This window comes from Lathyrus oleraceus, chromosome 7 (genome assembly GCF_024323335.1).
Source record: "Lathyrus oleraceus cultivar Zhongwan6 chromosome 7, CAAS_Psat_ZW6_1.0, whole genome shotgun sequence".
NCBI classification, from domain to species: domain Eukaryota; kingdom Viridiplantae; phylum Streptophyta; class Magnoliopsida; order Fabales; family Fabaceae; genus Lathyrus; species Lathyrus oleraceus.
In genome coordinates, this window is record NC_066585.1 from 12,468,115 (window position 1) to 12,540,203 (window position 72,089).

General features: G+C 34.7%; 4 protein-coding genes across 10 annotated transcripts; all 4 read right to left on the reverse strand.

The window, feature by feature from the left end:
- Window positions 1-1,363: 1,363 nt before the first annotated feature.
- Window positions 1,364-2,945, reverse strand: LOC127100623 (uncharacterized). Of its 2 annotated transcripts, none has more exons than XM_051037862.1 (2): window positions 2,424-2,945; window positions 1,364-2,034 (listed from the first exon to the last, which is right to left on the reverse strand). In XM_051037862.1, exons 1-2 carry the CDS (start codon window positions 2,439-2,441, stop codon window positions 1,492-1,494), a joined length of 561 nt encoding a protein of 186 aa, XP_050893819.1. In that variant the 5' UTR covers window positions 2,442-2,945; the 3' UTR covers window positions 1,364-1,491. The 2 variants fall into 2 exon arrangements, with proteins under 2 accessions (XP_050893819.1, XP_050893818.1); XM_051037861.1 differs by having other exon boundaries at window positions 2,420-2,943.
- Window positions 2,946-19,618: 16,673 nt separating this feature from the next.
- Window positions 19,619-20,989, reverse strand: LOC127100624 (uncharacterized). Its single transcript, XM_051037863.1, has 2 exons — window positions 20,570-20,989; window positions 19,619-20,448 (listed from the first exon to the last, which is right to left on the reverse strand). The coding sequence occupies exons 1-2, from the start codon at window positions 20,729-20,731 to the stop codon at window positions 19,855-19,857; spliced, it is 756 nt and encodes a 251-aa protein (XP_050893820.1). The 5' UTR covers window positions 20,732-20,989; the 3' UTR covers window positions 19,619-19,854.
- Window positions 20,990-30,833: 9,844 nt separating this feature from the next.
- On the reverse strand, window positions 30,834-32,216 carry LOC127100626 (uncharacterized). Its single transcript, XM_051037864.1, has 2 exons — window positions 31,823-32,216; window positions 30,834-31,635 (listed from the first exon to the last, which is right to left on the reverse strand). The coding sequence occupies exons 1-2, from the start codon at window positions 31,982-31,984 to the stop codon at window positions 31,042-31,044; spliced, it is 756 nt and encodes a 251-aa protein (XP_050893821.1). The 5' UTR covers window positions 31,985-32,216; the 3' UTR covers window positions 30,834-31,041.
- A 25,095-nt stretch (window positions 32,217-57,311) lies between these two features.
- On the reverse strand, window positions 57,312-63,615 carry LOC127100627 (nuclear poly(A) polymerase 1). Of its 6 annotated transcripts, XM_051037866.1 has the most exons (13): window positions 63,456-63,612; window positions 63,003-63,269; window positions 61,466-62,077; window positions 61,297-61,374; window positions 60,756-60,863; window positions 60,417-60,479; window positions 60,166-60,327; window positions 59,738-60,019; window positions 59,307-59,636; window positions 59,042-59,209; window positions 58,104-58,916; window positions 57,869-57,939; window positions 57,312-57,730 (listed from the first exon to the last, which is right to left on the reverse strand). In XM_051037866.1, the coding sequence occupies exons 3-13, from the start codon at window positions 61,586-61,588 to the stop codon at window positions 57,691-57,693; spliced, it is 2,238 nt and encodes a 745-aa protein (XP_050893823.1). In that variant the 5' UTR covers window positions 61,589-62,077; window positions 63,003-63,269; window positions 63,456-63,612; the 3' UTR covers window positions 57,312-57,690. The 6 variants fall into 6 exon arrangements, with proteins under 6 accessions (XP_050893823.1, XP_050893826.1, XP_050893824.1 ...); XM_051037869.1 differs by lacking the exon at window positions 63,003-63,269 and having other exon boundaries at window positions 63,456-63,615; XM_051037867.1 differs by lacking the exon at window positions 63,456-63,612 and having other exon boundaries at window positions 63,003-63,393.
- Window positions 63,616-72,089: the final 8,474 nt, after the last annotated feature.

Here is a 72,089-nt window from a genome sequence, read left to right on the forward strand (position 1 = left end):
ACAAAAACATAATCTTAGAAACCATAAAACTTTGTTAAGAAAGAGATAGAAATAACATGTTATGTCATATAACTTTGAAGTTTAGCTTTGAAAATTCATAAGTTTAACACAATGTTATAACAGTAAATACAAATTAAAATAGAGACAACACATAAGCACTTTGGTTACACAGTTCGAACAAATTATACACGTCTACGATTATAGAACAATTATAGGTTCGTCTTATTAATTTGTTCTAAATTGCACACTATTAAAATTCCAATGTTATAGAATATATAATTGAGACAAACGCAAGGGCAACTCCGCACCCTGCCCTTTGTCCACTTGACATTACGTATGAATCAAGCTAAACAAATAAGAAAAAGACAACTCCTGTATTTGATGTAGCATTATTAACATATGGATGTGACAAAATTTAGTACTTTTCAGATGCGGATTGGCTCGGCGGTTGTTGATATGATAAGTAACCAATTATGATTCAATATCATCATGTGCATGTGTCTCTTCAACTTCAACTTAGAGTACTACATGATTGATAAGGAAATGTAAGGTACTGAATGCACGTTGCAAAATTCAATACGCCACTTTCTATCTATGAGCTGTTAGTTCAGAGAGATACAGGTGATTCAGTCACCATCAAGGTTAATATCCATTCTACATTCACGACAGATATTTTTTTTCTTTGCCATCATTCTTATTGTTAATTGTCATGGTCATAGAAATTTTCAATAGTACTGTTACACATCATTCTATTTCTGACAATGACATTCAAACAAAGTAGTACTAGTTAAATGTTTCTTATCACTTCTCCAATCATTGACTTCAAGGTTATAATACATCCAACCTGCCAATGTTTATGAAGTTCAACTATCCTTATTACATACCATATGCCTGATCTCATAATATTTTCTTCATAATATGTGTCATTCCTATCTATTAACCTAACAAAAAAAATTGATAGTGCTTAATCATATCCTACGATCTTATCCAGTTCAAAAGATTAATCTCTACCGTTACGCATAAAATATATATCGTTGAAATCATCTCCCTCAAAATCAGGGACTGCAAAATGGATCAGACTCGTCTGTTTAACTAGTCGAACTTAGATATATGGCACACCCTTCTATTTTGTCCGTCCCACCACGTTATACGACGGGCACGGATCTAAACGGAATAAACAAGACTTTTTTGCCGCTTTTTGACTTTATCACTGACAGGGCCCTTTAGGTCCGCTCCGTTTTTTAGTGGACCGAGTCAAGATAAGATTTCTGACCCACCTCCTACTTTGCCCACCCTCACCCCTAATATATAAGGCATGTTATCAATAAATATCATACAATAATTATATTTTCATACCATATACTATTGCAAAATTTATATAGCTTTAAATCTAAATTCCAAAATGCTAAGTTAAACGAATGAAAAGTATCATAGTTGATAGTTACATTCAAGTTGAATAACAGTTACATATATATATATATAAATATGAACCTATGCTGCTGCATCCACTTCCTGAGTAGTAGTTTCCTTATCTCTAAAAGACTTATTGTGAAGATCTCTTGTGATTTGAGTTGTTGTATCCAAGAAGTACAAAAGAAATGATGTGAAGCAAGAACAAACAAACATAGGTATAGGACCATAAATCCATAGGACAAGGGGAATTGACAAGTAGAAAGCCCTTAAGCCGAGAGACCAAGAATAACTTCCGCGGTTCAATGTTCTCGCAACGTATTCAATGAAGTCCTTTTTGCCTTTGATTGCCGGTGTGGTGATTAAGAAACTCACATGTGCATAGTATCTTATCGATTGCATATTACATAGAAATGCGACAAGGAAACATAGCGATATAGAGAGCCGTTTTATCGACGAGTTTAGAGAACTTTTGTTGCCATAGACTAGTTTGGTTTCTGAGTCATTGCTTGCAAAAACTCCAATAAGTGAACTTAGTGTGATTGCTGTTGTAGCGAGAAGAGTAGACGCCATTATATTGTTGCGAATTGTTTGAACCGCCAAAACACCGTTTTTCAATGGATCCTGAAAACAAACATTATGTGCAACAACAAAAGAGAGCTTGTTACGATCAAAACAACATATGCAGACAATAGAGATAGTTATGAAAACATCTTCATTAGTTAGCGCATATTTCGATACACTGCGATTCTGTCAAATTCATTGTCAATTCAAAGACAAACATGCACTTAGAAGTTAGATATGTCTAAGAAAATGAAACTCGTACTCAACAATCTCACAAGGTCATTACATTGGTAGACGTTGAATCGAGATTAGACGGTCTAGATCTGGTCTCGATCCAACGAATACTACTGATGTGCTGACTGCGTGAACGTGCAAGATATCTAAAGACATCACAACATATCAACAGACAAATATAAGCTAGCAAAAGGAGAGAGAGATTACTGACAGACATCATGAAAAGAATCCATTGATAACGAGTCTGAGCATTCAAACCAATAACAGTGATAGATGGCTGTCGGATTATAGCATAGAGAAGCCAAACATGATACATTAACAACACCAACATACCAACAGGCACCAACACATAATCCAACTCCTCTATTTTCATCTTCTTTCCTTTTCCTTGTTCAAATCAAACTTTACCTTTCTTAATCTTTCGCTATTCACTCACTAACTCACATTATTATTAGTGTAGTGCTATGCTATGCTACCCCACAACATAACACTCCAAAAATGTGTTGAAATTCAAGAAACTATTCTCACTATACAATTTTTCCACTTATACAAACTTGCCTTTTTTCTTCTAAAAAACGAGCAAAGATGCTATTCTCTTTATTCTTTGTTCTTTCAAATAGTAAAGTTGTCTACAATAGTTACTAATATTAAATCCATCTTATGTCAAAAGAGAACAAAAAGTGGAAAAAGATGCATCTATGCAGTGAACCACGTTGTTCAACTGTGTCTGAATTTGATTTATGAAACAAACAAAATAAATTTAAATTGGATTACAGATAAGGTGCAGTGATGTGAACATAAACAGTTCTAAATGGATGTGACATTAGCATATAAAAATTAAACAAGTGTCCATTTCATGTTTGGTGGAACTTATTTTGTTTCATAGTAACCATTGTTTTTCTTGCTTTTTTGTTTTTAAAAGCAAAGACAACCTTAGTTCTCAAAACATTACTTTCAGTTAAAGTTAAATAATGATGTCTGTAATTGTGTCATCTTCTGTTACTTACTCTCACTCTCTTTTGTTAAATATTAATATGATTTTTAAAGAGATTCGACGAGTACAAATTCATATCTTCTGTCAAAACTTGTTAATAAGAGGTACATTTCAACACTCCTCTTCAAGCTGAAACATTTAGATGGAATGCATCAAACTCGTTATTTATGTAAGTGATCTTTGGCCTTCAAAGAGATTTTGAGAAGAAATATGGTTAGTTGATAGTTCAAACCAACAAAAGAAGTAAAAAATCTCACTAGATTTAATCTTTTCACGAATAATTCCTAAGAGAAACACATAGACTCTCTCATAATCCCTACGTCAGAGAGCTCTCTCACACACACACTTACACAAACACGCACACAACTATTATACTTTCAATAAATACAATTGATCCCAACTGTGGGACCATGATAAAAATAACTTAGGCAACATATACATTTCCATCACTGATTGCCTCAACCGTCGTCCTCAAGATAGTACAAACGTGAGCGTCACGTCAACCGATAGCAATTTTGGCAATGATCATCAGGGCATAGTGTAACGGTAAATTCATGACCACTGAGTTATTGGTTAACTCAACGTCAATAAAATCAGAATCACCACCGCACTTTTATTATTTCCAAAAGAAAAGAGCAAAAGTACGAACAAAACCCAAAGATAAGAAGTTTTCAAATCAAAACTAATAAAATGTCAGAGATTACAGATAAGGGGGTTGGTTACATAGAGGGAAGGTATTAACATCCAAAGTGTCCTAGGTACTCCTAGGGAGCCCTTTTTGTGTGTAAGTGTTTTGGTTGAAAAACATATTTGTTTAAAAATAGAATGAGGGGATGCGAAAAGAATTCATTATTTACATTTTTGTGTTTGTTAAGACTTTTGGTCTTATTCTTATGCCTACGTACCAACATAAAAATGAGGGATCAAAATCTCGTAGTTTATGGTAAAAAATTCAAAGATGGATGTGTTGGTTTTAACAAAAGCTTAAAGATCTTTTGTTATCAATGGGAGAATACTCAACCAAACATCCACCGATAATGAGGGCTTTACAACATTTAAGAGGGAGGGCTCCAACTTGGATTCAATTAACAAGTATGTCACTAACGCCTAATAAATGGAAAGTCTTACACTTAACATATCATGGAATGAGAGAATTATATTCCAATCAAAGATAACTCAAATCTAAATGTTTTTTCTTGAAAAAGCTTTAAAGGCAAATGACACAAAATAGCCAAAAGGATTATATGAGGTTGTTAGTTCTTTTTTATCTTTCTGAAAGTAAAGTCAATATGATTAAGTTCATTTACAAGTTTGATTAAGAAAATAGTTTGAAAATCAATGGCATAAGGCCAAGGTTTCTACTCATTAAAATAAGTCTAAGTTGGAAAGCATAAGCAAAGAAGATTTTGAAAATGAGAGGGAAATTTTGAAATTAAAGAAGAAGGAGGAGATGAAGAACTATCCTAGACAAGATTTAAAAGTTTAGAGTTGAAAAGATCTAACTCATGGGAAGCATCCACAAGACAATAATGTCAGATAGAAACTCATTTCCTTTGGATTGTCAAACAACAAAGCCATAATCATCCAAGAAATTAATAAGAAGACCAAATGGTATCAAATAAAGATAACCAAACATCCAAGCAAGCAGTCTTCAATGTCCTTTTGATGTAACAGATGAAAAGTCCCTTGAAACATATTCACAGAGAGAACATCAAATGATAACAATAAGATCAAAATAACAATTTAGACCAAGATAAAAAGTGTATCAGATAAACCCAAAGGAGTTCCTCAAGCTTGTATCAGATGAATGGAATTGACTAAGGTTCTTGATCTCAAAGTTAATGGCATTGGCCAAGTTCCTTCCATAGCTTAGGGATGTTGTCTACTCTAAGTCCAAAGATCCAAATCAAGTCACAGACAGAGGTCCAACAGACCACCAGTGTATTTTTTAGGATTTTTTGTTTTTATTAAGTGTTTTAAGGTCCTAAGACCACAAACAAAACAAGATTACAAGCACACATATAATACAAGCGCAAAATATGGCTCAAGTGATCAAAATGAAAATGAAGTATAAACAAATTGCATGAATGTAAATGACACTGAATGATAAAGTGCAAAAACTTCAATTGCATTAAAGTAAATGACACTAAAATAAAGTCAATATAAAGAGATTTTAGTGAATGTTAGTGGAAGAGGAAAAGATTATTTTTAGCCATTTTTTGGAGAACGCTCAACCATCCACTCACAAGCATGAAGATATGAACACATGTCTCATTCATTAGAAGGGCTCCAACTTGGATAAATCAAAAAGTATGCCACTAGCTCTCACAAATGGAAAAGGAGCAAAATCTTCACACAATACCATGAGGAATAGGAGACTTATAATCTCACTTACAAAAATGCTATTGCCTTCGGGACAAATTTAGTGATATGTTAAGCAATCGTAATTGGACTTTTGTAGAAGTCACAACTATCTGAGGTCGGTCAATAATAATATTGGTGTCAATGCATCCTAAAGACAAGGTATCAAGACCAAGCTCCTAAAGCATACCAACGCAAAAATAAGAGGGGATGTACCTATCTCAATCAAACTCCTGTTGATTCATCTGACACAAGGTCATTGATGAATCAACTAGCATTTTGATCTATGAGAAATCATTGGCCAAGCAAAGATTGGGGAAGAAAGTGAGATGAAGATGGAGAGATGAAGTGAAAAAGATCTCAAATTGGTCATGGGATGAACCTCACTTGATCAATACCATCCATTCATCTTAAGGGATGAAGTTCAAACTTCATCAACCCCCTAAGTCCAATGGTATTGACCAAATCAAAGTCCAATTCAATAAAGACCAAGGTCAAACAAAAGTTGAGTCAACACAAAGTCAATAAAATAGCTCAACAAAACAATAAAGCAATTAAAACAATTTAAATCAATTTTTAAAATGAAGAAAATAAATTTTAGAAGGTCAAAAACGTAAAATCCCTTCAAATCATCAAAGAAGTGGCCAAAGGATTTATCATATGTCAAACAAGGTCAAAGGACCATTGACTAATTTTTTTGGCATTTTTTTAAATTCAAAACTATTTAAAAATCAATTAAAATAATTAAAAAAACAAAAAAAAATCATTTAAAATATCAAGCTTAATCCAAAAATTATTTTTAAATCAGAAATGAGAAGAGAAGATTATTGTGAAATTTTGGTGGTGGTCCCATAATTTTTGGATTAAAAATGAAATTATAATGAATTTTGTAAGAAAATGCTAATTAAAAATTAATTTGGAAAATAAAATAAATCTGGAAAAAAACAAGGGCCATCAGATCTCCCTCATTAATTGAACTGATGGTCAAGCGTGCGCGTTCCATGGTGCACTGCAGTCAACGCGTGTACACGTTTGGTATTTAAAAGGGACAGATCAGATTAGAACATGGCCTGAAGATTTGAGGGTGTGGGATGAACCAACACACCACCGGAGCCCTAGCTCCGATCATCTTCTCCGGCTAGCTTCGCCGGACTGGTCAAATCAAAAGTTTACAAAAAAGAATGGATCATATACCATTTTAAAGAGAAAAATGCAAGGAATCTGAATATGACCTCCAATTCTTCAAACTCTCACTCTATAATCAGAAAAGTGAAGTTGAAAGTTGAGGTACCAAACTTGAGTTGCTTCGATTCGACCTCAAAACAACTCAGGAACATTGCCTACATTAGTAGGACTTCAATCATCCACAAATTGAGCCAAGGTCTTAAGAAATAAGAGAGAGTCAAAGAGTTGAAAATTGAGAAAACTCACCTTCGGGTAGCAGCTTTGGAGGTCAATTCTTGATGCATTTCGACTTGGTTCCTCTTCCTCTTGCTTGCAGGAGTTGAATGGGATCAAAATGGCAATGAATCATTGGAGTTCTTGCTCACAAACAAAAGTTGAACAAGAGCTCGATTTCAAGTGAAATTCTCAAGGTATTCTATGTTCTGAGGTTATGGAATTGATTGGCACAACTTGGGCAAAGGTCCCCCTTCAATCTGAGGCAATGCACTTCAATTTATAGGCAAAGCAATTTATTTCTACACCATTCAAAGTTTGAACCAAAAAAAGCAATTTCATGTGCATGGGCATGTGTTTAGGCCCAAATGATCATTGCAATCCACTCAAATTCGTACCAAAATTATACTGATTTCATTACATGAGGCCATGCGAGGTTGTACAACAATTGAGTTCAAAAGTTGCTAAATTAAGCCATGAAAAGAATCTATGAGGAAGTCCTCTAATTCTAATCCAAATTAAGTGATCTTGGACTCTTTTGAAATCTACCATTATGGGAAACAACTTTGATGTTGGGACTTTTTAAATTTTTAGCTTGGAACATGGTGAATTCTGACCTTAAAGTTGGAAGAATCAAACATACTTAGAAATTTTCTAAGTTAAAAGTCAAATGAACCCTTTTTCTACCTTGAATAACTTTTGATATGAGCTTCAAATGACTTTGGTTCCTTCTACAAATTTGTATATATTTAAATTATCTTCAATTTGATAAAAAAAAAATTGACACCATTTGGAGTTTTCATGATGGTGTTATGGATTTTAGAAGTTGAGGAAAATTGCTTATTCAACGATGAGGACCAAAATGGACCTATAATGTTTCCTCTTGGTACATGCCCTTGCAAATGGAATTTGATCTTTCTCAAAGAAGAAAAGTTGGATAAGACATCTTGAAATTGATAATGAAACTTGGATAATCTTCATATCATACAAATTGAGGAAGTTATGGTTCTTGGAAGTTGACCTTCTATCTACGGCACAAACAAAATGACCTATAATCTTTCACCATAAAGATGAACTTCCAAGCAAAATTATATCTTGATGCCAACTTGAAATTTGTTTGGAATGTCATAAAGAGTAATGTTTCTCTTAAAATCATTTTCATATGACAAACAATGTAGGAGATAGGGTCTAGGGAACCCTAGATTTGACCAGTTGACTTTTCTGGTCAACCTCCTTGAACCAACTTGCACACTTGAAGTTCCTTTGCTCTTTGGGGCTCATGGAGGATCATATATTCTTATGATGATGAAAAATGAAGTATCCCTTGATATATTTGACCAATTGTTAAAGAAACTTACTGAGGAAGACACACAAGATACCCAAATGAATTAGGGCTTCCTTGACAAACAAGCTTCAAACTCTTGATGAATTCTTGATAAAAATGACAAATAAAGAACACAGGGATCCATATATGATGTTTAGAGCCAATGTGGACTTTTTCTAACTTGATCCCTTGCATTGAGGGTTTCAAACCATTGTTGTGAGCTTGATGAGGCACAGATGAGCACACACATTACCTACAAAAGAAATAAAGCTACACTAGACATATTTTTGTATTTTTTATTAGTAAACAAAGAAAAAGAGTATGATACAATCAAATATACTTGGTTATATCTCCCAACGCAAATCCAATGAATGATAGATGGGGAGGATACCAAGATGTGGTCCCAATGCCAATGCAAAGCTATGCGATGACATGAGGTCTTAGGGGTTAAAATTGGGGTCTTACAGCTGCCCCTATTTAAGGTCATTCTATCCGGGGACGTGAAGGTTAAAATCTTTGTATCAACGTGGTAGAATGGACTTAAATAACAACAACAAGAAACAAAATTTTGTCCCTAAGAGACCTCATGATGCATATGATATGAATGCAAAATATTCTTTGTGGGGGATGTATTTCCACAAAGGAAAATAATCTGGGAGAGACTGAAAGACCATAGGAGCACAATGCGTTCCGTAAGGAAAACTCACTGAGGGGACAAATACTTTGAGGATCAAAAGTTATGCGTAGGCCAGACTACGACTTAAAAACTGCTGGAGACACGAGGGGATTTCCACGAAAATAAATCAATGGAAAGACTCGGTCTGGGGAAGAAAAACTGCATGTATCAGAATAACATAATACAACAGGAAACCTCCACTGGGAAAAGGCGTAAATCAGAACGAATCTAAAATACCCAACCGTTTAAAAGGAAATTCGATTTCACAAAGAAATACGAATCCAGACTCTATTGGGAAGAAAAACTTCAGCACAAAAGTAAAAGAGATATATTATCTACTACCTGTTACTGGGTAGGAAAACAATACACTCGGGTAGAGGGACATTTGTTACCGGTTACTGGGTAAGCATAGCCTACTGGGGAAAATAAAAAGTAGGATTTACAACTACCTGTTACTGGGTAAAAGACCAAACATAGGATTTACATCTACCAGTTACTAGGTAGAAGACCAAAGGAAGAATATATGTTATCGGGTTACGGTAAACATATCAAGGATAAACTACAGGGAAGAGTCATCAACTGCCACTTATTGGGAAGCTTAACAAAGATGCTAAACCACAAGAAGATAAGATTTATATCTATCAATTACTGTGCAGAACAGGGAGAATATCTGTTACCGGTCAAGGTAAACATATCAAGGATAGACTACCAAAAAAAGATAGGATTTACAACTACCAGTTATTGGACAGAAGACCATACATAGGAGAGTATCTGTTACCGGTTAAGGTAAACATAGTCTAACCTAGCATGCTCGTTTTATTTTTTCGACTTCTTTTTCGGTCGTATTTTGATTAGCTTGGGCCTTTTAACCGGTCAATTTTTATTTTAAAATTTGATCAAAATCTCTATGTTTCCAAGAAGTTTATTTCACACTGATCATTTTGGTGCATCCTTTGTAATTTTTTGGGCATTTTTGCGCCCAATTTTTATTCTTTTTTATCCGTTTACACCTGCATTTTTTAGGGATTTTTGTGCCCTTATTTAATCTTTTTGGGCCTTTTTGCGCCCACTAATACACTTGCCTCACATTACATCCACTTCATTCTCAACAGGATAATTTTAGGTTATTATGGTATTTAATCCTATTTTACCTCGAATGTCTGAAAGTTGTTGCTATTCATACCTTCGGGTCCAAGAAGATTAAATAGGGGCAGCTGTCATAACCCAAAATTTGCCCTCCCATTTTCATCTGACTTTTGACCCTTAATTCATCTGCATCTTCATGCGATATACATTCATGTACAATTTCATTTCTTAGATAAATATCATTAATTCAGAGGTTGGTGTTCATGGCACATGTGTTGGGTAAGTTCTTCTTCATGGTGTTCTCAAGAATCAAGCATATGGCATCATGGCATTGGATCCGATTATGAACTGCGGGTGTGATTGGCTATTCTTTTATGAACTTGGTCATTTCATATGAATTCAAGACAAGGTTTTGCAATTCAGGGCCAAGCCAGAGAAATCAAGGTCCATTCCATCAAATTCATGTCTCATGCAAGTTTCATTCAAGTACAATTCAGATGTTCAACACAAGACATTGCAAAAGGGACTTATCATTACAAAAAAAGTCTCAATTCATTTACAAAGAGGTTCTAGAAGACCAAATCTTACAAATTTACATATTTTGACCCGCGGTTGACTTTTGGTCAACTGTTGACATTTTGGTCAAACAAGTTGACCAAAGTCAACTACCTATTTCTAAACCCTAATCTCTATGATTTCTTCTTTCACAAGCTATCTCATCTTGGTCTTCAAGCTTTCATGACCCTTAGTGTGTTTTAAAAAACTTGTTGATGTGCCACAACTTATTTCTTGGTTCATGTGTTGATTTCATGTTTCGATCAAAACCTCATTGCAAGCCTTTTCATACTAGCCCTGCAAAACATACCAAATCGCATACATAATCAGTCACCAAGAGCAATGTGTAAGACCCCAATTTTGTCCCTAAGATCCCTTATGGCATCATATCATAGCATTACATAGCCTCAAGGATCTTTGAGCATCTTGCCTTCCTTTCCCTTTGGGTGGGATCTCCTGTGAGTGGTTTGAGATTACCAGACATGTTTGCATTATATATCATTGTTTTTCTTGTTGTAATCACTAACCAAAAGCACCAAAAATATGTCATCTAACATTTGTTTTGCAGTTCAAGCAATCATCAAGTCAGGCAATTCAAGGTTTTCCTTTGTACAAGAGCTAATGGTATTTTCTTAGTTTGAGGACTACATGATCATTATATTGAGCTTATATGAGCAAGAGGTTCATTTTGAAGCAAATTCCCCAAGTGGTTGAGGCTCAAATTCATCAGGCATTGTCAAGGTCATCTGAGGACCATATGGTCAACTGTGCAGTCAATTGAAGGCTTTGAGGTGTGGGAAATGATTTGAGACATCCCATTCATGTTCAAACAAGGCCTATTCATCATTTCAAACATCTATCTTGAAGATTTTGAAGCCATGGCAAAAGTTTCCCAAAATGGAAAGTGACCTGTAATTTCAAGTTTCCAAAAATGGCAAGTTTTTGGTCCACATTCAACTTAACTTTCCAACATCAAAGAAGCTTCAAATGGATTTTTGGTCAACATGAAAGTTGAAGATCTTTCTCTCCCCTTTTCAAAAAGTCTCATATCATGATCATATGATAATTGGTTGAGAAGTTATGAACAAATGATTGCAAAGTATGCTTGGAACTTCAAAATGCCATAACTTTTGCTACAAAACTCCAATTTGGTCCACTCTTTTTGCAAAATGCTCCTTGTGACCAAGAGATTACAAATCAATCATTGCCTTGCATGAAGAAAGCTCACATGATCAAGTGTCCATTCAAGTGCATTTTGGAGGGAAAGTTGGTAATTCAAATTTGGTGAATCATACAAGCCAAATACCAATTCTATCTTGCTTATTGGGTGATTTTGAGTGAAAATGAAGCTTGCATGGCACTGTTCACGTGCACCTTAACCATGCATACTCACACTTGCATTTTTTGCATAACACCTTATTTCTCCTTAATTTTCAATTAGCCAAAGCCTAATCTCAATTTCAGCATGATTAAGGGACCATATATAAGTGAAATGTTAATCACAATGAGGGAGAATAACAGAATTTGGATCAAAATTGCATTTCCCTCTCAATTTTCTCTCTCTTCAAATTTCAAATTTCTTCATCCAATTCCACAAAATTCTTGCATAATCTGGCTTATCATGCATCATTGATGAAGTTTCAACCATTAGATTGAAGAATTGATCAAGAAATCGTGCAGATCCAAAGCTTGAACATGAACATGGAAGCTTCAAATTGAGCTAGATTCAAGGTATTACAAGTGTTAATTCTTGCATCAAGCTTCATACCAAGATTGAGGAAGCAAATCTGGACATTTTGGAGCCTTGAACACGCGAATCCAGCAACTGTCATCTCAAACCAGGTGAAATTCGAATCTCATTATTTGCCTTTTCATTGCCATGAACTTGTAGATCTTTTGATGCTGATGATTCTGATATAAGTAGATCTTGAAATGGATGAGTAATGAGTGAGATACGTGGATTTAAAGTTGTGATATTGATTTTGTTTTCCTTCGATCTGCTCAATCTATGGAGTTTTAGGTCAAATAATTGTGATATTCGTGTTCCTCATTGCGAGACGGTTCCAACCATATGCGTTTTATTGATTTCTGGAAAAAAATTAGATGCGTACCACCGGAATTCAACCGGAGAAGACGACCGGAATCACTATTTCGGCTGTCTGGTTCAGTAGCTTAGGGTTTTGTTTCCAGCGCCTTTTACCTCACTTACCTGTGTTCGAACCTTGGCGATTGTGTTTTAATTCCATTTGTTTTCTCCTTTTGATTGAAACGCTGCGTTTCAATTAGCGCTTGGACCTTCAGCGCGCTGGTTCGATACCTGGCCATGCATGTTTCCTTTAATTCCATTTTGATTTTCTCCTTGACCATGCTTACATGTGCTCAATTCCTGGCGCATTGCATTTCTCCAATTTCCAATTGGATTTTCTCATTATCCTGCAATACATGTGTTCGATCCCTGCCTGATGCATGTTGCTGAATTTTCATTTCAAATATCATTTTCCATTATTTTCACTTTATTTCATTTTATTTCATCAACTTCTAAAAATCATAAAAAATAGTAAACATGTCCAAATTGATCCAAATTATTTTCCACATTCTTGTGTTGATGTCTATTATTTTTTGATGTTAATTTCCTGATTTTTGTGCTGCTGGATTTTTAATTGTGCTTGCTTATTTGAACATGATGCCAATTTGCTATGTTATACTAATTGCTTTGTGAAATGCTCATGGTTTATCCAATTGCCTTGAAATTTGACATGCTTGTTCCTAACATGTGACATGAGTTTTGAGAATTGGTTTGGCATTTTTATCATTTAATATCACTGTTTTAGACACATGAACATATGGTGTGACAATTCGTGTCACATATTTGATGTTGCATTTGTGCATTTTCATTTACATATCATCTGAACTCTCCTGGACCTAATTTTTTGCATGATGTTCATTCTTAAAATGATAAACTTGCATAAAAAATTTCATGATCATTGGATGCTTTTCTGTTTTGATTTGGATTTTCTATCTTTGATGTCCAATTTTGATCACATTGCTTGCCTTTGCTTTACCTTGATCATTTGATGGCTTTGCCTTATGAATTGGTTTTGGTCCTTTTGAGGACTCTTTCTTGACTAATTGAATGTGCTTCATGTGAAATATTGACTTCTGTTTTGGTCATTTGACTTGCCTTTGACCCTAGTCTTTGTACTAGTGGTTTGTACTCACCAATTGTGCTTTGTGTTTCAGGTTTGAGCATTTAGCTTTGATGATTGGTGTGGCCTCATTATTTGAGATGCCATTTGCTTTGAATACTAACTCTTGTTATGTTGTAGGTCCATTGATGTGATGAAATCACTTGAGTGCTTGCACTTGTGACTTGCATTGTGTACATATTGAAAAGTTACATTGTTGTCTGTTTGGTTTTCTGAATACAATATTAACTATTTGAGCTTTTGTACAGGTACATTAGTTGCTAGCTAGCTTTTGCTTAGCCTTTGCCTTGATTTGTGGTTGATACACCACTGAGGTAGTTTAGCCTTCTTACTCCATGTAGTCTGGAAGTCCTGTCACCTTTTTGGCAGGCATTTGGCTGAAGTCCTCCTTATGAGGCCATGTTTGTGATTGTTTACATTTGTGCCAAAGACCTCTAAATGAGGCATGTTACTTGTTAATTCCTCCTAAGTGAAGAGGCAATTGACAGATAGAAGGGATTAGCAATCAATCCCCTGTCATTCAGTGAGTCTTTCATTATGCTCGCACTACGTGCTGATGCTCTTGAATAAACACCCAAGATCTTGTATAGAGTCAGTCAAGTGGAATAGGATCCCACATTCTGGATCCCCACACTTTCTTTATCATAAGCTCACCCAGGCCAGGGTTAAGAGCATGAGGTCTCATCCTCATTTCTTCATTTCATCAGCTTCACCCTAACTCTCAATGTTAGTGGTTAAGAGCTCACAGGTTAACCATTACAGTTTGGCTTGTTTGTCGAGGTTGATATGACCCCTCTTGACTAAAGCCCACCTATTTGATTGAGCCTCTTGATTGTATATAGTGTGTGATGCATTGTTTGCTTGATTGCTTTGCATGTGTTTATTTTTTGCTCATTCGTTTGTTTTGTGGAGTTAGATGTAAGTCCATCTATTGGCATTCTGTTTCCTATCTTGTTTTGAGGAGTTAGATATAAGTCCATCTATTGGCATTCTGTTTCCTGGTTGTTTTGTGGAGTTAGATGTAAGACCATCTATTGGCATTCTGTTTCCTGTTTTGTTTTGTGGAGTTGGATGTAAGACCATCTATTGGCATTCTGTTTCCAGTTTTGTTGTTAGGAGTTGGATGTAAGTCCATTGATTGGCATTCTGTTTCCTCTTTCTGTGATTCTCTTATGAGACTTGCTTATTGCTTTTACCTTGTGTTGCCTAATTCCAAAGGAACTTACTTGGATCATCTCTATGATCTTGAGAAAGGAATTCCTATTGTGGCTTTATCCCTTAACCTCACCTCTTGCATGCTTAACCTTGATCCATACTTTCTCATCCTTAACCCAAACCAAAAAACTTTTGAGCAAACATTTGACTTGTTTTCAACATTAGAAACCTAAGCCTTAGGCTTTTGATTTTCAAACTTTCTTTTCATAATACTCATTTTGAATTGAACCTTTAAGTCAACTTTGACCATATTTTGTACATACTTCTAATTGGTTAATGCAACTCACTCAAATGTGTTTCTTTGTGGTTCCAATGTCCACTTTCTAATCAAATTTTTCATAACCTTTAGCTATTAGGTTTGAGTTATCTTTGTGGTAGATATAATACTCACCTATGTCCTTAGTGATGGACAATAAGTCTTCCATGCTTATTATAGGGCATAATCCCTCACTAGCATGTCGAAGCTATCCTCACATGGTAGACTTGTGGTTTTTCAGGTCGAGTTTTCTCCCTTTGATAACAAAAGACCTTAAGGCTTTTGGACCAATCAATCCACTCACTTGTTTTAAAATCTTTTACCCGAACTACGGGGTTTCGATCCTTATCTTTCATGAAAAGGTACGTAGGCAATGGGTTCATCCATCCAAACACAAAATGTAAATAAACTTGTATATTCTTCTCTCATCTCTTCAATCATGTTTGCACAAAATAATTTCATAAACAATAACCTTCGCAACAAGTTGCGAAAAGGGCTCCCTAGGAGTACCTAGGATGCATTGGGTGCCTAACACCTTCCCTTTGCATAACCAACCCCCTTACCCAGATCTCTGACCCCCTTTTACTAGTTTTGTTTGTAAAACTTTATAGGTTTTTGTTCTCTTTCTAACCATTCCTTTGGATAAATAGAAGTGCGGTGGCGACTCGACTTTGTATGATTTACCTTGGATCTAGTTAATATTTCCAATGGTGACGAATACACCGCTACACAATGCATAGTTTACATTTGTACATGAGCCAACACACTACAAAAAAGCAAAGGAAAAACAAGTTTTCGAGTGTGTAATCGGTTACGCAAAACCAGGTAACCGGTTACACATACTTTCACCAGCCAGAAAGACCCATTTTCGTGTTGGTAATCGGTTACACCTACTTGTTCAACACATTCCAGTAGCCTTTTTCCACACATTTTTTAGTGTGTAACCGGTCACACAAAACCAGGTAACCGGTTACACCTGCTTTGAACAACCAAAAACAGCTCAGAAAACACATGTTTTCGTGCATGAAACCGGTTACAACTGCACCAGAAGTAGAAAAATAGGAAATTTTCAACATTGCAGAACCATGTTCACCATTCCAAATCATTGCTAAACCAGTTCCAATGCATGCATCGATTCACATAGCAACCTACACTCAATTATGCAAATAAGCCTTCATGCATTGAATTAAACATTCCTAATACACTAACACTCTTCAAAACTCCAACACATGAGCTACACTAACATCACCTAACTATCATAACAGTCTCTAAACACATCAATGACAATTCCAACTAATATTTTACAAAAAATTTAATACCATTTACTCCATAACCATCTTGTTCATTGAATCACATAACATTAAATGTTGCCCTAACTTCCAACCGTCGCTGCCCGAGAAAGTTGACCAAAATAGTTGGGAAATGCATTTATATAAACTCATCACTATCTTCAATCTCGGGGATCAACCATTTTCATCAAATCATTACAAACTCAGTTTTCATCCTCTCAATTCCTCTTCTTCAATTCCTCTCTCCACACTAAAGCTTTATCACCATTGGAGCAAGCTTCACATTGAATTGTGTCACAAGTTGAGCCAAACCTCATACATTCTACACTACTATCACGCTCACATTAACAACATCAACAATAACAATTATGTTCAGAATTTTCAGAGTTAATTTTTGAAGGGAAAAAGTTAATAGATGAAGTAGAAGAGTCAAAGTAGCATACCTTTGTTTTCTTCATCTTCATCACCTTCAAATTTCAGCAAGTTTCAAGATAATCCTCCATTTTGCAGGTCAGCGAATTTTTATCCCTTCTTTTTTGTTGAATTTTTGATATCACGATGTAGCTTGCACGTCGGAGAAACAAAGCGTCAAGGTTTGGTGGTTTGATTCTTCTCTACCTCCATTTAATTTCAATTTTTATGGTTAGGATTCATAGCTTTAGTGCTTCAATTTACAGAATTGGTTAATGCTTGGGAAGAATTGATAAGAGATTAAGATAAAGGAGGTTGAGAAGAGTACATTAGTGGTGTTATTTCTTAATTTCGGCCAACTCCGCCACCTCCACCGTGGTGGAGCAAGAGCTTTGATGGTGAGGAATATGTTTGCTGAATTTTTTATATCTCCCTTGCCAAATTCAGTTGGGCTTAGGCGATTAAGCCCACTGTTTTGCTTTTCACACCTTTGTTTTGCGTATGTTGTCATGTGTTAAACCCAACAACAACACCTTGTGTTTGAGCCTTTGTTGTTAGGCCCAAAGCCTCTATTTCAAGACTGCACACCCCCTGTTTCGGGCACCCTTGCAGATTTAATTGATTTTCTTTTATTTCTTATTTTTATCATTCTTTTTGCCAATTTTTTCTATACTTTTAATTCATGAACATGTATATTTGAATTCATGTTAATTCATAGCAAATTCATATATCATGGTTAATTAGAATATTTTCTCTGGTAGAATTTAATTGGATTTAATTGTAAGAGTTTCTTTAATTGTTCATTAATTTCATGTCAGTGTCATGTTAATTTATAAAAATGCACATTAAAAATGGTTAGTTTAATTAGGATAGGTTTCTACTTTAGACTTTAATTGAATTTAGTTTAGAGTTTAACTCTTTAACTTTCAATTAGAACTCATTACAAATTAAATCATTTACTCTTGATTGCATGTATGAATGATTTATTTTGGTGTACTTGAATGATTCTTATGTGCATGGTTTAATTTTTGTATGGTGTATGGTTATCTCCCATTTGGTCAAAATGTATCTCACTTCCATGAAAGTGTAACATTTTTATCGCTTTCTATTTTGTCGCTTTCCTCACCCGTCCATTAAATAAGAAATAATCAAAAACAATTTAAAAAGAATCTTTTCAAAAGAACAATTGATCAAACGTCAAGTGTTTTCCAAGTCAAATATAATTCAATGCAATGTGAGTGCTTGATCAAACGTCAAATACCTCTTCCATTTAATTCACTCATTTTGATATTCAATTCCAAACACTTGATCCAACATCAAGTCATTTTCAAAACATTTTTACAATAAACTGAATGAAAAAGGATGAGGTGTACGTACTTGTACACACTATTTCTCAAGTACTTGGATTGTCGGTCGGGCTTAGCTTGTGGCACCTAACCATAAACGAGTTTAATTCGGTCCTCTTAGGGCAAAAAAGAAAGGATAGGATGAATTGTCCTTCCAGCTCCCAAGTAATCTGATTGACATTCGTATTTAGCATGTGGTTAGATGCTTATCTCCCTCCAAGTACCAATGATTAAACACGCCTCACATATTTCATAAACAAACACTCTTTGGATGAAAAAAAGAGGTCAGGATATAATTATTCTTTCAGCTCCCAAGTACTCGGATTACCAGTCGTACTTAACTTGTGGTCTGCTACTTATCTCCCACTTAAAATCAATCACAATCAATCAAATTCAATTTTTCGTCTTAGGGCATCCCAAAACCTTTTCACAAATGACATGTTATTTCCGTTCTACCGCAATACGTATGACGCTTAAGCCTCTCATACGCGAGCATACAAGTCATGTTTAACTGTTAGAATGCAATCCAAGCACATTCATTCTACCGCAAACAAACAAAAAAACACTTAACTCTCTCATGCACGAGCATACAAACAACGTTTAACTTCTAGGACGTGAACGTTATCATCGTTCACTAAAATCCACCAACATATCTGTATTTTCTACCATGAACTACAGAGCTCTGATTTTCTCATTGCACTATGAGGATATTTAAGCATGAGGGTTTGAATCCTTAGCAAACACACTAATTAATTAACTTATTTTTCTCCTTTAACCAATCGCAAGTAATCTTCAGCTAATAACACCCGTGCATACAAAGAACAAGCAAAACGACTCTCGTTGAGTATAACGGATGTGAGGAGTGTTGATACTTTCTCCTTGCATAATCGACTCCTGAATCCATTTTTAATTACGACGACCATTTGTTATGGGTTTTATCGATATTTTTTCTTTCCTTTAAAATAAATAAAGTTCGATGGTAACATTGTATTTTTTTCGGCGCGAGAGAGTGTTCCAAAGTCAGTTTTATTTTATTAGAAATTTATCTTCTTTAAAACTTTATATTTTTTTTAAAGAATTTATTCTTCATACTACATTATTTTCTTCTTCAACTTTAATGAAGATGTTATTCCATATTAAATTTTCGCTGAGGTCCCAACAAAATGTAAGGTAGGACCAAAACACTTGCAATTAGTAGTTTGATGACGGATTACACCATGACCCTCCCTACGACCATAACCTCCAAAATGTACAAGGCAAATTTCATAATAACATGGAGTGAATATTGCCGAATTAGATAAGAGATATACACAAAAGAAATAAACAATATTACACAAATCAATCAATGAATGATACATATTTATCACACAAATCAACTCTCCCACCATTAACAAGAAACCAAAATTCACTACTTAGAACTCTACTCTCATGAATCCTTCCAACAGAAAAGGCACATGCTCATACATATTAACACAATCATACACAAAAAGATCACACAAATTGTGGTAACCGGTACGAATATACAACAATTACACATTATCTACAGCTGCATTTTGAGCTACATCATCACCGGCTAAAGGATGATAATCAGGCTCCAATGCAGATTCTACATCGCTATCCTCCTTGGTGAACGAATTACTGTGAAGATCCCTTGTGATTCTAGCCGTTGTATCCAAAAAGTACAAACAGAATGATGTCAAGCAGCAACAAGCAAACATTGGTATAGGTCCATAAATCCAGAGGAAGAAAGTAAACGACAAGTAAAACGCTCGCAATCCGAGTGACCACGAATGACTCCCCCGGTTCAACGTCTTACCAATATATTCCATATAAGCTTTTTTATCTCTAAGTGTAGGCGCGTTGATTAAAAAACTAACATGACAGTAGCATCTAATAGACTGAATATTGCATAAAAATGCAACAAGGAAACAAACAGTAATCGAAATACGTTTAACTGCAGCAGTGCTGTGAAATATAGAAGACGTGTCATCAGAATTCCACCCATTGCTAGTAAAAATACCGATCAGTGAACTTAACGTGATCGCTGTTGTAGCAAGAAGAGTCGATGACATGATATTGTTGCGGAGAGTTTGAATCGCCAAAACACCATTCTTGCCGGGATCCTGAAAAATACAGACAACATTGCACAAAATCAGATTCATAGAAATGGGAAAATAATCAAACAGTACGTGTGCAACATGAAATTTCAAAATATAAATTCTCTGTTTTCAAGAAGTAACTGACACTCATCATGGCCTGAGTCCATTGAAGTCGAGATTCTGCGTTTAAGCCAATGACAGTTCGATGAGGTTCACGGATAATGGTGAAGAGAAGCCAAGCATGGTACAAAAAGAACACCAATAATCCCAATGGAACAAACACAAACTCTAGATGATCGTTCACCATGTCTCTAAATTAAGGTAATGTTTGATTGATACAAGATTGTTTCTAGGATAAGAGAAATTTGAGATAATGTTTCATTCAAGTACCATGTTTATAACTACCTAGTAATGAGACCAAATCCTAAAACATCAACCTCATTGTTAACAAACATGATAGTGACATTAATCACTTTTTCCAGTTGAAATGGAAGATTGATCACAAGTTGTTCTTCTTCGGTGTCTGTATAACTATCAACTGAGTTGATTAGATAGAAAAATACTCAAAAAATATAAATGTTGCTGCAAGTTGTAACTTAATAATAGTTTTTTTAATGTCAAAATTTATTAATAAATTTGATTCAAAATTTGTAGCACATGTGCACAGCAAGAGGGGAGACATTAATTTTTTTATTATATTGTCAACTTATTAGGGTAGTTAAGAGGGGGAGATAAAATATTTTAAAAAAGATTAGAATATTCTTTGATAAGTGATAGAGTAATATTTAATGATAATTTTGTGTCAACTACTTAATTTGGTAATGATTCTTATTTTAAAAGGTGAGTGTGATGTGTTTGAAAAATATTAGTTGATTGTGTTGTTGACTAATTGACAGCGAGTTGTAATATATTTTGTCTCCACAACATGTTGTCCAGTTGGTATCCTTTCAAAGCTTGAAGGCTAAATATTGTATTCTCTATGTGTATGTTACATATTCAAAGTAATGGTACACTTTTGATAAAAATAAAAGAAGAGGAATGGTATATGATATAAATAAAGTAAAAAATATGATTTGTTTTTAAAAAATGATATATGTATAAGATCAACACATTATGTTAATGGAATATATCAAGAATATTTCGAACTACATATCAATTATTTTGTAATTGTTTTTGTTTCCATTGATGAATGAGAGATTGATAGTTCAAAGAGGGAGTTCTTATGATGCATGTAAAAGTCTTTGATGTTGTGGAGTGGATTGGATCTACGAGTTGAATAGTGTTGTGTTACGAAAAGTATAGAGTCGTCACTGAACTTTATTTATTTTAAAGAAAAGAAAAAATATTGATAAAACTCTTAAAAATAAAAGAAAGGATCGATGCAACCAAGAGCGGATTTGGAAGTTAGTTATGCAAGGGAAAATTATTAGCACCTCTCACATCCATTGTACTCAACAGGAACCATTTTGATTGTTTTGCGCGGATGAGTGTTGTTATTTAAAGGTTACTTGCGATTGATTTTAATTAAGGGGAAAAATAAGTTTTTAATTAATGTGTTCGCCAAGATTTCGAAATCCTGTGCCTACGTATTTCCATAGTGCAATGAGAAAATCAGAGTCTCGTAATTCGTGGGGTAGAAAATATAAGTATTTGTTGGTTGTTTTTATTGAACGATGTTAATGTTCGCGTCCTAGTAGTTAAATGTTGCTTGTATACTCGCGCGTGAGAGGTTTAAGCGTTGTTTGTATTGCGGTAGATGGAAATAACATGTCCTTTATGAAAAGCCTTTGAATGACGTAAAGCGGGAAATTAAATTTGATTGGTTGTGGTTGATTTTAGTCTGAAGACGAATATTCAGACAGAGAACTTTGCTACGGTGTCTGAACATTCGGGGAAAGAGAGTCTACATCTTCCTCCTTTTTCTTCCTTTAATTATGAAAATTATCTTGATTTGAATGCATTAAAGTCTATGAATGGAGGAGAATACTTTGAACAACTAAGTCATTCGTCTCGTATCCAAAGATATTCAGAATAAAGATAGGAATACACCCTCTTATTCCTTCTCCATTTCTTAAGGATCATGGCGCACAATTTGCATTGTATTTTTTTAAGTATCTTTAGTTTATTTGAAAAAGTTGTTTTAGTTTTATATGACATGATTAGATTTGGGAAAAAGCCCTAATGTTTTTATCGGGTTATGGCCATTTTTTTCACATGGTGATGGTTCCTCACTCCAGCTTTCTTAAAGTCGGAGTTAGCACATTCTTGAAAAATATTTCCCCTCAATGTATTAAGGGTTATGTAGGATGAAAATATGGTGAGAGGGCACATTCTCTATCGTCTCAGCGGCAATTAGGGTCTCTTTATACCGGTCCATTGTTTGTCGAGCTTCATAATCCTCTTCCCCTCTCCACCTTTTCTTATAGGAGCTTTTCATCATATTTAATGTACGATTGGGCCCAAGTTAGGAGGTCACTATACATACGACGCCCTTAAAGCCTAACTTCTCACGAAATATATAGTATGTCTTCAAACCTTTCTCAAAGATCCAAAAATTAGGCATGTCGTTCGATCTGCCTAGTTTGACAACTACCTTGGTAAATTGAGAAATGTATTCTCACAGGGTTTCTTTCGTCTTTTTTCTTCTTTTGCTGAATTAAGTTAAAGGTGAATATTACCTTGGGTTACCATTTCCGAGTTGTAAATTGAGTAGTAAAAAGTAGTAGAGTTTCTTCGAATAGTCAATATAACTATCAAGAAAGGTTTTGAACTACGTCATGGCTTCTCGTTTGAGGTTCAGAAAAAATAATTTTCACTTCACCATATTCATTGCATGGTAATAGTCAGGCATGGTGTCTATAAGTTCGATATGTTCATCTAGATCCCTAATTCCTTTGTAATTATCCAGCTTCAGCGGGTTTTCAAGGGATTTAGATATATGATTGCCAAGGATGTGTCTGGAAAGTGGATTTTATTGGACATATGACTCCACACACACAAGGAGGTGGTGAATTATCGGTTTTAGAAAAACTTAAGTTTGAAAAACTTTTGGATCATTTTCAGAGTTTAAAAAACATTTTTAAAAATGTTTTATAGTTAAGCAGCAAAAATATAAATTGTGAAAGTAAAAGTTTAGGGAAGAGAGAAAACACAAGGAATTATAGAGGTTCGTTAAAAAAAGTTAATCCTCTCCCAAAGGTTTTCTCTTGATAGTATTCAATAAACTTAAGAGAATTTAGTAGGTTAAACTCTCAAATCCCCTTATCCAAGAAAACTAAAGTTTATGGCTAACTTCCTACCAAACAGCAGACACGGAGAGAAGCGACAAGTCTTCCTTTCAAATGATGGATTGAATATTTTAATCTTATTGTAGCGGTAAATTCATGATCATCAATCTATGGATAAGCAAGACATCAAATAACAAGAGTCGCCACTGCGTTTTTATTGTTTCCAAGGGAAAAGGGAAAAAGTAAGAACAAAACCCAAAAGTAAGAAGTTTTCAAATCAAAACTAATAAAATGTCAGAGATTACAGTTAAGGGGGTTGGTTACACAGAGGGAAGGTGTTAGCATCCAAAGTGTCCTAGGTACTCCTAGGGAGCCCTTTTTTGTGTGCATATGTATTTTGTACAAAGTGATGTTTACAAACAAATAAAGTGAGGGGATGAGAAGAGAATTCATTAATTATATTTTTGTGTTTGACAAGACCTTCGGACTTGTGCCTACGTACCAACATAAAAATGAGGGATCAAAACCTCGTAGTTCGTGATACAAATTTCAAAGTGGATGCATTGCCTAAAAAGGCACAAAGGCCTAAAAATGGTTTGAATAGATTGGTTCTTTTTGGCTTTGCAAAGTTTATGTCAAGTAAAGTTAAGTCTATTTACAAGTTTGATTAAGAAAAGAAGTTTGAAAATGCAATGGCATAAGACCAAAGTTTCTAGTATGCAAAGTGGTCAAAGTTTAGAACAAAACTAGTTCATACAAAGAAGAATTTTTTAAAAAAAGAGGGAGAGATTTTGAAATTAAAGAAATGGGGAGGAGATGAAGAGACTAATCCTATGCACAAAATTAAAAGTTAAGAGTTGAAATGATCTGACCAATGGGTAACAAACCAATATATAAGAATGTATTATAGAAATCCAAATTCCCTTGGACATTTTGAATCAAGTAACACACAATGCACAATTATATTAATCTTGAAGAGCAAGGCATCAAATAAAGATACCCACATCCAAGCTTTAGTCACTCCATAATCTTCTTCAATTTGGCCTATGTAGCAGATGAATTCCACAAGTCACAGGTTCAAAATAACAGCTTCACAATGATCATGTTGCAAATTAACTCAAAGGGATCTTCAAAGATGTATCAGATGAAGTTTTAAATTGCAAGCACTTGGTTACACAAATTTTGGCATTGGCCAAGTCCTTTAGCATAGGAAGGTTGCCTAGATTCTAAGTCCAATTTGTCCAAGATCAAGTCAACAGTCCATACAAAAGTTTTTATGGTTTTTGTTCTTATTATGTGCATTAATGGTCAAAGACCACACAAACAAACAAAATATACACAAACAATATATATCACACAATATGGTCCAAATGGACAAAGGGAAAATGGCATTAACATAAACAATTAGAATGGTATGAATAATCGCAAATGAATAGAACTCAAAAATTAAAGTGCATTTAAATAAAGGACTTGAAATTAAATGTTAGTTGTTAATGAGTTAAAAGTTAGTATTGTTTTGCTTTTGTTTTTCATTTTAAGTCATTCTTTAGAGAACATTCAACCCACTTATCACAAGCATGGATCCTTGAGCCAAGACATCTTCCAAAGGAAGGAAAAAAGGTCAAGTTTCCACACAATACCATGAAAGAGGGGAGACTTACAATCTCACTAACTAGAATGCTATGCTTTTTGTGTCAAAAATTTAGCGCTATGTTAAGCAATCGTAATTGGACTTTAGAAGTCACAACTATTTGAGGTCGGGCAATAGAATTTTGGTGTTAATGCATATTAGAGACATAGTATAATGGACTAAGCTCATGAAACATACCACACACAAAAAAAGAATATGCAAAAGAGGTGGCCTAATCTCATCCATACTTATGTTGATTTTGCAATCAACTAGCCTTAGGACTTAGAGATATCATAGGCCAAATGAGACGAATGCATAAAGAAGGGGAATTAGATGAAGAGGGAGGGGAATGGATCAAAACTCAAATTGGTCAAAGGAGGAGTTTTACAAAATTAATATCATTCATTCATTTTGGGAGATAGAATGTACATTTCATCAATCCCCTAAATCCAATTATATTAACTTAACAAAGTCAAATCAATCTTGACCAAGGCCCAACAACATAAGTCAAACTTACACAAATCATCACAAGAGGTCAACACAATTATTTGACATTTATTCAAATTAAAAATACTAAAATAAGGCATTTAAATTAAATATGGTTTTCCAAATTCCTAAAACCTCATCAAAACACCAAAGAAGCGGCCATGATATTTATCATACGTCAAACAAGGTCAAAGAACCTTGGAGAATTTTTTTTAGAATTTTTAAAGACTTAAAAGTATTTTTAAACAATTAAAAATAATCATAAAATCAATTAAATCATGAAAAATATTAATAATGATCCAAAAAATCATTTTAATTCAGAATATGAAAGAGGAATTTATTTAAAAAACTTTGGTGAAACTCTCATAGTTTTTGGATCAATATTAAAATTCATATGAATTAATGAAAATAAAAAAAATTAAATGAAATTCAAATAATCAGAGAAAACGTGGACCACTTGATCTCCCTCATTAATTGAGGTGGCAGATCAAGTGGATCAGCGTGCGTGTTCCACAATAGGCCTAAGTCAATGCGCTGCATGGATGGTAATTAAAACCAACGCGTGAGATTAAAACATTTCAAATGAGATCAATGGCTCAAAACCTGTCCAGCACACCACCGGTGCTGGACCTCCGGTCACCTTCTCAGGCGAGGTCCACCAAACTGGTTCACTCATCACCATCAAGAAAATTAAAAAGGAGGACATGATCTGAAAGAAAAAATGGCATAGAGCACGAATCTGACCTCAATTTCAACTAACTCCAAATATATAAAAAGATATGAGGAGTTGAATTTTGAGGTGTGTCAACTGAGTTGCTTCGATTTGACCTCTAAGCAACTCAATCTTCTTGCCTACATTGGTAGGACTTCAAACAACCAAAGATCCAAGAGAATTGATAAGAATTGAGTAAGAATTGAAGAGATGAAGTTTTCTGAAGTTTACCTTCAATGTTGTGCAGAACTTGATGTTGCTTGCTTCAACCTTGATCTGATCACACTTGAGAAGCTTGCAGGAGAGGTTGAGCAATGGTACAAACCTTTGGATCCTGGAGTTCTTGAACCTCTAAACAGTGAGATTCAAACTCAACTCAGGTTTACCTTTGGAATGTGAGGGTTTCAATTGGGGGGCAAAGCTGGCACGCAAGGTGTGTTTGAATTGAGCTCAGAGGCGTTGTATTTATAGCATTTGGGATTGATAATTGCACACTTGAAAAATTGCTAAATTTGGTCATTTCATGCACAAGCTTGCATGGGCGTGTACAGGCCCATGAAGCAATCCATTTTGATCCATATCCAATTGTTCTGAAGTTCAAAAGAGGCTTGAGTGGCAAGGCAATGATATGTGGAGTTTTGGACATTTGATTTTCTCCAATGATGCAGTTTTGTTAAAGCCATGCGCAGACCAAGCAAACTTTATCCAAAATGCATGAACTTGGGTTCTTTAAAAAGCTTAAATCAAGGGCAACAAGTTTGATGTTGAACACATTTCCATTTGGAGCTCAGATCATGGTGAATTTTGAGGTGGAAGTTTGGAAATTTCAACATGTTGAAAAAATTTCTAAGTGTCAAGCCATATATCTCAATATTCCACCTTGCTTAACTTTTTAGGTGAGCTTCAAATGAGAAAAGTGTCTTCATCAAAGTTGTATATCTTTCAAAGACCTTCAAAATGGTCACCAATTTCATGTCATTTGGATTTAGAATGGTAGAGTTATGCATTTTTGAAGTTGAGGAAAATCACTTGTTCAATGGTATAGGTCAAAAATGACCTATAATGTATCCTCATATCACATGCTCATAAAAGTTAATTTAGCTCTCACTCCAAACATCAAAGTTGAAGTAGACATCTTGAATTTGATTTTGCTTAGAGATTATTATTATAAAGTAAAAAAAAATTTGATTTGTTTAGATATTTATATATTTGTTTGAATAAATGCTTAGAGATTTTCTTCCTTTTATCACAAATTAAAAGTTAATTAATTAAATATAAAAAAAAATCTTTTACTTTGATTTAACTTTCTTCTTATTTTCTAGTTTGTGATTAATATTTATTTCTCATTTATTTTCCATTTATTTTATTCAATATCTTGTCACGTAACTAATATTTTGTAGCTTTTGAATTTTGAAAACTTTGGTGTTCCAATTTCCAAAAGAGGTGTTCATGCTTAATTTAAAAATATAAAAGGTATATTTTTTTATAAAAATAAATAAATAATAATAATAATAATAATAATAATGAGATTAATAAAAATGATATTCTTTAAAAAAAATAACAATAATATATTTTTTTAATTATTATTTAAAGTTATTTTTTTATAGGTGATTAGGTTTTTATTTTATTTTTATCTTTTATCAAAATAAAGTAATTTTTTTTATAATATATATATATATATATATATATATATATATATATATATATATATATATATATATATATATATATATATATATATAATGACAAAGAAAATTCACAAAAAAATAAGTTTTTTTATCTTGGTGTTTGTAGTCTATTTTCTCTCACTTTGTTATTATTCTTTTATTTTGTGTGTTTATCTTTACTTTTATTATTTATTTTCTTACATTCCTGAATTGACAAATGTACCCCTCACCCCTTTTTCTTATTTGCATTTTTTTTCTTTCTCGTACCCTTTTTTTATTTGTTTTCTTAGATAGTGCATTAATCAATTAATTAGATAGTAGACAAAAACAAAAATGTAAAATCAATATTTCAAAATAATAAAGATATTTGGTCAACACCAAACTTCATTTTTAAAATTAAAAAAAAATACTTGGTCAACATCAGTCTTAATCCATTCCCACTCTCCCAACTTCTCAATTTTACTTCCACATTCAATCATTAATTAATTTCAATCTCTTCAAAGCATTTTCTTAAATAAAATTGAAAGAAAAAGATTACCTGGGTGAAAGGTCCATTTGTAATCCCAAATACTATGTCCAAGTTGTAAGAGCTTGTAAGTCATAAGCGTTCGTCTTCCCTCTAAAATATTTGTAAATATTCAAACTTATTTTCTCAATAAAATTGAAAGAAAAAGATTACTTGGGTGAAAGGTCCAGACGTAATCCTGAGTATTACACCCAGGTTGTAAGAGCTTCCAAGTCATAAATACTCGTATTTCAAACTCAAAAATACATCCAACTAATCAAAAAAAATCGTTATCGTGCGATTGATCTAAAAAACCTTTTCATAAACGAAAGATACCTTGTCTTAAGATGATGCAAAGCAATGTTTCATCCACAATTGTTGAGTTGAGATAAGTGATGTTTTTCCGAGTGTTGATTTATAAATCCATTTGGTGTAATGTAAACGTCCGCTCCTCATCTGTTTTGGGTAAAACAATGTTCTTCGTCAATTAATACAATTTAACTTTCGCTAAAATCGACCAACAAACAGACATTTTTTTACTCAGAACTATGTGTGCCTTGAGTTCTCTATTGAGATACGTAGGAGCAGGATTGCGAAATCTTGTCAGGCCCATTAATAAAAAAAACTTAGGTTTGATCCCCTTCATTAAAAATCCAAAAACATTCTTCTCTCTTCTATTCTTTCTTTCCCATCAAATAATTTGAGAAACCTAACATTTCAAACTAACACTAACACACACAACTAACCTAACGGTTTCGTTGAGTACAACGGACGTGAGGAGTGTTAATACCTTCCCCTTGCATAATTGACTCCCAAACCCTGATATTGGTTGCGACAACCATTAAGCATTGTCTTTCTTTCTTAGGTTTTATCGATATTTCCCTTTTCCGTTTTAGGAATAAATAAAGTTCGGTGGCGACTCTGTTCAGTCCATCATGTGAGCGTGTGATTGCGCTTCGCTAAGTCGTATTCTCATTTTTTCAAGGTGCGACAGATGAAGACTCTGCTGGAGAATGCGATTTCAAGGTGCCTATTTTTACCCAGTTTGATCAAATTGATTATTGGTGTGAAAATCAATTTATACTATAAATCGTGCCAACAAAAACTCACAAGGGGTGAGTAAAAATTATCGATCCACATAGATCTTTTTAACTTCTATAAATCTAAGGTAATCATACAAGCGATTAGGTAAACTAGAGATATAAAATATATAGGGTGCGTGCACAATTGATTTGATAGTGCAACAATTATAAAAAACGATTAAACCACCTCTTCGAATCCTTTTTCCTTTTTCTGTTCAGTATATGTTTGAACTTATGATTATTCTTATGTCACGATTATTTTACAAAATAGTTACACGTGATTTCTCGTCACATAACCCACTTTTTCTAATTGTAATCCTCAATATCTTAGGTGAAACCGCAACCGAAGAGGTTTAATCGAACGTAAAATACTTATGTCATGACTGAGTACGCCCTATGTCTAGCGATCATAAACAACCTCCCAAAATTATTCAGTTCGAATATTCAAATCTAAGGTTAGTTATCATTTTTATCTAGACTGATTCCCCCAATTTCGTAGACAGAAAAAAATTAAGCATAAGATGAAATTGAATAATTACAAGAAGTGGTATACTACAAAGATAAAATCTAAGAGAATCACATATTTCACATTATTAGAAAAAAAAATCATTTAAAGGAGACTTAATCTAGAATAACTAGTCACTCATCCTTAAAGAATTCATGGCCAATACACTAGAAAGAGAAATCGTGTTTTCCAAATTTAATAAACCAAAGCTCTATATCTTAAATGTTGGCGTAGTAGAAAATTGTTATAGATATGCAATGAATCAAAAGCAAGGTTATAATTTGTAAGCAATGCAAGATGAATGGTGTAATGTATTTATTACTAATTTAATGACAAAGCTCACATTACATCTTATTTATAAGTAACTTATTGGTTAAGTAACTGACTTAACCAACTAAGTAGCACATAATAGTAACTAACAAACAACCATATGCAACTAACTTGTTAACTAATAAACTTAATAAGATAAGCAGAATTTGTTGGATTAAAATCTCAACAAAAAATAGTCATTGAAAAATACTACCTCTCTGATCTTATAGGGAGTAACAAATTGTTTAGGAGACTCGTAGAAAAGAAATGAAAGACCATTGAAAAGTGTGAAAATATGTCGAAAAATATATCCAGACCCACAAGTAACAGATGCAAATGTACTTCAAACGAATTCTACAGACATGAACAAGAAACAAGAACTCTACTCTCTGAATCCTTCTAACATCCAATGCACATTCCAATGTACATGTTCATACTTATTAACAGAATCATACACAAAAGGATCGCTAAAATTGGCTACGAATATACATCAACTACACATTATCTACAGCTGCATTTCGAGCTAAATCGTTACCGGCTAAAGGATGATAATCAGGCTCCAATGCAGATTCTACATCATTACTCTCCTTCGTGAACGAATTACTGTGAAGATCTCTTGTGATTCTAGCTGTTGTATCCAAAAAGTACAAACAGAATGATGTCAAGCAGCAACAAGCAAACATCGGTATAGGTCCATAAATCCATAGGAAGAGAGGAAACGACAAGTAAAATGCTCGCAATCCGAGTGACCAAGAGTGACTTGCGCGATTCAACGTCTTAGCAATATATTCCATATACGCGTTTTTATCTCGGAGTGTAGGCGCGGTGATTAAAAAGCTGACATGACAGTAGCATCTAATAGACTGAACATTGCATAAAAATGCAACAAGAAAGCAGATAGTAATCGATATTCGTTTGATTGAAGAAGTACTCTGAAGTATGGAAGAATTGTCGTCAGAACTCCACGAACTGCTAGCAAAAATACCGATCAGTGAGCTTAATGTGATCGCTGTTGTAGCAAGAAGAGTCGATGCCATGATATTGTTGCGGATTGTTTGGACCGCTAAAACACCGTTCTTGAAGGGATCCTGATAATATAACAACTGAATTAACAAAAGCGAAAACAATGTTGCACAGAAACTACAATAAGGCCCTGTTCAGTTAACCAAAAAAGAGAATTTCTCAGAATGAGATAATCAAACAGGTGGTGTGCGAAATCAAAAACTATTTGTTTCCATGAATGACAATAGAAAAACTATAAATTAATTGACTCACACCCATCATGGCATAAACCCATTGATGACGAGACTCAGCGTTTAAGCCAATGACAGTTCGATGAGGTTCACGAAGAATGGTGAAGAGAAGCCACATGTGGTAGAAAAAGAACACCAACAGTCCCAATGGAACAAACACATACTCAAGATGCTCGTTCACCATGGTTGATTCTATGGTAAGTGAAAAGATTAAGGTAATGTTTGATTCAAGTACTGGGTTTATAACAACCTAGTAATGAGAACAATCCAAAGACATTAATCTTATTATTACCAAACATGAATGTGACATTAACCACAACTTGTTTTTTTCTTTTTTTAAGGATGAAACATAAATGTTTGTTGCAACATGCAACTTGTCCCAAAAACACATGTTTTCATTTTATCGTCACTTGCAAATTGCAATGCAAGAGGGGAGATAATAGACATTAAATTTGTGTTCATAAATCTATTTTATTAAGGTAGTTAAGAGAGGATGATAAATGATAAATAAATTCAATAATATTTAGTCAAGTAGTTAATTTTGTAATGATGATTAGTTTAAAAAGGTGAATGATGTTTTATCAAATGGATTCTCTTATCACTATTATAAGCAATAAAAACTTTTTTAAATTCATTGAATAAATAATGTATCTGGTATATAATAATGATCAAATACAACATTTATTTAATAAATCAAAAAAAAATATTGTTTATAATAATGATTCGAGAATATAATTTTTTTTAATTTTTAAATCCGACCAATTAATTCGAGAATATCAATCTCACCGTAGACTCTCCGAAGATTGCACAATGATGTGTGGATTGTCCCATCACAAGGAATTGCTAGCCTCCAGCAAGTTAACAAATAGTATTAATTTGCATTGTTGGCTAAGTGATAATAAATCAGGAAATATATTTTGTCTCAATATAAAACAATGTTGTCCCGTTGGTAACCTTTCCAAAGTTTGGGTGACCGATCTTTAATAATACTTTTAAATTGAATGGATTCAAACTCGAATCATGAATGAAACACTGTTTTTATAATATTTTAAACATTCTTGAATATCTTATTAGAGTTTTTATATAGGAATATTCAGGATAATTCAACTTATATTCGAACTTGTACAAAACAGATAAAAATTTGAATATAGGTAAAAGAATCTGGTATTTTTCTGAAGAGGATGTGTATTTTATAATATGATTTCTAAATTCGGAATGATTTATTTATAAACATGTTTATTTTATTTCACAAGATTGCGACCTTTGATGAAACAACATCCATTCAACAACACTTTTATCAAAGATGTGTTGTTTCGCTTACAACATATTTTTCAAAAATTGCAAGTCTTCAAACCACCACTAGTGGCATAATGTTTGGGACCCCACACTTATCCATGTGACATTTTATCATCTTTTATTTTTTTGTTGAATTAATGAAAATAATTCTTTATAAATAATTTTAATGTGACAATCACTTTCTATTTAGAAAATTGGAACTATTTTCCAAATATTTATAGATATATTTTGTCTCAATATAAAACATGTTGTCCAGTTGGTATCCTTTCCAGAGCTTGGGTGGCCAAGCATCGTATTCTCTAGGTCTATATGCTATATATATATTCAATTCAAAGTGGTCGTATAATAAAGATATGAAGAGTATGATTTGTATATAAAATAATTGATACCATTTTGTACATTATTTTATTAGAATATATCAAGGATATTTTGTGTTACATCTTCATGTTATTCTTTTATATTCACTTGGTGTGATTAAATGACACATTTCTATTGTGCCTAGACTATGACTTATAGATATAGAGAATGGACAATGGAGCTGAGCATGGCTAGTGACACAAAATCTGCACATGCCCTTTGTTTGACTCAAATGTGAGTATTATGCATAACTATTTAATGGGGGCAATTGGAGGGGTAGCTTAAGCGAAACAATTTCTCATATAATTAAAACCATAAATATATATATATATATATATATATATATATATATATATATATATATATATATATATATATATATATATATATATATATATATATATATATATATATATATATATATATATATATATATATATTTGATTTGTAATATCGAAAACTCTAATTCATTCAAATAATAATATAAAATTATATTTGTTTTATAATTGGAGATGCATAAACACTTGTTCAAACTGCGTAAACAAAGATCATGTTTATTGTCTTGCAATTGATCACCTCTCCTTTTTTTTTTGTTATTTGTTATTTTAACAATTGATATCAGATGTCGAATAATCTTAGAGCTAAATTCAAAGTGTGGAAATTAGTTAATTGCTTCACACTTAAGTAATCTCAATTTGTATATAAACATGTTGACTTTAATATTTAAGACTACTCAATTCAATATTTTCTTTACATTTCACTTCTATATTTTTTACTCTCTATTTTCTCCTATGTGAGTGTAACTAGAGTTTGTACTAATAAATTGGTATCTAGAGCCCATTGATTCGCGTGTGAAGAAGTTGCGTATTCTAGAGTGGTGACTTACATCTTCTTCGATAATGGATGGTGGTAATGGCATTCCACATTGTCTTCCAATTCTTGATATCAAGAATTGGGACCGTTGGCGCAAACATATGGAATCTCTATTTGACTTTCAAGATACTCTTGTAGTGGTTATCAATGGTGTTTCTAATCTTGCAGGAAATGCAACTGAAGTTCAACGCAATCTTTACAAGAATTCTAAGAAGAAAGATTTTAAGATGTCGTTTTGTATTCAATCAGTAGTTAATGGTACAAACTTTGATCGAGTAGCTCATGTTGAATCCGCAAAAGAGACATGGGGTATTCTTGTCAAATACTACAAAAACAATTACAAGAATGGTTCTTGGCCTCACTCTCAAAAGCATAAGAATGATGACAGGCTTGAATCTTTTAAAAGATGAGAGAATTCTAATCATAAACACAAATTCGATAAGAAGACTGTGCAATGTTTTAATTGTGAGAAATGGGGTCACATAGCCAAGGATTATTGGTAAAAAAAAGGGAAAAGAGTTTCTAAAGATAAACATGGTGATGAAGCAAAGATAACACACAATGATTCTGATGGTTTTGAAACTATGGTTTTTATGGCTGCAGTTTCAGATGAGTGTTCTGATTTAAAGACTTGGTTCTTGAACACAAGCTGCTCAAATCATATGATTTTTGACAAATCATGGTTGATCAAATTTGATAGCAGGTCACTATAAGCATAAGGAGTATGTAACATGATCATTATAAGAAGTAATGACAAGTCATCAATCATTGAAGTTGCGATATATGTACCAGGTATGAAGTGTAATCTTCTAAGTGTTGGTTAACTTATTGAGATATGATTCTCAATAATAATGAACAATGAGGCTCTTGAACTTTTTTATCCAAGCAACAAGCTAGTTTTAAGGCCCTTTTTGTCAAAAAATAGGACCTTTAAGTCTTTGATAAGCTCTACAGAAGTTCAATGGATGCAAGTTATGGTTGAGAAAAAAAAATTGGTTGTGGCATCTGAGGTTTGGCCACTTAAATTTTAGATCACTCGATCAACTTGTTACACATGAAATGGTGATTGGTGTGCCAAAGTTTTTAGTGCTTAAGAAGATATGTAAAGGTTTCTTGGTGGGAAAGCAATCCAGGAATGATTTCAAGTCCTATTTTCCTATTAGATCAGCTTGCATCCTATAAGTAGTTCATTGAGATGTTTGTGGTCTTTTTGAGGATCACACCATTGGTGGGAATATGTACTTTGTCTCTTTTGTGGATAAGCATATCATGAAGCTTTGGGTATACCTGATCAAGCACAAATATGAAGTATTTGAAGTATTTAATAGATTTAAAATGCTTGTGGAAAATTAAAGTGAGAAGAAGATTAAGGTCATCTTCACAGATGGTAGAGGAGAATACACTTCCAATATGTTTGAAGAATTTTGTGCACAACATGGGATTGATCAAGTGGTCATAACTCAATATACCCCCCAACATAATGGTATAGCTGAGAGAAGGAATATAAGCATCCTGGATATGGCTAGGTGTATGCTGAAGCAAAAGGGTATGCCTAACTCACTATGGGGAGAAGCAGTCATAACTGTTGCATATGTGTTGAATAGGTGTCTAACAAGGAGACTGAAGAACAAAGTTCCAAAAGAAGTGTGGAGTGAAAATAAACAATTAGTGAAACATATTTAAGTGTTTCGTTCAATTTGTCATAACCATGTGCCTGATGCTATAAGGAATAAGTTGGATGACGAAAGTGAAGTTATGATTCTTGTTAGTTATCATAAAGCTGGAGCTTATAGATTGTTTAATCCAATCAATGGAAAACTTATAATTAGTAGAGACATCATTATTGATGAAAATGAAGCATGGAATTAGGCATATAATTGCACAACTATCAAAACTCTGTTGAACTCAGGCTTGGAAGAATTAGATGATGAGTCATATGATGTTTCTCCAGAAGAAATAACATAGAATGTTCCTGACAATGACCTCAAAGAACATGGATGGCTCCATCAAGAGTATAAGTTTGTGAGGTGATTGTTGATTATGAAGTCACGGAAGATGGAGATTTTGTTCACTTTGCACTACTAGTAGATGTTACACCTATCAATAATGAAGCCTAGGAAGTTGCAATGATTGAAGAATTGGCAGTCATTATGAGGAACAATACATGGAAACTTGTCAAATTTCCATCTAATACCTAAGTAATTGAGGTAAAGTGGGTGTATAAGCTGAAGCACGACCCAGATGGCTCAGTTTCTAAACACAAGTCCAAGATAGTAGCAAGAGGATTTTTGCAAAGAGCAAGTCTTGATTACTCTATATGCCTCGGTTGCAAGGTTGGAAACAATCAGGTTAGTAGTAGCTTTAGCTTGCAAGATAAATTGTTCAACATTTCACCTTGATGTGAAATCTAACTTTTTGAATCCACCATTAGATGAAGAGGTTATGTCACTCAACCTCCATATTTTGGGAAGATAAGGAAGGAAAAAATTGTGTATATGCCGCATAAAAACCTATATATGGCCTTAAACAGACACCAAGAGCATGGAACATGAAAATTGATTCTTATTTGGTGGAATTGGTTTTCATCAAGTGCATGTCTTAATATGGTGATTATGTGAAATCAATGGGAGATGAACTCATATACGTATATGTTGATAACTTGTTAATCACAGGAAACAACATCAAAAATTTGAAGAAGTTCAAACAGTTGATGATGAAAGAACTTGAGATGTCAGATTTAGGAAATATATTCTACTTTCTAGGAATGGAATTCCTGAAAAATAAAAAAGGCATGATTTTGCATCAGAGTAAATATGTTAGAGAAGCTCTAAAGAGATTCAACATGATTGAACCTAATATTGCAGTCTCTCTTATTGAAGAAAATTTAAAACTTGAGAAGAATGGTGATGAAGATAAGGTGGATGCAACTCTATTCAAACAGATAATAGGCTTATTGAGATATTTATGCAACAATAAGATTGGCATAGGATTCTCATTTGTCCTAGTAAGCAGACACATGGATGATCCTAGAGTATCTCACATAAAAGTTGTAAGAAGAAACATGAGATACCTAAATGGATCAGCCAATCATGGTATTCTTTTCCCTAGAAGCACTGATGATAATGATGCAGTGATCACATGTTATTCAGATTCAAATTGGTGCGGAGTAAAATCTAATAGAAGAAGTACCACTAGTTACTTCTTCAAAGTTTTTGGTGCACCAATATCATGGTGCTCTAGTAAATAACCACTTGTTGCCTTATCCTCATGTGAAGCAGATTATATTGATGGATCTTATGTAGTATGCCAAACAATTTGGATTGAATCAATGATGAAAGAGATAAAGGTTTAAGTCACGAAACCACTTGTCCTGCAGTTAAATAGCAAGTCAGTCATCAATTTGGAAAAGAATACAATTCTTCATAGTAGGAGCCAGCATATGAAAGCTAGATTTTATTTCTTGAGGGAGCAAGTGAATCAAGGAAATATATAAGTGAATCATTGTCCAAGTGAATCTTCAACTTGCAGATATTTTAACCAATGGATTGGAGATTGATAGATTCTTGGCCGCTAGTTTGTTGCATTGTCAGTTTCATCATAACTAGTGGGATACTCGTGCGTTCACACAGGTACTGGTGTGGTATGTCTAATTGATACAAAACGATGAAAATGAAGGGGGAAAGGTTGAAATGGAAAAAAAATGAAATAAAAGATTAGAAAAAAATAATTGAAAAAGTATGTTATAGAAAAATTGGAGAGTGAAATAAAAAAGGTTATAAAAAGTTAAAATAAAATAGTTATAATAATAGGTAGTAATATAAAATACAGAAATAGTAGTATAATATAAAAAAAATGTAAAAAAGGAATTAGAAAAAGAAATGATAAGTTTGTAGAAGGAAGGAATGTTAGGCTACAAAGACTTAAAAATTGGGCCATTGAGAGTTGTGCTTAAAATAGGTCTGGTGGGACATTAAGCCCATGTGTGTAGTAGTTGAAGAAAGAAGTGCATAAGTCAGATTCTAGACCAAACATATTGCTTCATCTATAAAGTCATTTGTGTAAAGTCAATGTTAACTTCAGAAACTTTCAATCTTCCTTCTCCCAACGTACGTGTGTGTTAATCACATCTGAAAGCAGCAAACAATGTCATCAAAAAATGGTGGAGATAGAGTCGAGTATGAAAAATGTTATAATCATGTTATAACATGAGTTATAATATTATTTCTTAGATGAATATGTTTTCATTAATATATGTTGCATGTAGAGTTTGAAACATGCAGTGTGGTTCTGATAGATTTTATTGCATTGTCTATTTTGTTCCAGGGCTTCATGGGAAAAATCTGGAGATCCATAGTGGATCCAAAAAATGCTCGATGAAATGCATGTGGAGGCCAAAGGAAAAGCATTTATGGGTTCATCAAAGAAGCTTTTTCATATTTCTCGAAAGAATGACACATCTAAGGAAGTGGCAGAAGTCAAAAACTCAATGTCAACTGAAAGTAGCAGGTAAGATATTGAAGTCCATGTTAAACTTGATTTTGCTTTATAAAGTTATAGTAACAGATGAAAAATAATGTATTGTGGCTCGTTATGTTGCAGTTGGGAAGATAGTTCTAGAAGTGACGTATCTGATAGTAAGACTCAAGAAATGATCAGGATATGGGAAAGGGTTATAGTGGTATTAGATTCACCAAACTTGGATATTCGCACGAATCCCTCAAACGATGATATTGACTAGGAAAAGAAGGAGGAGTATTAATGGGAAAGGGTTGTTAGTTTCAGATACAAAGTGAAAACAAAAATGTTCTGGTATGTTGTAGTACCAGTTAAACTTGTTTGGTGTTCTGACATGCATCTTATTTGGTGATAATTTTATCTGAATGTATAATATGTTTGATGCAGTATTTTCCTAGGTATGTGACAAAGAACTACTTGTGGTGGAACCAAAAGGTGATCAAGATTATTGATTGTGATAATGGAGATAGGTATTATAGGGAAGTTCATTATGCAAAGAGAAAGAATAAGGCGGTAAAGCTGGAGAAATTCAACGGAAAAGGCTGGTACAAATACATGAAGAAGAAGAAGAAGCTCTGTAGAGGAGACAAGGTGGGTTTTACGATTCGTAATCCTCTAGACCGTCTATTTCTGTATATTATCAAGCGTGTAAGATATGGTGTTTTTGTTTGATATGAAGACAATGGAACTTAATGTCAGTGGTTGTGGGATTAGAAAGTTTGGATGAAAATGTTAACAACAATCGGCATGAAGCTTTGATGTTGGTTGGTATAATATATTTTGACGGTTTGTGTTTTGTAAGCTAAGTGTAAGTTACAGTAACCTTAGGGAAATAGCATTATATTATGGTGGTATTTATGTAATGAAGTTACATTAATTTAAGGTTGTTTTGTAGTAATCTTGTTGTGAAATCTGTAAGGTATGGTATGGGAAAAATATCTGGTGTAATGAACCCATATCGTTGTTGAAGAATGTTGTAGTTATTTAAACGATGAAGTTGTTAGTAAATGTATGTTTTAATAAGTTTGTGTGCAGTTTTGTAAGTTGTTCCTAGTATAGTATTTAGCTTTGTATTGTTAATTTTGTTAGAAGTAATTCATATTCAGAAGCAGTGTTCTGAGTCAGAAGCAGAAGCTTCTGAGGTTGCTGTTCTAGAAGTATGTTTTAGCTTATGGGTTGTAGTGTTAGTTTTTGTTAAGCTTAACCTAGCTAGTGTAGGTTAGCATTTTTGCCTACGTGGCATTATTGTTTCTATATATAAACCATACGTGTAATAGAATTTCATAACACAATCAATAAAGTTTCTCTCTAAAAGTTAGTTAGATCTATTTTATCTCTCTTCTCTCTCCATCTTCATCATCTTCATCTTCAACCTTGTACACCAACAATTGATATCTAGATCTCTGGTTATATTCACAGGTAAACACGAGTGTACGGTGAGGCGTGTGTGATTGATTTTGTTTCTTGAATTCATAATTGAAATCATAACAGAATCGCAGTTCTTGATTTTGCGGGATTGGGAAACACAAGTGTTTTGTGAGATTTGTGTGAGTTTCAGTGTATAAAATCAAAGTAGAACAGAGGAAACGGTAGCTTAAATAAAAATCTTTTAGTGTTTGATAGAAAGAATTAGAATCGGTGATCGATTAACATGTGTGTGTTGTTTGGCGTTTAAGACATTCTTGATCTCGTCAACGATGGTTATGCTACGGTTGCGGCGGATGCGACAAAAGCACAAAGAAAAGCATAAAGAGAAACGAGGAAGAAAGATCAAAAGGCATTGTTCTACATCCATCAGTTTATGGATGTGAACGTGTTTGAGAAAATCATTGATTCGATGATGATGAAGGTTGTGTGGCACACACTGGTATGGTGTTACGGCGGTGATGCATCAGTGAAGAAGGTGAAGCTTTAGTCCTTACGTAAGCAGTATGAGAATATCAACATGAAGTCCAACGAGAAGATACCTGATTACATCTCTAGAGTTATTCTGATCACCAATGATATGAAATATTATGGAGAAAAATCGTCAGAACAAGTAATCATTGAGAAGGTATTGAGATGTCTTACTCCTCAATTTGATTACATTGTTGTAGTAATTGAACATTATAAAGACCTGAGAACAACGAGGATTGAAGAGATGTAGATTAGTCTAATTGAGAGAACCTCTGAAAGAGAGGTAGAGCGGGCTCTGAAGGAGACTTCTGGGAAGAAGAGTCAGAAGCAGTCTTGGTCAGAAGCCAAGAAGAGACATGGTGGTGGTTTTCAGAAGTCAGAAGCCTCCAATTCTGATGATAAGAAATATCAGAAGGGAAAGGAAAAGTTTGACAAGAAGAAGGTTCAATGCTATTGTTGTAAGAAGTTTGGCCATTTTGCTGTTGATTGTTGGTCAAACAAGGAAAGGAAATCAGAAGAAGCAAACATAGCCAGAGGAGATTTTGATGATGAACCTGTGATATTGATGGCTTCTGAATTTGACGGTGCATATTTGGTAGACTGGTGGTATATGGACACTAGCTGTTAAAATCACCAAATTGGAAACAAACAATGGCTGGTTGATTTTGACTCTAGAAAGAGGACAAAGATCATATGTGATGATGATAAATACCTCAACGCTGAAGGTATGGGAAATTTCAAAGTCAAGGTAAGGAATGGTAAAACTGTTTTGATTAAGGATGTTTGGTATGTTCCTGGAATGAAGAGCAATCTGATGAGTGTATGTTAGCTCATTGAGAAATGTTTCTCAGTTACTATGAAGAACAATCTCTTGAAGTTGTATGATTCTGATCAGAAGCTGACTATGCAATATTAGCAGGGAAGCAACAGAAATTCAAGGTGAATGTGGAGACAACTAAAACTAAATGCCTTAGTGTAAAAGGTGTTAAAGGTGATAGTGAGTTGTGGTACAAGAGATTGGGGCATCTTAATTTCAGAAGCTTAGGGCATCTGAATTCTTAGAAGCTGGTATATGGAATTCCCAAGATTGTGAAGTCTGAGAAGTCATGTGAGATATGCATGAAAGGAAGGAAACCTAGATTTCTATTTGCATCAGAAGTAGCCCCAAGAGCAAAGCATGCTTTGGGACTAGTACATTCTGATGTTTATGAACCATTTGAAGTACCTTCACTTAGAGGAAACAAATATTTTGTGACGTTTGTAGATGAGTTCACAAGAATGACATGGGTAGAACTCATCAAGTTTAAGCATGAGGTGTTTTATGAGTTTTAGAAGTTCAAGGTGAAGGCTGAAAAACAGAGTGGTTTGAAGCTGAAAATTCTCAGAACTGATGGTGGATGTGAGTATAAATCTACAGAGTTCAGAAAGTTTTGTGAGGAGAATGGAATTAAGCATGAGGTGAATACTTTGTACACTCCTCAACACAATGGTCTTGTTGAGAGAAGAAACTGAACTTTGCTTGATACGACAAAGAGCGTGCTAAAGGAGAAGAAGTTGCCAGACACCTTGTGGGGAGAAGTTATTACCACTACCGCATATGTGCTTAACATGTGTCTAGCAAAGAAGCTGAAGGAAATTGTTCCTTTTGAGAAGTCGACTGGTGATAAGCAAAGTGTGAGTCATTTCAAGTTATTTGGTTATGTTTGTTACAAACATGTCCCAGGTGCTACTAGAAAGAAATGGGATGATAAAAGCAAGGTAATGTTGCTATTTGGGTACCACGGTACAAATGTGTATAAGCTTTATTGTCCAGTCACTAATAAGGTTGAAGTCCGTAGAGACGTCATTGTGAAGGAATCAAAAACGTGGGATTGAAGTAAGTCTCAATCCAACTTTGGTGTAATGCCAACACCTGAGTAAACTTCTGAAGATACTTCAGAATCCAAAGGCTCTAAAGATGAATCAGAGTCAAAAGATGATTACGAAGGTGACTCTAGACAAGTCTGACTCTGAAGGTGAATCTGATTTTGGTCCAGATTCTGATGATGATCCAAACTCTGGAGGAGGTCAAACTTTTGAAGTTCAAGCTTCTGAAGGTATTCCAACTTCTAGAGGTGGTCAAGCATCTGATATTGTTCCAACATCTAAAAAAGATTCTAAACAAGTTCAGAGGCCACAAAGAATCAGACAAATACCAAGGAGATTTGTAGAGTTTGACATTTTACAAGATACTGAAGTAGACTCTGAGGGAGAAGTCATTCAGTGTTTCATGTTAGTAGCCTCTGAACTAGTTAGTAATGAAGAAGCGCTCAAGAATAAAGTGTTTTTGAAGTCCATGAAAGAAGAACTTGAGGCTATAGAAAGAAACAAGACTTGGGAGTTGACTAAGCTTCCAAAGAATAAGAAAGCCATCAGCATCAGATGGGTTTTCAAGGTGAAACTGAAGCCAGATTGATCAATTGGAAAACACAAAGAAAGGTTAGTAGCAAGAGGACTTCTACAGAAATCTGAGTTATATTACTTTGAATTATTTGTGCCTGTAGCTAGACATAAAAAAATCAGATTGGTCATTGGTATAACTGCAAATAGGAATTGGTCTCTGATACATCTGGATGTGAAATATGCCTTTCTGAACGGTCCATGCAAGAAGAGGTATACATGGCACGCCCTCTTGGATTTATGAAAAATAATTAGGAAGGGATGGTGTACAAGTTACACAAAGTATTGTATGGACTGAAATAAGCTCCTAGAGCTTGGAATCTAAAAATTGATTCATTTTTCAAGCTCCAAGGATTCAGAAAGTGTGAGATGAAAACATTGATTTGGTGACACTTGCTTTTTCTAATATATTCTCCATTCTGTCAAAATAAGTGTAGTACACAAGTTTCTCCCCAATAAGATGAAAGAACATACGTTCAACTGCAGGTTTGCATCCGTGAATTTTGTAAGCAAAAATTCTCCAACAAGCTTCACTTGAAGAGACATACCTACAATCCAGATATTATTTGATCTCATTAATGGGATCTTGATCTTTCAATGTTTTGGGTATTGGAGGAACTATAGTTGCAGTGATTCAGTCATCCCCTTGTGTATGTATTTGAAAAGATATTTGATTGAAGTACTTTGGTTACACTACTCCATATTGATATGCGCCTGATATTTCAATAGCAACCTTATATTATACAGTACAACATGCCTATTGTCCAAAGCAATGCCACTTTTGTGAATAACGTGTGTATTAGATCTTCTTTGATAAATTGGATACCATCAGGATCAACAATTGTATCCTCAATGAATGTTTTGGGAAAGTATTTAGAACACTCTATATTCTTCATACATGGTGATGATGCACGTGAAAGACCACACAGGCCATGGATCATATGTGCCTTGACTAAGTTGTATAACGTTGGATGTAGTTCAGGGTCTGGAATCTCAACAGAAATAATGTTATCTATGTCGGGTGGTGTTGGATGCTTGTTTTGAGGGTGCAAAAATATTAAAATGTGAGCATGTGGTAACCCTTGTTTTTGAAATTCAATGGTATTCATAACTGAAAACAAAGAACGGTGAAAAATGTCAACTATAATGTAGGACAAGCATGCAAATAAAAGTTGTAATTAAGTTCGTAATACGTACATGCTAAAACTCTTCCAAGAAGATGTCGTTTAGTTATATCCACCATGAGCTCATCAAATTTGATTTTGAAGACTTTAGAAATGATGTCGGGTCAATCATTTGGCTTTAATTTTTTATTGGAAAGCAATCATGTAATTTCAGGCCAAGTGGGATTGCAAGAAAATGTTAGAAATAAATTTGGGAATTCTAACTTACTTGAAATAGCTATACCATCAAATATAGTTGATTCATCTATCTCTTACCTCCAACAAAAGGAGATGGCAACACAACTCGTTTTCCCTTTTTTCCCTGACGCGTGGTTGACTACTTTCACATTGTCCATGTAAATGTTCATTTTTGTACTTGTGAAATATGTTATCCATGTAACCATCTTCTCCATAGCAAAATATCAAAAGGTATTGGTATGCGAGGTAACTCGGATGCAACTCATTTATTCTTTGCAAATGACCATCACATGCCTGGATAATAATGTCTCTTTGATAATTAGAATCAATATAACCAACAATGAGTGCATCAACTTCTGAAATAGTTGGCCTATCATAGACACGGTGGTCCTTCGTTCTATCAGAAAAAAGTTTTAGCTTCAAGTCTAAGAATGATTTGGCCTTCAACATATCCCTTGTCATCCTAAATTCTTTAGCATGTACGTTACACTCGTGCAATATAGACTTTAATTTTGAAACAACCTGTATTTCAACAAATTTATTCTCCCTGTTTGTTGGAGATAAAAAGTTGGTCAAGTAGGCAATGTAAGTTGTATTATAGGTAGTAGGGATGGACGGCGGTCGGTTATGGGTGGGTTCGGGCCCGAAATAGCTAATCCGAGCTAATCCACGGTTGAAAAAGTTAAATCCAGTTTCACCCAAAACTAAGTTCGGTTTTATCGGTTGATGGATTATCGGTTTATACGGTTCATTCGGTTGGGTTGAATCGGTTTGGACCAATAAATTCTAACCTGAATTCTATCATTCCTATAACACTAATCACATGAATACTCATTAAACTTTATTTTATATAATTAAAAGAATTAATAAACCATAAACTATTTTCATTATATTACATTTTCATCATCATCTAAGTGATAAAGTATTAGCATTATATTACAATTACATTATCATTCAAGTAATAACCTGATATATTATATTACAAGTTCATTATAAGCCAAAATATTCTGAACCTACTTGGCTGTGTTGCAACCCTTTATACCATAATCAGCATGTTGCTTGAGTAAAAAAAAAGGTTATACAAACTTTGCCCATGACCAAGAACTCATAATTAAAGTTCAATCCTCTAAACTGATCAAATTAACTAATCTGCCATTTTTTTAATAACCCCGGCTAGTCTTGTTAGTGTCGTTATCTTTCCAGAGGAGGATGCAGATCAACAAATATATAATATAGATGCAATTACAGCACTATCTTGCATGTATGCATTAAACAAATTACTTATTTGTGCCCCCAATATTAGAAAAATATATATTTTAAATCCACAACAGAAACATTATCAAATATGTTATAGCAAATGCATAAATCCACTAGAGTTCACTATTTTATAAACTGTAACATAAGAAGTATTGTAACCATCAAAACTGAAAATCAAAGTCATACATACTACAATAACAGAAAACAAACAAGGGTCTATATAAAGGAGTACTGAAAAATGAACCTAATATGAGATCTCCTATAAGGCTAACAACATAACTTCCAAATCCAAATACAAACCTTACTCCCTACATATCATCTAATAGTTCTGTGAATAATCAAAGCTCAAAGGTTGACCAAATGGAGCCTGCAAAGAAAAATAAAGGTATCTTAGCAGTTGTATTATAGAACATCTAAAATCAGAGAATTTAAAAAGGAAATGAAAAAACTATTCCATGCCCGGGAGGCAAATTCATACACAGAAAAAATAATCGTCCATAAAGTGATTCCTTTAATTGGACAAGTTATTCAACTTTGTTCAAAAAGAAAGTGTTGATAGAAAGGGAAAATAACAATACAAGCCGATTCTTTATTAAATGCATATGCTTTCCCTTATAGATAACCACCAGATCATATCAAAAAATCACTAATATTTGTGATTAGAAGATAGTTAAATAAATATTTCAATTGTTTGTTTTTTATTAATAAAGCAAAGGTCACTAGGGGATCATCGGGTGCCCTTTTTAGAGAGTACACGCCTTAGATAGAGCGCTTGTTGTGAATATTGGCGCTATGGTGGGATGATAAATCCTAATTTTCTGCATTTTGAAGCAGCGGCGACAGCAAATAACAGTCACATAGCAGCACAATTGCCCTATAGAAAGGTTGTTCTGTCCTTTTCCAATTTAAATTCATGTTGCCCTACCTCTCTTCCTAGTGATTCACCAAAAACAAAGACATGGAAGAGACAACTCTATTCTACTCTGCATTTCTATAACTGCAAAGATCAAAAGTAGCATAAAAACTGTCTCTGGCGACGGTGGAGGCATTTTCTGGCATGTTCAAGTTCAGGTTCTCTACACTTTCTCGGCTTGGTTTATAGGTTCTTACATTGTTTTTGACATTTGTGAATGCCAAATGCAAAGACCAACCAGCACCCAACCAACACAATAGACACACTGCTCTGATAGTGATTTTAAAGACTCACTTGTTATTTCAAATGTTATATTGGGCTATGATTTTGAATGTAAGCAAAAAATTATAAGGTAAATTATAAGTATTGAGTATGACTACTGTTTCAATCAAAATGGTCAACCCAAAACACACAGGTAATTTAAGAAATTATTAGATTTATTGCAAGCATGTCATGGTATTTGCAACTAATAATACAGAAATCACTCAGCAAAATCAACATGGTAAAAACATTAAGTGAAATAAATGTGGTTTACCTGGTAAACAGCATGTCTAAATTGGTCATATGAATGTGCATACATCATTATAGGACTTGGCCACTGTAGGTAAGCACCATCTCCAGATGTTGGGTTCAATCCTGGGGTACAAAAAGGGCTCATTATGGGGGTTGAAGGAGGTCCATATCCAAGTGAAGCCTGAGTTTGTGCCATTTGACCCAACTGATTAAAAGTAATGTCATACTGAGCAAATGAAGGTTGAGCTTTTGGCAAATTAAAGGGCACCAAATTAACTGCGGAGGCTGAGAGACTCCTAGCATACCTGAACCAATAATTAAATTCAATCTAATTAGTAAGCCAACTAATATATTTAGACCCTATTTGGAATCAACAACTTAAATAAGTGCTTATGACATAGGTGCCTATCATATAAATGTTGATGTATAAACTATTTCTATAACAAAGGATAAAATAAAGTCAAACAGTAAGCAATCATGAAAGCTTGTGGGTGTGTCATAAGTTGTTCCCATAAGCTATCCCTATAATGCACTGACACAAACACGCACACAAGACACGACACTAACACAACTACACCGATAACAATTTAAGAAAATGAATTGATTGAATGCAACATGTGTCACCGTCGTATCTGACACCAAACACACCTTCAATCACTTGCATACAAGTTATAAGTTGTTTTCAAAGCAATCATGAGAGCTTGTGGGTGTCTCATAAGTTGTTTCCATAAGCTATCCCTATAATGCACCGACACAAACATGCACACAAGACACGAGACTAACACATCTACACTGATAATAATTAAAGAAAATGAATTGATTGATGTAACATGTGTCTGTCGTGTCTGACACCAGACACACATTCAATCAAAAGTGTCAAGCTACATCATAGAGCTCTCCTAAACAGTCTCATAAGTATCTGTGTCAATAGATAAATTCAAATAAGTCAATCCCAACCAGCTTTTAAAGTTTAAATCAGTACAAATGCATCGACTACAAGATAACCACAAAAAAAAAGAAACAGAAGATGTCTCTAAACATTCCATAGTAAGTTTTATAAATTATATAATCAAGAGTTCCATTTAAATGCAATCAAGATAAAATAAACTTCATTCTTTTCTCTTCCTCTTCTATCTCTCACATGAAAAGATAGCTTTTCTTTTTATTTTCACTTATACAAACACAAGACAGTGCAGCACAATCAAATGAAAAAAAAAATGTTGCACTTGTAATTATGATACTCGTTTTCAGAAAGTTGTTACGGTACATAGATAAAACTCACCTTCCATAGCTACGATCATAATCTGGATCACTTCGATCCTTTTCCCTATCTCTGATAATGGCAACTCGAGGATAACCATTATCCCTCACACTAAAGGAAAACATCAAGTATGTATAATTAACAACATATACTTCCAGTAAACAAGTTCATTCAAACAAAACCTATAAAGATAATTATCCAACACATAGATTCCTTTTGGGAAACAACTAATACCTTCATGTGAGGATATTGGTTGATATATTATCACAAAAAAATAACTGTTGAGGATATTAGCTGATAGATAAGCTGATTATCCATAATAATCATTAGCCCAAAATAAGGTCATTTTCACAAATGACTCCAAAAAACAAACTGAAACGAAACACAAAAATATATTAATACATGTAAAAAACATAGATATAAGTAAATCAAATGAAAAATACAAAAACCACAACCATCATCAAGTATGTGATTAAGATGAACCAGCAACTGGTTCATTTCCGTTTCCAACAGCATTAGATCCATCACCAGATGTTGATCCACTAGTAGAGGGACCACCAAATTCTGCATAAAATTAAATAGAAACCAAATAATTAAATCAAAACCAAAGCCAATACATTAATACACTAAATACTCATACTCAAATATTTACATACCTGAAACAATAGTGGCAGACAACTCAAATTCTTCGTTTATATTCATGTCCTTGAATTGACTAAGTGTAGGTTTCAACCAGTCCTGTGCACAAATCAAAGTCTCTTCCATTTCAGGGGTTAGTGAACTTCTATATGTGTCTAGAACTCTGCCCCCGGTACTAAACGTGCTTTCAGAAGCGACAGTGGATACTGGACTAGCTAAAACATCCTTCACCATTTTTGATAAAATAGGGTATCTACAAGAGTTTTGTTTCCACCACATAAGGATGTCAAAGTTAAAATCATCGGCACAATTATCATCTAGATACCTATCAAGATCATTTTTTTTATCTATTGAATCTTTTTGTTTAAGGTGCTCTTTAAAAGCTTCAACCCTTGCAAAATGAGATGGAACTTCAACATTAGGAACACCATCACCAAATGAACCACCCTCATTAGGACTAGTAGAGGGTCCATGTTGCTTTTCATGTATACCCTTGTACCAATTGAATAGTTTAAACAACTCCTTTTTTATCACATTAATCATATTAGTAAAAGGCACCGACTCGCCATTATACATATCATTAAAATACCACTCTACATATCCTAACTTGTATCTAGGGTCAAGAATCACACCAAAATAAATAAACTTGTTGATGTTTTCAATTTCCCCCCAATATTTGTCATACTTCTTCTTCATTTCATATCCCATTGAGGCTAAAATTATGTTCAAGTTCATGGATGATCTTTTAAGCTCACAATGTATTGAAGCTAGTTGGTGGAATGACTTATGAAGGGATACTTGTTTTGACGAAGAAAATTCCATAGTAGTGTAGCGGTGTATTCGTCACCATTGGAAATATCAACTAGATCCAAGGTAAATCATACAAAGTCGAGTCGCCACCGCACTTCTATTTATCCAAAGGAATGGTTAGAAAGCGAACAAAAACCTAAAAGTTTTACAAACAAAACTAGTAAAAGAAGGTCAAAGATCTGGGTAAGGGGGTTGGTTATGTCATGGGAAGGTGTTAGGCACCCAATGCATCTTAGGTACTCCTAGGGAGCCCTTTTCACAACTTGTTGCATTGGTTATTGTTTATGAAAGTATTTTGTGTAAAACATGATTGAAGAGATGAGAGAAGAATATACAAGTTAGTTATTTTTGTGTTTGGATGGATGAACTCATTGCCTACGTACCTTTTCATGAAAGATAAGGATCAAAACCCCGTAGTTCGGGTAAAAGATTTCAAAACAATGTGTGGATTGATTTTAAACAAAAGCCTTAAGGTCTTTCATTATCAAAGGGAGAAAACTCGACCTGAACAACCACAAGTCCACCATGTGAGAAAAGCTTCGACATGCTAGTGAGGGATTATGCCCTATGATAAGCATGGAAGTCTTACAGTTCGATCACTAAGGACAACGGTGAGATTCACATCAACCACTAAGATAATTCAGATCTATGGCTAATGCATGAAAACTTGATTAAGAAGTGGACGAGGGCCACAAAAGCAATTGAGTGGGTTGAATTAACCAATTAGAATTATTCACAAAGAAGTCAAAGTATGAATTAAAGTTCAATTACAATGAGTAATGTGAAAAGAGAGTTTGAAAATCAAAAGCCTAAGGCTTAGGTTTCTAGTTTTGAAAACAAGTCAAATGTTTGCACAAAAGTTTTCTGGTTTGGGTTAAGGATGAAAGCATGAATCAAGGTTAAGCACAAAAGGGTTAAGGGAACAAAGCCACAAACAGGAGTTGCTTTCTCAAGATCATAGAAATGATCCAAGGAAGTTCCTTTGGAATTAGGCAACACAAAGCAATAAGCAAGTAAGCAGGGTCTCATAAGAGAACAACAAAAGCTGGAAACAGATTGCCAATCAATGGTCTTACATCCAACTCCACAAACAAGCTGGAAACAGATAGCCAATCAATGGTCTTACATCTAACTCCACAAAACAAAATAGAATAGGAAACAGATAGCCAATCAATGGTCTTACGTCTGACTCCACAAAAGAAAACAGAATAGGAAACAGATAGCCAATCAATGGTCTTACGTCTGACTCCACAAAAGAAAACAGAATAGGAAACAGATAGTCAATCAATGGTCTTACGTCTGACTCCACAAAAGAAAACAGAATAGGAAACAGATAGCCAATCAATGGTCTTACGTCTGACTCCACAAACAAACAAAGATGCATGAAAAGCAAACATATGAATGATGCACAAATAATCAAACAAGCAATCAATTATCACAACTCTATACACAAGCAAGAGGCTCAGACAAAGTTGGGCTTTAGTCAAGGGGTCATATCAACCTCGACAAACAAGCCAAATCTGTAAGGGGTGTTGAGGCTCTTAACCACTGACATTGACCGTCAGGGTGAGCAGATGAAAGGTAATGAGGGTTAGACCTCATAGCTCTTAACCCTGGCCTGGGTGAGCTTGAATCAAAGAAGGTGTGGGGATCCAGAATGAGGGACCCTATTCCACATGACTGACTCTATACAAGATTTTGGGTGTTTATTCAAAAGCGTCAGCCCGTAGTGCGAGCATAATGAAAGACTCAACTGATTAACAGGGGATTGATTGCAAATCCCTTCTATCTGTCAATTGCCTCTTCACTTAGGAGGACTTAAGTCACATGCCTCGACAAGGAGGTCTTTAGCACAAAAGTAAACAATCACAGACATTGCCTCTTAAGGAGGACTTCAGCCAAATGCCTGCCAAAAGAAACGACAGGGCTTCCAGACTACATGGAGTTAGAGAGGTTACCTAAGTGGTAAACCAACCACAAGCAAAGCAAAGCTCAAATAAGAGCTAAAGGCGACTAATGTACCTGTACAAAAAGCCAATCAGTCAATATTCACATTCAGACAAACAACCAACAGACAACAACAGTGGTTTCCCATATGTACACAAAGCAAGTCCTAAAAGGCAATCACTCAAGTGAGTTCACCACCAAAGGACCTACAACACAATCAAAGTTAGTTAACCAAAGTAACTTGTATCTCAAGTAATGAGAGCACATCAACCATTATAGCTAATTGCTTGAACCTGAAATACAAAGCTCAAAAGGTGAGTACAAACCACTAGTGCAAAGACTAGGGTCAAAGGCAAAGCAAAAAGTTAAAATAGCAGTCAATATTCCACATGAAGCATATTTAATCAAGCAAGAACATGGCCTAAAAAGGATCAAATCCAAATCAATAAGCAAAGCCATCTAATGAACAAGATAAGGCAAAGGCAATTACAATGCATCACAATTGGACATCAAGAATAGAAATTCCATATTAAAACAGAAATGAGTCCAATGATCATGAAAATTTTTATGTGCATACAACATGTCAAACACAAGTATCATGCAAAAAATTGGAATCAGAAAAGCCCAATTGACATGTATATGAAAATGAACAAGAGCAACATCAAAATGTGTGACACACATTGTCACACCATACATCCATGTATCCAAAACAGAGATGGAATATGCAAAAAATGCCAAACAAAAGCTCAAAAATCATGTATCATGTTAGGAGTCAGCATATCAAATTTCATGGCAATTGGATAATCAATGAGCATTTCACAAAAGAAATAGCACAACATGTCATATTTTGCATCATGTTCAAATAAGCCAGCACAATTAAAAATCCAGAAATGATAAAATCAAGAAATCAGCATCACAAAATAATAGACATTCAAATGATCATGTAGAAAAAAAATGGATTTATTTGGATTCATTTTCTATTTTTTAGGATTTTTTGAAATGGATGAAAATAAAATGAATTAAGGTGAAAATCAAATGGAAAAATGAAATGTGAAATAAAAATCGGAACAATGCATCATGAAGGATCGAATTAGGGCCATGCCAGTCATAAGAAGCGCTAAATAACAATTAAATTCCAAGTACACATGCCAGAATCGAACCAAGGTTTATGATGTACAAGGCGCGCTAGGCAAAGATTAATTCAGAAATGACTGAAGCCAGAATCGAACCAAGTACCAAGAGGTTACAGGCGCGTTTTGTACAAAACGCTGCCATTTCAGTTGGAAGAGGAAATGAAATTGGAAAAATAAAACAGCACGCATGAGGAATCGAATTGGTGAGGCCATGGTTAATAGCGTCCAAACAGTGAAACGCAAGCGCTGAACCAGAAACCCTAAGTTACTGTTCATGCGGTGGAGGACGGTGGTTTCCACCGTCTTCCTCAATGAGACGGCGGTGCTACAGTAACATTCAACAAAAAAAATTCCAGAATTACACATATGATACATCATTCGAACCGTCTCGATGCCAGGAGCAAGAATCTAATGATCATTAAGCCTAATTCATCACATAATGGACGGATCGATCGAAAACATAAAGCACATCAAAAGTTCAACTCAACATATCTCATGCAATTCTTCACCAAATTAAATTCTATTTATATCAGCATCATCAGTGAGAAAAAATTCTACATATCCATGGCAATAAAGCAGCAAATAGTGAGATTCGATTTCTGACCTTTCTGAAGAACAGTGAGTTGAAACAGTGGATTCAAGGCCTCAAAAGTGTCAAGATCTTCTCCTTTACTCTTGTTATGAAGCTTGATGTAGAAATTGGCACTTGAATTGTACTGGATCTAGCTCAAATGGAAGTTTCCATGTTCATGTTCATATGCTTGATGTGCACGAATCTTGGTCAAAACCTTCAATCCAAGCCTTGATTCTTCATCAACAATGCTCAATAAACCAGAATATGCAAGCAAATTGATGTGTTATGTGAAGAATTTTGAAGTTTCAATTGAGAGAAAATTTGGAGGGAAAGCTCGAATCTAGATCTAGAATGTGATTGTTATGAAAATTCTGTTACAATTAAGCTTATATACCATGTGCTAATCATGCTGAAAATGTAATTAGGCAATGGTTAATTGTAATTAGGAAGATATGAGGTGCATGACCAATTTAGCAAAAACACCTATGCGTGGTGAATGAGCACGTGAACAGTGCCATGCATGGTTCAAAATCACTTAAAATCAACTCATGAGCAAGATTGGATTGGAATTTTGCATGTATGATGCACCAAATTTGAATTATGCATTTTCCCTCCAAAATGCACTTGAATGAACATATGATCATGTGAATTATTTTCATGCAATGCAATGATGGATTTGGAAAATGTTGGTCATAAGAAGCATTTTGCAAAAAGAGGGACTCAAATTGGAGTTTTGGATCAAAAGTTATGGCTTGTTGAACCTCCATGTACCCATTGCAATCATTTGGCCATATCTTCTCAACCATTCATCAGATGCTCATGATCTTGGACTTTTCGGAAATGGGAGAGAAAGATCTTCAACTTTCGTGTTGACCAAAAATTCATTTGAAGCCTCTTTGATGTTGGAAAGTCAAGTTGAATGTGAACCAAAAACTTGCCATTTTTGGAAACTTGAAATTATAGGTCACTTTCCATTTTGGGAAACTTTTGCACTGGCTTCAAATTCTTCAATATAGATGTTTGACATGATGAATAAGTCTTGTTTGAACATGAATGGGATGTCTCAAATCATTTCCCACACCTCAAAGCCTTCAATTGACTGTACAGTTGATTGATATGGTCCTCAGATGACCTTGGCAAAGCCTGATGAATTTGAGCCTCAACCACTTGGAGAATTTGCTCCAAAATGAACCTCTAGCTCATATAAGCTCAATATAATACCATGTGGTCCTCATACCAAGAAAATACCATCACCTCCTGTATAAAGGAAATCCTTGAATAGCCTTGACCTGTGGCTGCTTAGACTGCAAAACAAATGTTAGATGACATATTTTGGTGCTTTTGGTTAGTGATTAAACAAGAAAAGCAATGATATACAATGCAAGCAATGCCTGGTGATCTCAAACCACTCACAAGAGATATCCCACCCAAAGGAAAGGAAGCCAATATGCTCAATGATCCTTGAGACTATGCAATGCTATGATATGATGCCATGAGGGATCTTAGGGACAAAATTGGGGTCTTACAAGTAGCATCATAGAAAATTTTGAAAAAACTTACTAGACACCTAACATTCTCCCAATCATTAAGAGTAGGGGGCCAACTAATCCAAAAAATTCCAAATAACTAAAATCTTCACCTTCCATTTTCTCAAATGCTGCTTGATACTTTTCAGCAGCATCTAGCATCAAATAACATGAGTTCCACCTTGTCGGAACATCTAGACAGAGAAGTTTCTTGCAATTAATTCTAGCAAACTCAATACATTCTTTGAACTTTGCAGATCTTTGGGGTGATGACCTAACAAATCTAACATCATTTCTAATGGCAGAAATGGATAAATCATTCTGTTTTAAACCATCACGAACCACCAGATTTAAAATGTGTGCACAACAACGAAGATGAAAGAAAGATCCATCACTCATTAAACCATCCATATTATCAATCCTCTTCTTCAAATAAGCAACAACTACATTCCTTATTCCCCATTCCCTTAAAATCTCTTCAACTTTTCTACCAATTGTCTCACCCTTATGATTAAGAACTAAACAAAAACTTAGAATCCTATTTTCATACTTCCAATCATTGTTAATGAAGTGTGCAGTTAGGGTCATATAATTAAGATTCTGAATGGATGTCCAACAATCAGTGGTTAAGGCTACCCTATTGCAATCAGATTTGAAATAACCTTTCAATCTTGCTTTTTCATCAACAAAAAGTTGAAAACAATCCCTCGCCACAGTTCTCCTTGATGGAATAGTTAATTGGGGTTGTAATTGTTTGCATAACAACTTAAAGCCTTCCCCTTCAACTACCCTAAAAGCATGTTCATCTAGGATCACAAAGAGAGCAATAGCCTTCCTACAAGCTGCCAAATTAAATCGTTGGCTTGCGGCAACCAAGCCACCACCCTCTCCACCGGCAAAGGAGAGGGCAGTTTGAGTAGGATCATTTTGTGGCATCTTGGTACATACTTTTGTATGAGCAAGCATGTTAGATGTCCCATGGGTTTTTGGATCACACAAATATTTCTTATGACAGTGTTTGCAAGCAGCTACTGCTTCAATTTCATTAGGCAATTTAATAAAATGGTCCCAAGCAGGAGAGGATTTCCTAGGACCATTAGCATTTTGTTTTCTCTTCTTTCCAAGTGGAGGAAGTCCAACAACATGAATTTCATTGGTAGCAACATCAGTTGCACCAACACCAGATGTTAATGAAGAAGGTTGGTTTTGAGTAACATTCTCCATTACTGGAAATTAATGAAGATTATAATCAACACACAACCAACATCATCAACTCGTTAAGTGTTTATAGGCTTAGTTTCAAAGTTTGTTACATTTCCTTTCTCTAATGATACTTTTATGTGCTGAAATTTATTGTTTAATTAAGTAAACTTAGTTATATTTTGTTTATTGTTGTATGCATTTTCACTTATGATAACAATAATGACTTAAAGGACCTATTACCTTAAACTTTCAATAAGGTAGCAAACAGAATATTCAACATGATATATCGACATAGGCATACAAAACATACATAAAATAAACTAAACTTACTGTTATTATGCAAATTTCCAGCTCCTTGCATTTCTACCGCCTCTTCCATATCTCGATAAAAATAAAACAAATGGAGTTATTAAAACAGTATATAAAAGATTAAAGCTCTTAAAACATAAACAACGATCTAACCTTCCATTAACTCAAAGAACTCTTGAAATTACAAAACCTGAAAATACAAAATCTGAAATCAAGAACAAAGAAAGACTTAGTGTTTAGAAAGCAAATACGAACACAAAAGAACGTGATTAAGAGGGATAAGGATACAAATGATTCTCTGCTTAGTGATGATGAAGAAGGAAATGACGGTGATGACGGCGGAGGAGAGACATAGATATCGATTTTGTTTTACTTTTGGAGATGAAGCAAGGTGACGGCGCTAAAGCTTTAGGGTTCAGAGGGGTGGACGGCGCTAAAGCTTTAGGGTTGAGAGGGGCGCTAAAGCTTTGGAGGAGAACTCTGATTTTGTTGGGCCGCTAAAGTTTTACTTTTCGATTTCAAATTTTAGTTTAAATGGATCCGGTAGTCATAGGGTAGTGAGGCACATATATTTCGAAAATAATTGATGTGATTTAGGTAAATGATTCAACAACAAAAAATTTATTGAGACCAAAATAAACATTGAGGATAAGATTCAAGACAAAAAGAGTATTAAATATAAAATAAAATTGAATGAAATAAATTTATGTTGTATTATTTGAACAACAACTTCGTTTCATTTTATACAAAAATATATAAACAATGGAATGAATTCTACATTTCACCGTCTCATTCCATACAAAATTATATAAACAATGAATTCTACACTGAACAATCTATATATGCTACGGCTATTCCACTGTTTGAGTTCCTAAATTTTAGATTTGGATTTTGCGGCACTTTGAGAATTCTGACGTAAAGCCATGTCTGCTATAAAAAATCTAACCATTCATAGAAATCTTATACTCTAAATTGAAAATGATCACAAACATGTTTGATTGCTCCATGTTATTCTAACTCGGTGCTTATTTGCAGTAACAACATTATTGTCAATCAGAAAGCAAGATCTTAGGAACCTTTGTCAGCAGATTTGCCCAATGTGGTGAACCTGAGAATAAGAAATGAATGATCAACCAATTAAACATGATCCAGCTTAACTATGATATAAACTTCCAAGCCAATTCCAAGAATATTGAAATCAAACAAATCATGACAAGTAGAAACTGCTAAACAAATTATGTTTTACCTAAATGCTGGCTTCCGCTGTGGCACCGGTGCATGATTCCTACTTGACAATGGAGGTGTTAGCTCAGCAGGCTTTATAAAAAGGGAAAGAGAGAAAGAAAAAACAGAAGTCAGAGAAATTTCTTAATGTTATTCCATGGCTGAAATAAAAACAAAAACCTGTAAGATATATGATAATACTATTGTTGCAAAATGGTTGAGAATATTCCAAATGTAAGATATATTAAGATGTTAACCTCAAGCTCCTCTAAGCTCTCATTGGAGTGTATATGAGTTGAACTATTATTTTCTTTTTGAGAAAAAACTGGTTCTGCTGCCACTATAGACTCTGAGCATGGAGAGTTCAATTTGATGTTTTTCATGTTCCTGCCAAAATCTCTGTCTTTATTTCTGTACTCAATATCATTTTCAAGTTCATCAGGTTCTTCTGAAAAGGCTTGATGTGCATCATATGGACCACGCGTAATATTTTCGATACCGAGCTCTTCTGCTTCTTTAGAACTAGATATATCAGTAGCAGTAAGTAGAGGGTTAATTTCTGAGATGCTTTTCTCCTTACCGGTGTCTCTGTTCCCAGAAGAGTACTCCCCTGAAAAGGGCTTGGAATTTCTCAATGCATCCACACTATCTTCTGCTTGCTTTCTCTTCTTATCATTGGTATCTCCTAACACGGCCACTTTACCTTCTTGAGATTTTTCTGCTTGACCATGGCCAGAAACCCCAAGCTCTGAACTTCGATTACTCACCCTGGTTACATTGGATGGGCAGTTAGGCCGAACACCACCAGGAAATACAAAGACAGGTATATCGCGGCGTTTCACATGGGTGACAAATATATTCATTCCATGTTTCCATCCAACGTAGTTATTGACAAAATGCTTAAATTCGTCAATGGTTGGTCTTATATCAAATGGTTCTCCTTCTTTGGCAGGAACTCCTTGCTTAAGTTGCAGACCCATGAAGTAAGAACAGTGCAGAGGTCTAGATTTGTCTGGAAAATCCTGAGGATGTGGATGACACTGAAGCATGCCATCAGTGTCCCTCTCAATCTAAATGCAGAAGGGGAAAGAACAAATTTGCACCCCACAACTTTTTTTCAGAAAATAAACAAATAGAAGGAGAGGAGAGAAAGAAAATAAATGAAACTATAAACAATAAAACTTAAAGTAAATACCTTCAATGTTAACTGGCGCAAGCGGGACATAACCCAGCCTTTCCAGTTTCTAAGATCATCAGGATTCTCTGCTGAAATGTCTATCTGCAAATAATTCTTATAAGCTTCAAAAAATGGAAAGGACTCAAAAAGAGTATCCCAATCAGCCTTTTTCTTAGCCTCCATATCCTATAAAATATCAGAAGCAATATATTAAGCACCGCAAAAACAAACATTTTGAACCATACATCATAACATCGCACTTTTTCAAAATAAAGAATGCTACCTCACAAATTTCACCTCCCCTTTTAAACTCCTCCGTTATGATACGCAATGTACTTGACGACACATTGTAGCTAGAATTCATGCAAGGATAAGCGGGAGTAATTATTGGCATTCGATGGTTCTTATCACTCGGATGTTTTCTAGGATCCCAAATTCTAAGTCCAAGACAGTCTTCTCTAATTTCACAAAGCATTACTGGGTTTGGCCATTGCCATTGTGTATATACCCTAAAGAATCGAGACACCAATATATTCGGCAGCGCATTCGGATATAGCTGGCATATTCGGGCAACAAGCAATGCCCAGTTTATACCACCAAGAAAACCTGTAACCTGCCCATGACATATCATGAAGAAAAGTTAACTAAACCAGAAAAGTTAAAACAGAAAATGAACACCACATAAGTCATCTAGAGAACAAAATTTTCACATACATTAGAATAAATGCCACGACGCTTAGCCCATAACTTAATGCATCTCAATGTCGTACGATAGTTCTGCGGTTCAGAAATGGAAATATAACCAATTATAGGAAAGCCAGAAGTCACATCAAAGCTGAACATAAAAATTCTATCTTTGTCTATGAAATTTATATCAAATACCTGAACATTTGGAACCAAATTCAAGATTTGATCAGTCACTCTACAGCCATTAAGACTGAGAACAGATTTTTCGTCTGCATTTTGTAATATCGATTCCTGTGATAAATCCAAGTCCTATCCAACAAAAACAAAACAGTATTACTTAGTGGTTAATAAAACTGTAAAATACAATTACACTTTAAACTAGTCTCAAGCAAAATGTAGAGGAGATGAACGGAGGTGTATTTGACACATCAAAAAGTCTTCCACAAATTACTTACTTCAGGAATAACCCACAAAGATAAATTTGCATAAAGGAGATCCATAGAGACATTGTTGAACTTGAAACCCATCACTGGGACACGAGCACCAGGCACTGGGCGCAACTCTGTCACTTCAGGCATCTTAGATAGCATTTTATGTAGCTCACCAAAGAAATCTTCCTATAGCCAATTCAAATAATAATTTTAGCAAGTAGAAGTTATGACCTGAAAAACCTACATCTACGTTAAAAAATGGCAAGAATCATCACATCTCTGGTTGTATGTCTAGGTCCCACACAAAGAACATCAATATCTGCTCCAGGGCCATGCACCTACAAAATTTGAATTAAAAATGGTAATATAATAAAACCAACAAAATAAATTATTGAATAGATACATCACATTTGACATGAAAAGATATAAATAGAAAATAATTGATCTATTAGAATGGCAAGCCATATGACAATGCCGTCCTAATCATCTCCTTCCCGAATTCTCTGTTCATAAAATAGCCCAAGCTTAACATACAATGCCAAGATAAAAAGTGCAAGTAAGTGTGAGGGAGCACGCAAACAAGAAAAGTTTAGAAGGAAAAACAGCACTTATACCCCTAGGCGATAGGAGCCAAAAGTAAAAATCTTGGCATTTGCTTCCCGCACGATTTGTTCGTTAAATCCCTTTGCACGCGTAATGGTTTTGACCCAAATCTTCACAATCTAATTCATTTCACAACATCACATCCAAAATACATTAATTCATAAGGAGCCCACCACTTATCCAAGATGGTATAACATGAAATGCAACAAGAAAATAAAATTCATATAAATGAATACACAAACCATAAACTCGATATTATTTCCGGAGAAGGCGTATGCTTCTTTACCTCGGTTTCTTGGTATTGAAATCACACAAAAATGGACAATTCAAATAAATGAGTACACAAACCCTAAACTCGATAATATTTCCGGAGAAGGCGTATGCTTCTTTACCTCGGTTTCTTGGGATTGAAATCACACAAAAATGGACAAAATAATCTCCATTGTTCAAAATAAATCGACAATTATATGCGCGGCGAGTATAGCAAATCAGAAATAAGTTTGAATATCATCCGTCAATTTCCATACAATCAATCGACAAAGTAAATTCAACCTGGTCTAGTCTGCCTAGCACTTCCTCCCTGCAAATTGCTTCCTCCCGACTCTCATACAAGCCGGCGTCTTGCAAGTACTGAAATCCAAAATCAAGGTTCAGCCCAAGAAAACTAGTAAAAGCTCAAAAGTAATGACTAATCAATTCACTATAATGGCAGAAACAGAACCTTGTCGAGTTCAGTGGACTTGGCGACATCATATTCAGTCGGTCCACTCGATGAGATGGGTCCTGTTATCCCTAACCGCTGCTGCAGGCTGCTATTGCGGTTGCTCAACCCAGGGCTCCCCATCAACAAATTGTTACACTTTCTCTTCTTTTTTTTGAACTAGTATTACTACAATAACTATATATATTTTCTTCCAATGTTATATAAAGGCTATATAATTAGTTTCTTTCCAATAAAAATATACAAAACAATATGAATAAGAAAAGTAAAAATAAAAAACATTAATAACAGAGTGATTATTATGCAGTAATGTGTAAGATGAATTCAAAGCTATAAACTTTGATTATTAAGTATAGATGAATAATTACAAAAGAAGCAACGAAGAATTAGTTTCTTTGAGATAATAAAAAAAACAGAAAAAATAGATTACATATGAAGTAATTAAGAAACGAAACCCTAACAAATTAAATCGGCATAAAGCAACAGTGAAAAGCATAAAAAAGATGTATGGAATCCGATTAACAGCGGCACGGTGTAGATGTTGAGGCGTGGTTGAAGTTGAAGCTCAAAAAATGTTGAACTCCGGTGAGAATAGAATGAGGAGAAGAAAACCTGTAGGGAAAGTTAGACGGTAAGAAAGAGGAAGAAAGGGAAGAATGACATGAAATGAAAGAGAATGAGATTGAGAAATGCGTGGTTACTTGAAGGAAGTTGGAGGTTTCACGGTAGGTGCAATGCAATGCAATGCTCCAATTAGAAATATTTTCCAAACTAGTCCTTACTTGTTAAGGTAGTTAGTTAGAAGAAATAAGGCATCATATTAGGGATGTCAATTTTTAATACTTCATTTCCTTCATCTTGTCTCTTGCCTCTTAATGGAGGATTTAGCATTTGAGTAACTCAATTAGTGGAGTTAATTAGATCATGGCATGATTAGTAATTAGAATGTAACAAGGGTAATTTAGTCAAATTAGAAGTAAAGTATTTAAGTTAAATTGTTGCCAAAAAAGTTCATTCTCATTTGGTTATTTCTCTCTACATATTAGATTTTGAAAGTAAAGAGAATTAGAGAGGAAGAGGGTGGTCTGAGAGAAAATGATAAGGAAAAGAAAGCTTGCAAAAAAAATGTGTATCTTGTTGCATGTATAAAGAGTAGTATTGTATTCTGGAAATTGAATAAGTTGTCCATTTTGAGTTCATCACCATCCTCTCCATTCTCTTTCCATTTCATGTTTCTCTAATTTAAAGGTGGGGTTCTTAGATAGAATTTGGTAGCCAATTTAGGTTTCTTGCATGTTTGTGGTTTAGGGGTTTAAATCCTTTAATGATGCATGTTTTGTTTAAATTCTTGATAGAGATTGTATGTTTGACCATATCTAGTTGTGAATTTATTGCTATATGTGTGTCATATTGATTCATATGTGTTTGGTTGAGCTTGATGAGTGTTTGAGTTGTGTATGAGGATTGTTTTAAAAATATAATGCAGAAAATTGAAACTTTGGTAAAATGATGAACGTCAACCTCAATGACGGACTACCTGACATTCCCCCAGACTAGAACCCCAAACGTCAGCCTCCATGACGGGTTGGGTGACGGTTGTCAACTTCCGTGATTGGTCACCCTGAATGCCCAGATCGAAATGACGGTCGTAATATGAGGTGACGGGCTAGATGATGACCATCAGCCTCATGATGATCAGATCGTCATTCTTTCTTCCTCGAGCCATGGTTTGATGGGAAAATGACACTTCTTGATTAGGATCTTCTTTTGTCTTGTTAGTATGCTATGTTCAGTTTGATTTGGACTGTAATAACATGTGTACTGTGTGTGTTATTCTGCTGATTAGTAGTTAAGAAGTAGCATGAGTTTCATTGATAATTGAGTGGAGTCACTAATTAACAATGAATCATATAACATGCTAAGCTCCTAATCTATTAAAGAACAAGTAAGAATATGAAGTGAGGAAAAACCCTAGGTTAATATAGGTTACCTGGTGTTGAGTCATTCGAATATGTAGTCTTACTTTTAGATGGTACGTGTCGTGAATGTTAGTTCCAAAGCAAACTAAGCATATGCTTGTGCGGGGGATATCAAAGCTCTTTTAGGGATGTCTGAGGAATTGTTATTGATACCGAGAGAAATTTAATTGGATGTACATTACCCATGTTCAGGATTATATTAGAAGCGGTGATTGGGGAAAGACATTTCGTATAGAGTTGGATGTTTGTGACCCGCATCCATGCATATATGAGAGGCGGTGGCCAGGAAGAGATATTCCATATAGAGTTGGATGTTTGTGACTCGTGACCAGGCCTATATGAGAGACGGTGGCTGAGGAGAGCTATTATGTATTGCAAAAGAAGTTTGTGACCTGTGACCAGGCTTATATGAGAAGTAGTGGTCGGGGAGAGACGTTCCTCGTTTGGTAGGGAATATGTGACCCATGTCTAAACTTGTTTGAAGAGTTATGGCCTAGGAAAAATGTCTTATTCATTCATTATCTCCTGAGGTAGACATTGGGTTGTATGAACCTGAATCATGGTATTCACAAACCATATGAGATCGATCGGATTTCAGATTCTCGTGCTTGCATGATCGTATAATATGCAAGGTTGAGAAAATACTTTTCATAAATAGAACTCAGTATGAAAGTACCTTGACCGAGCGCACCCATAGTGTAATATCTCATATTCCCTTAAATGCTCAATTGCTTGTCAATTGAGACCAATTGAGTTTCTAAGTACTCTATTTGTTATCAGTTGAGACAGATTGAGCTCTTATGTGCTCTAGTTATTGTCAGGTGGGACAAATAGAGTAACTAGTGAACTCATAAGAGATTCATTCTTAATCAAAGAAATTAACCATTCTTAATAAGTTCGAGAGGGGACATTTTGATAACATTAATAATTGTTCATTTGGTCTAGTAGTAAGAAATATTAAAGGATGGTATTTTCTTTCTAAATTTTCTAAATCACATATTATTATATTATATGTTATATATATATATATATATATATATATATATATATATATATATATATATATATATATATTTGTGTGATGGAAATAGAAAGAAGAAGAAGAAGAAGAAGAAATACATCAGAAAAGAGAGAAAAGGATAAGAGAAAAGAAGATAAGAGAAGGGAAGAAAGAAGAAGAAAAGCTTTGGAAGAAGAAGAGGAAAGCCACGTGACCAACATCCTCACCACCAATTCATCTCAATTTCATCACCATCTTTCTTGCTAGAGGTGAGTTCCTAGTTAGATTAGCCTTGGATGGGAGAAATCCATGTGTGGGAAACTAGGGTTTTGTGTATTTATAGCATGATCATGAGACTATATGGTAATACTTGTTCTACTTGCTACTTCTTGTTGTATTAGAACCATGATTTACTTGTTGTTTTTTATCATGACATGATGTCCGTGTTCATGTTCTTGGAGTCATGGATCATAATATTATGTCATGTTGTTTTTCTTTAAGGCATGATGTTCTTGTTGTTCTTCATGTATATTTTGTGTAATCCATGTCTTATTGAAGCTTAGGGGTGCAAAAATCATGAGATTTAGGGTCAAAATTGTGTTTCAGGGTGTTCCGGAAGTTGAAATTCTGCTACGCTCGCTACTAGCACGCTACAAGCCCAAACTTATGTTTCTTCGAGCTACAATCGCACTACAAGCGCAACCCCTAACATTGGTGGCATATAGCCCCAATTTCTGACGCATAGCGCCGCTGACAGCTTTACGTTTTTCCCTCTGCATTATTTGTGAGAAAAAATGAGTTTCGTAACTCAGGATGAGACGCAGTTGGCTGCGTTGGAAATCTAGTTAAATGCTCTACTGCTTTATGATATAAAATAATGCTTATATGTAAATTGTCACTTTGTTTATGGTATTATACTATTATGCATGTGTAGCACTTGTTTCCCTGTTTCCACCTTAAAACAGGAATCATAACTTCGGTCGACATGAGGTTGAATATGTTGGAATATTAATCTAATGATATATCCTTTTATGAAGTACAAATATGCATGTATTTTGATTAATGCTTGATGAGAAATGATGAACTCTTATGCTTATATTATTAATTGTTGTTTGTATATATTGTATAATTATAAGATTAAAATCTTATGAAGATGAGTGAGAAAAACCTTAGGAGTATAACTCGACTAATGACTTAGAAAGATAACTTACGTCGTGAATCAACTTAAGTGGTGATGCTTGGACGCAACGGTACCTCGGCGAGTATCGCGGACAAGCATTTTCCTGATTAATGAACCAATAAGCTTTGTATGGAACACGTGAATTGATGGATATAATTACTTGAGAAATTATGCGTAACATGACAATTGGTGAATGTATCACCTAGTATTTGATGGATAACATGAGGATTGGTTTGACATTTTGGTGAGGAACCTTTGTTCCGAAAGTACTATTTGAAATTCTGGTATCAGATATAAGATGTCGAAGGTAATGTCACGACACTAATATCTGTTAACACACAATGGATAAAGATACAGAATGGTAAAGCAAATAACACAAGCAATTGTTAACCCAGTTCGGTGCAACTCACCTACGTCTGGGGGCTACCAAGCCAGGAAGGAAATTCACTAAAATAGAATTAGTTCAAAGACTCTCCATACACTTCAACAAGTTATAGTCTTTCTCACCTAATCGCTACCCGTGCAATTTCTACCTAAGCACTCTTAGATATGAGAACCCACTTACTTCCCTACAATCACACACCAGTGATTTTAAACAACAATCCCTTGAGAAAAGAAAATACTTTTCAATTACACACTCTTGATTTTACTTCACAGTTTCAATCAAGAAGACACACTCTTGATCTTGCTTCACAGCTTTGATCAAGAAGACACACACTCTTGCTTAACAGCTTTAGAGTGACAAATTACAACCATAAATCAGTCCAATTCAATCATCAATGGATGACTTGAATGACCTACAAGTCTCACGACTAAACAGACACAAACCCTAGCTCTCTCTCTCTATATTTTGCTCAGTATTGGTTGTGTGTTCAAACAGGTTTTCTAAGTCCCTTTTTATAGAAGCATCCAGCTGGGCTTGGACATCTTAAAAACCCTAAATCTATTTTTCAATCAAATCTTTTTATAACAGCTGGTTAGATCTCCTTGGAAAATAAGTAAATCTGGTTCTAATCCATGATTGAATGCGCCAGCTAATCATATCTTCAATCATCCAAAGATTGCCATTAATTGTGCAATCACAAAACACCAGACATTCATACTGAATGTTCTGTGTACAGGATGTCATGACATCGGGTCTGGCATTCTGGAAAAATCCTGCATAATCCAATAATTCCTTTTATAACTTCCAGCAGGTACAGCCATATCAGATGCCATGACCTTGTGTATGTCATCTGAAACAATCCTACATGAACATGTCTTTCATTTAAGCTCCAGCAGGTACATCCAATATCAGAAGCCATGGCATTGTATGTGGCATTCTGAAACAATTCTGCATGAACATGTTCTTGAACTCCAGCAGGTACATAGGATATCTCATGTTAAGACATCACACATAACATCTTGTGAACACTCTTTGTTTTATCAAAATTGCTGCCAACACTTAGAATCAACACTATTTGGTGAGGAGCCTTGCTCCAAAAGTCCTATTATTGTTGTGAACCATAATCACGTATTCGGATAGTGATTGGCACGTACCATTTTAGAGGCATACATAAAGCTGTAAATAGGGATGTTGCACTAATGATTCGTGCCTCAATTGGGTTTGAGTCCTAACCATGGAGGACATAGGGGAAATATGGACACCTAAGTGGGTCAAAGTCCCATATGGTGAAATATACTCCAAGTAAGTTCGAGTCCCATACGAGTGACGGTCATTTGAACTAGGTTTGAGTCTCATAGATGGCTTGATATCCACCGTAAAAGTCAAATCAGATGAGCGTACGTGAATCGGACATGGACTAGATGTAGGTCCCTTTGGGGGTTGATGTTTTGTGGCTTCTGAATAGTGATCAATTGAGTTATAAGAATTCTGGTGACATGTTTCCATACATTGAAAATATCCCTTAGATACTAAGTCATAGTTACATTTTGTATGTGATACACAAGTAATGAAGATAAAGGCTTAAGTTAGGATTCGATTAGAAAACCCTATAGTACCAAGTGCACCCATAAGATAGGGGAACCCACTGAGATTATTATCTCATCCCAATATCGTTGTTGTTTTTCAAGTATTTCTACAGGTTGAATCCAAGAGAAGTTGCAAGATGATGTTTCAAAAGATTATGGCTTTTGTGATCTTCCAATGTGGATTATGTGCAATGAAGAATATTGTACATATATCTTAAATTTTATTTTAGGCTTTACTGTATAACATGTGCCATTGTTTTATATTTTATTTATGGACATGTGTATATAATGATGACGTTAGGCGCTTATGTTGTATTAGTGCCAAAATTAACACTTGTATGGTATTATTCTAGATATATATTATACATGGTGTTACAGTTGGTATCATAGCAGGTTGATTCTCGACCTAGTTTTGAAACATCATAAGTAAATTTATTTCTGCCACATATGTATGTTTAGCCAACATGATTCTTAATATCACTGTATGTAGTATTGGGTATGATCAACCTAATTCTATGTGCGTGGTAGGTAGGGTCATGGTTGAGCGACCACGAGGACTTTGAAGGTTGTATATATCTTGTACTTTGAAAGTAGGCTCTAGTTAAGAGTTTAGAAATAAGGAGAACGAATAAGCTCAATTGAAGTCTTAGTAAGAGTTGTGATTCAGGTAATGTGGAATTGAAGGGTGGTGTATGGTTCAAGTAATCAAGTAGTGCTAATGGAGTTGGAAAGTTGAGAATTTCTATGGGATGAATTTTTCGAAGTTTTAAAAATATGTGAATCTGTTAGTAGAACAAGATTAACCCACTGATATGGAATAAGTATTGTAGGTATTACATGCAGTAGAAGGGAAACGATGTTTTTTTGCACGTATGCCATAAGGTCTGGAAGTAAGGTCGTATATTGGTGTTTCATCTTTTAAGGTCACTAGAGCATCTTGGAAGAATGAGAGTACTTCAGGGAATATGTTTAGAACGGTACCTTACAAGCAGTTGAGTGCTCGAGAGATAAAGATGTTAAGCATCTTTGTTAGGGTTATAAGGTAGTGGTGAAGTATAATAAGAGGTTCGAGGACATGATTTCATATTTTAAGCAGGACATGTATGCACTAGACGGAAGGTATGAGATAAACCAAGTGTACCTAGTCTTAGAAGGAAGATCGGGTTCATGATGGTTCCTGCTGAGAAAAAAGACCAAGTATTATGGATTCAAGGAATTCTATTAGGATGATTCTATTATTGGAATTAAGAGAATTACTTTAGAAGATGCGCAAACACAAAGTTTGGAGAAGTGTAAATCTTGCAGTACAACTATTGTAACAGAATGCATTTTAGATAAAGGCATAGTGGGATCATAAGATTTCATTGAGGCTAAGATACGGGTGTTGGTGTAAGCCCTAGAGGCCAATACTTTTGGTACTTGTATCGAATTATTTATTAATAATAAAAGGCTTTTTCTTTATTATGTTTGTCTAATAAAGTCCCTAGAATAGATAGTCAGTTTAATGTATCAAGTGTGACTTAATCATGAGATCACATTAAACATAAGGACACTATTCTTAAAGTATCCATAGTCGAGCTTTATTGTGAAGTGGGATAATATTAAAGCATTAAGACTATTATGTATATAGACTGATGATCACATCTCATGGATCATGGATAAGGAGTTATCAAGTCTTAAACATAGGTATGAATATTAAGAGTAATATTTATACTGGATTGACCCGCTATGAGAATACTATATAGAATGTTATGCAAAGTGTCATAAGTTATTCTCATGGTAATAATGGTGTATACCACCCTTCGACCCGAAACCACTATGGACCCTAGATGTAGAGTCGAGTGCCTTATTGCTGATCAAACATTGTCCGTAACTGGATGACCATAAAGACAGTTGATGGGTACTCCACGAAGCATGCTAATGGACATGAGTGACCTAGATGGAATTTTCCCATCCTATGTAACAGGATAAATGTCTATGGGCCCAATATTAAACTGGACAAGGATGACACGGTCTATGCCCTGTGTCCAATATATACATAAGGGCAAAAAGGTAATTATACACATAATTATTATCATAGAAGGATTTGTCAGATCACATAACATTTTCGTGTCTTGGATAGCAGTAATGTGTTGCTAGATACCGCTGACTGTTTATTATGTTAAATACGTGATTTAATATAATTGTCAATGCCACGAAAACCTACAGGGTCACACACAAAGGACGGATTGATGAGAGATAGAGTAACTAAGGAATACCGTAATGTACGGTTCCCTTAAGTGAGTTGTAGAACATCGTAAGGTACGGTGTACTTAATTAGAATACGAAATATCGTAAGGTACCACGCGCTTAAGTGATTTTGGCATATTATAAGATATGAGCCATATACACTTGAGTGGGGTTTTTAGCTTGCAGCCCATACAAGTGGTTCTATAAATAGAACCCTTGTGTAGAAGCATTAGTGCAGTTGCAATTTCGTTTCTCTCTCTCTCTCTCTATCTCACTCAAAGCCTTCATTCGTAGCAGCTAGCACTGAGATTGAAGGAATCCGTTCGTGTGGACTGAGTAGAGGCATTGTCATTATTCAACGTTCGTGATCGCTCTGTAGATCTGTATCAAAGGTTACAATCGCCACAAGAGGTAACGGTTATATCACTGATCATGCCCATTCGTAAGGATCATTAAAGGAGAAATTTTAAATTCCTCTGCATTTTGGATCGCCCTTCTCCTTTAGTGGTATCAGAGCCACTTACGAAACCATGCATCTGATAGCTGTTTATTTTCTGTATTTTATGTATTAATACAATTAAAAGACAGAATGAATCAAAGAATAAATGAGTAATTAAATTGAGATCGATCAAGTTATATATATGATATAAGTAATCCTGATGCAAAATACGGTATATATGATATATTGTTTCTGTTTCGTTCATTCAAACACTTAATGGTTGTTTTCCTTTGAACGATCAATGGTCGTTTGCTTCTTGATCCGACATTATTATGGTGAAGCAATGACGTATTGATCAATCATACTGAATCAATAATCGAGATGTGTTTGACGGTATGAAATTGGTGCATTAGGGCTAATGACGACACAAGGGTTGTGTTCTCAAAGAGTTATGCGATTAGGGTTGTGACTGCGCAAGAGTTGTGCTTTAAAGTATCAAGTGTTGATGCGAAAAACGAAGTCGATTTCAAATGAATTGTTCATTAAAATTTTCGGCCAGGGGCGCTGCCCCTTCAACCCCGCAAGGGGCGCTGCCCCCTTGACCCCCTGACCGGGCAGTGGAACACCCGTTCACGTTGACCGGGCAGCGGACCCTCCGCTAACTCTGCGTCGTGTGATTGGTCGTCGAAATTTAATTTGGTTTTAATTAATTAAAAGAATTAAAATTAATAATAATAATGTGTTTATTATTATTGTTTTGTGGTGATCGGTTATGGCCTTAGTTTTCCTTTATTTTGTTTTGGGTTTTTAAAATACGACCTGCGTGTCGTGCCTCTCTTTTAATCTCATAATGTAACTTCTTTTCTCATCTGACTCCCTCGTATGTAAAACGAGTTTCTTTTATGTAATATAATGTTATGAAGAAAGATAAGAATTCAATATCAAAGGAGGACAACCTTGAAGATCTTGCTTGGAGAAGCTTAGATCGTTAATAGGTTAGCTTAGGTTCTCTCATTGGCTTGGGAGAACAATTGCGCTAGGGGCCATAACTGTTTCATTATGTATGTATGTTGATGCATGTGAATGTATGTTGATGCATGTGAGAGATGATTTATATGATAAATAAGCCGGTGAGATCAGAATAATTGCAAAGTCCCTCAAATTAAATATTAAGTTTATGCTTTCCAAGTTTTAACACTCATCAAGACTAGTATCGGATAATGTAGGTTTCGCCTACACGAGGTGCATGTTCTATATTAGTAAGGTGAGATGGGATAATTGTAATATCCAATTGCTAAAACAATGGGTCAAACTTAACTAAACAAATTATAATAAGATTATATATGTTTAGAAGCAAGAGTTGGAAATGATCCATGTGATGGATTGGAATAAGGAGTTATTCATCCAACTAAAATATTCGAGAGTTGTATTAGATACAATTGGAAGGAGTTCCTACCTAAATAACCTAGTTTTGTGTAATCCACCTACGCGGACTTAAAACAAAGTGAAATATGGATCTCAACCCACTAGAAAATCTTCCAACGGGATTTTCCGAATCAAATGGTGAGGGTCATTTGTTGTGAGTAAAATAATGGGAGCATATTTAATTAAAGGCCTAATTAAATATGTTATTGATACTTATATTTTCATTACTTTCATGTAGATTACCATGACAACAAACACCTCTAACAACATTTTGAGATCAATCCTTGACAAGGAAAAATTGTCTGGGACAAATTTTCTGAATTGGCACCGAAATCTGAGGATTGTCCTCAAACATGATAGAAAGTTGTATGTCTTGGAGAAACCTGTTCCTGAAGAGAAAT

Bases quoted from the DNA above. Each gene is read 5' to 3' on its own strand.
- LOC127100626 (XM_051037864.1), bottom strand. From the start codon at position 31,984: ATGGTGAACGAGCATCTTGAGTATGTGTTTGTTCCATTGGGACTGTTG. The intron at 31,636-31,822 runs GTGAGTCAATTA...TTATATTATCAG, and splicing joins GGGTTTATGCCATGATGGGT to GATCCCTTCAAGAACGGTGT.
- LOC127100623 (XM_051037861.1), bottom strand. From the start codon at position 2,581: ATGAAAATAGAGGAGTTGGATTATGTGTTGGTGCCTGTTGGTATGTTG. The intron at 2,035-2,419 runs GTCAGTAATCTC...GTTTGTTTTCAG, and splicing joins GGATTCTTTTCATGATGTCT to GATCCATTGAAAAACGGTGT.
- LOC127100624 (XM_051037863.1), bottom strand. From the start codon at position 20,731: ATGGTGAACGATCATCTAGAGTTTGTGTTTGTTCCATTGGGATTATTG. The intron at 20,449-20,569 runs GTCAGTTACTTC...TGTATTTTTCAG, and splicing joins GGACTCAGGCCATGATGAGT to GATCCCGGCAAGAATGGTGT.
- LOC127100627 (XM_051037869.1), bottom strand. From the start codon at position 61,588: ATGGGGAGCCCTGGGTTGAGCAACCGCAATAGCAGCCTGCAGCAGCGG. The intron at 60,328-60,416 runs GTGATGATTCTT...AATTGGCTATAG, and splicing joins CTAGACATACAACCAGAGAT to GAAGATTTCTTTGGTGAGCT. The intron at 57,940-58,103 runs GTTAACATCTTA...CTTTTTATAAAG, and splicing joins AGAGCTTAGAGGAGCTTGAG to CCTGCTGAGCTAACACCTCC.